This window comes from Helianthus annuus, chromosome 17 (genome assembly GCF_002127325.2).
Source record: "Helianthus annuus cultivar XRQ/B chromosome 17, HanXRQr2.0-SUNRISE, whole genome shotgun sequence".
Taxonomy (NCBI): Eukaryota; Viridiplantae; Streptophyta; class Magnoliopsida; order Asterales; family Asteraceae; genus Helianthus; species Helianthus annuus.
The window spans coordinates 177,721,044-177,793,132 of record NC_035449.2 but is presented as its reverse complement, the minus strand read 5'-3'; the positions used below and the strand labels follow the sequence as shown (position 1 = coordinate 177,793,132).

At 39.9% G+C, this 72,089-nt stretch overlaps 5 protein-coding genes across 7 annotated transcripts; all 5 read right to left on the bottom strand.

Annotated features, from left to right (window-relative positions):
• Window positions 1-14,367: 14,367 nt before the first annotated feature.
• Window positions 14,368-15,552, bottom strand: LOC110925263 (putative F-box protein At5g55150). Its single transcript, XM_022169224.1, has one exon. It carries the CDS (start codon window positions 15,550-15,552, stop codon window positions 14,368-14,370), a length of 1,185 nt encoding a protein of 394 aa, XP_022024916.1.
• A 383-nt stretch (window positions 15,553-15,935) lies between these two features.
• LOC110922312 (prolyl 3-hydroxylase 1) lies at window positions 15,936-20,804 on the bottom strand. Of its 3 annotated transcripts, none has more exons than XM_022166625.2 (8): window positions 20,627-20,804; window positions 20,395-20,550; window positions 19,629-19,704; window positions 19,115-19,187; window positions 18,866-18,961; window positions 18,718-18,768; window positions 17,321-17,704; window positions 15,936-16,454 (listed from the first exon to the last, which is right to left on the bottom strand). In XM_022166625.2, the coding sequence occupies exons 1-8, from the start codon at window positions 20,682-20,684 to the stop codon at window positions 16,131-16,133; spliced, it is 1,218 nt and encodes a 405-aa protein (XP_022022317.1). In that variant the 5' UTR covers window positions 20,685-20,804; the 3' UTR covers window positions 15,936-16,130. The 3 variants fall into 3 exon arrangements, with proteins under 3 accessions (XP_022022317.1, XP_022022318.1, XP_022022319.1); XM_022166626.2 differs by having other exon boundaries at window positions 20,395-20,521; window positions 20,622-20,799; XM_022166627.2 differs by having other exon boundaries at window positions 20,395-20,521; window positions 20,627-20,746.
• Window positions 20,805-58,739: 37,935 nt separating this feature from the next.
• On the bottom strand, window positions 58,740-60,552 carry LOC110925858. The gene is made up of 2 exons (XM_022169679.2): window positions 60,068-60,552; window positions 58,740-59,049 (listed from the first exon to the last, which is right to left on the bottom strand). Exons 1-2 carry the CDS (start codon window positions 60,359-60,361, stop codon window positions 58,924-58,926), a joined length of 420 nt encoding a protein of 139 aa, XP_022025371.1. The 5' UTR covers window positions 60,362-60,552; the 3' UTR covers window positions 58,740-58,923.
• Window positions 60,553-61,298: 746 nt separating this feature from the next.
• Window positions 61,299-66,411, bottom strand: LOC110926415 (FACT complex subunit SPT16). The gene is made up of 2 exons (XM_022170178.2): window positions 66,137-66,411; window positions 61,299-64,666 (listed from the first exon to the last, which is right to left on the bottom strand). The coding sequence occupies exon 2, from the start codon at window positions 64,659-64,661 to the stop codon at window positions 61,461-61,463; it is 3,201 nt and encodes a 1,066-aa protein (XP_022025870.1). The 5' UTR covers window positions 64,662-64,666; window positions 66,137-66,411; the 3' UTR covers window positions 61,299-61,460.
• Window positions 66,412-69,786: 3,375 nt separating this feature from the next.
• LOC110925260 lies at window positions 69,787-70,452 on the bottom strand. The gene has a single exon (XM_022169222.1). It carries the CDS (start codon window positions 70,450-70,452, stop codon window positions 69,787-69,789), a length of 666 nt encoding a protein of 221 aa, XP_022024914.1.
• Window positions 70,453-72,089: the final 1,637 nt, after the last annotated feature.

Below are 72,089 nucleotides of genomic sequence, written 5' to 3'. Positions count from 1 at the left end.
AGCGTGCTGTGATAGTTCACTGACGTACTATCATTTCCTCTTATACGCAACAAAAACTCATTTTTCAATTTTATCATGTTTTTAACTTTTTCAAATTTTCTGATGTTTTTGGATTTTCTAAAAATTCTTACTCCCCCTAAAATTCAAATACATCTAAAGAAAATTGAAAACAAACTGTACAGAACATGACAACTGATATTGAAACACTTCAATTCTCTATACATTTGGCTTAAACAATCAGAACTCCTCCTCACAACAAACTATTTTCCCATAATGATTTCAAAACACTTAAGTTTGTTTTAATCAGAATGGTTTTTCCGGAAAATAAGTTTAGTTGCTTTTACCTTTTGAAAAATGGGGCAAAATCATCACATTGTTTACCAGTTTCATGAATGATAATTAAATCAAGTTCAAATTAATGACCTTGATTTAACCACTTGTAAGATCTACTGGTTCTCGTTCTGAACCAAAAATAACAATCACAAACATACAACCACATGTAAGTTTAGCAATTAAGCTTATCAAACCTGTTTTTTAACCAATTACCATCTTTTGGTTGAATTCTCAAGGTGCCAATTCCTACTCCTCGCATACAAACCTGGGAGTTCCGGCAAGTCCTGCAACTTCACAAACAGATTTAGAAAGATGCCGATTCATGATCCACAATACCATCTTGGGATCTCCGGCAAGTCAGGTTTTCATTCTTGAAAAAATATATCCACCCAAGCCTGACCTTCCTTGGGTGTAACCTCATCGTTTTCATTGTTTCTTTCAACTGACCTGTAAACCCATCCTTTGGAAGCATAAAAATCCTGAATGCTTTGGGCCTTACCACTGACCATTTTTCCAAAGATGCGTTTTACATTTCCATTGAAAGTTTTTTCAACATCAATTTTCTTCTTATCAGAATAAAACTGATTTGAAATTTCAACTTTTCCAATTTTAGATTTGTAGTTTTTAGCACTTAGTGGCGGAAAATTCACATCGTCCACTTTTTGAACTTTCGTTTCAATCTTTTTCTCAACACGTGGCTCCTCTGATTTTATGGAATCAGATTCATCACCAGACTTGTTACCTGAATCTTTTACAACCCATTTCTGATTTGTAGCATTGTCTATTCTTTTAGAAGCACTCTTTGAAGATTCTCCTTTTTCATAAGTCGAATTCTCAAAGCCTGTGAACTTCCAGGTTGACAGTTCAGTCGTTTCGACAACTTTTTCTTTCATTTTTCTTGAGACCTCTTGTTTTGGTCGAAATGTCTTCGGACAATCTTTCGCAACATGACCCACAGCTTTACACTGAAAACAAGATCTCTTTTCAACTTTCTTCGGGTCTTCTTTCTTCTTCATGCCATCTTGCTTCTTAGCAAGGAATTCTTGATTTGTCTGATTTCTGAATGATTTTTCTTTTTCAGCTTCAGTTGTTTTTCCTGCAACAAACATTGTTTTTGGTTTATAAACTTTTTCATTTTTATAGTTTTTCTGTGAAATAAAACCGAGACCTTTCTTTTTGTAATTACGATCATGGTTTGGTTTCTTTTGGAAACTATAACCACAATTGTAACCCATTTTCTTGTTGATTCTCTGTTGATCTCTTGAAGTGTATTGTTTAGGCTTTCCATTAAGATTGAAATCTTTTATTTCAGAAATATTAATTTCTGTGATTTTGAAAACCTTTTGAATCATTTCAAATCTGACACTTCTTATTGGAAAACTTTCATCTGAATATAATTTGTCAGAACCTTTCAAAGTATATGCCACTTTGACCGATTCATCATTCAAATTAGATTTTGAAAGTAAAAATTCTTTATCATAAACCCGTTTATCCTTTTTAACTGTTGGCTTTGACGCACTGGACCCAGACTTTGACTCGGGTTTTGACTTCGGTTTTGATTCCTCATTGTCATCTGTGTCTAACACCTGATCGACCATACTTTTTATCAACTTTGACTCATGATCAGTGTCTGATGACGTGTATGTGACATCAATACTTTCTGGTAAGTTATCCGACGACCCAGACTCCCATTTCAAATTGATTGCTTGATTGACTCTTTCTGAATTTGGATTTCGAGGTGAATATCCATTTTCGACCGGGGGCGGACATCTGTTATAAGATACACTCGATTTCTTACCAGAAGTCTTCAATTTTTCTTCATCTTTTGTCACGGATTTTTCTTCTTCAAATATCTTCACTTCTTCAAAAGTCTTCAAATCTTTCACAACTGGATAAATCCTGTCAACAACAAAAGTAGAACATGAGTAACTGTCTAATAATTTCTTAACTTTCTCAGTTTCTATCTTTTGTGTTGCTAACTCAAGCTCGAGATCTGCACATTTCTTTATGTTATAGTTCGCCGTATCAAGCTGTCTCAGATAAGCTATCTTCAAAGTATTCATAGCTTCAGCTTGTTCACCATCAGAATCTGTATATTTGTTGATTTCTCTGTTCATGGTATCATATGATTCTTTCAACTTGTGAATATTGTGCAACAGCTCATTGTTCTGCTTAATCAGCGAATCACAGTTCATGCACTTTTCTTGGACCATGACCGGTTCAGCATCCACTTTAATCTCGAATTCAGGAACCTCTTTGGCTGTCCTGCTTGAATTTAAAAAGTGAGCTCTTCTCAATTTTTCAGCTTTTGCTTCTTCCTTCAATCTCTCTTCCTCTTCAGCCTCCTCTTGAATCTTTCTTCGTCTATCTTCAGCAGCTTCTATGACTTTTCTGCATCTTTCTGCACATTTTAGATCATAAGCATTAGCAAAGAAAGCATGAGAAGTGTTTTTAGACATCTCTTTGGCCATAAGATTTTGATCTGGACAAAAATCATCCCAGGTAAAACCTTCATCCATTTTTTCATCATCTTGTTCAGCTAGACACACTTTGCTATCTTTTGGAAGATACTTTTCCAAGGTAAAATTGTCATATTTTCCCTTACTAACAACACATGCTCTTTTATCTGCCACATCTCTTCCATGAGCCGTTTGTGCCTGATGCTGCTGTGCTGGTTGAGTGATTTGATGATAAATGGCCTTCTTGTGATAATCATTGTTTCCGAAAGGATTCTGGGCACCTGTAGCTTCACGGTTTTTGCATTCCCTTTTGAAATGCCCCTTCTCCCTGCAACGAAAACATGTAACTTTAGATTTGTCAAAACCTAAAGCTGAAACATTTGCATCACGAAAATCATCACGGCCAGTAATTTGTTTAAACTTTTCAGCGCGTCTCATCACACTCGCCATACACCATTTTATATCCATTAATTCCATTTCTTCAGCATCAATTTGATCGTAATCCTCTTTCGTGAGCATTGGATTACCGATCTTTCCTGCAACAAAACAACTATAAGATTCTAAAATCATCCCTAACAAAGACATTTGATTCTTAGCAATATCTTCATTGTAGTCTTGATCATTTTCAAGGCTTAACACAATGTTACACTGAAGTTTTCTACCATTCTTTGTTACAGAGATGTTAGGATCAAAAGATGAAAATCTTGTGCTGTTGCTTGATCCTTGAGATGTCTTCTTTTCAACAGAATCTTTAACACTGTAAGCAGTTTCGATCTTAGGAGAGAATTTTGTTGAATCAGTAACACCATGCTTGTAGTATAAACTGATATCCTGCTCTCCATCGTAATTCTTCATCCTAGCGATCTTTCTCTGCTCCATCTCTTGGGCTTCTAAATGCTTGATAAAATCTCACAAGGTCATAGCTCTGAAATCTTTTCTGTTAGATTTTAGCATCATCAGAAAAGTTCCCCATGTTTCGTGTGGAAGAGCATCTGCAAGTTTTTCAATTAGTTCATCAGTATCTTTCTTAACACCTAACTTTGTCATATTTCTCACCAAATTACAGTATCGATCAATAATTTGTTTGGTGGTTTCATTTTTCAATCCCCGAGACAAGTCAAATTCTTTCTTCATAAGAGAAATTTTGTTCTTTAACATATCGTCACTTCCCGTAAACTTGGCTTCCAATTCTGTCCATATTGAATATGCAGTTCCGTCATGTTGAAGCAAGATCAGAATATCTTCTTTTATCGCCTGCTGAAGTAGACTGACCATCAATTTCTCATCTCGATACTTCTTTTTTTGTGCAGTACTCATATCTCTAAGTGTTAGCGGAGTACCATTCTCTATATCGTCCTTTGTGGGTTTAACATATGCTTCTTCAGTGTGTTCCCACGCATCAAGATGATAAGCTTCAACCCAATTTCCGAATCGTTCCGACCACACATTGTAATCATCAATATCCATGAGTTTCGGTGGTTTCTGAGACGTTCCGGTTTCATTTTCGATCAAAGCACTTTGGGTAATCGAGGCTGGAGTAGCAAAGGCATTATAAAAATCAGTATCCATCTTTCAAATTGTTCAAAAGTTCACAATGATTTTCAAATTTTTCAATCAGTTCACAAAAGCGACTGGAATATACTGTCTTAATAAGCGGCCCAAAAATTTTCAAATAAGCGGTCCACACACTATGTCAGTTCGAGCTATCGGGTCAACAAGCGGTCCAATAAGATTGACTGATAAGCGGTCCGAGTAAAGTCTGAAAGAGCGATTCACAAAAGTCTGTTCGAGCGGTTCAACCTTGTATGTTCGAGCGATTCACAATCTGTTCGTTCGAGCGATTCACACTTGGTTCTTTCGAGCGATTCACAAACTAAAATTTCGAGCGATCCCACTTAGAACTGATCCTATGAGCGGTCCAAATATTCGATTTTGAGCGGTTCAAAGGCTTACGTCACCTAATGAGCGATCCTGAATTAACAAAACACCTAAAATCTTGGTTTCTACTTCGATTTTAGTTCTGAAAACTTCAAGGATTTGTTAATTCATGTTTTCGAGTGTACTGTGTGATCTTGAGCTTGTTTTACCGAAAAATTTTTTGAAAAAGTGAAGAAAGTGTAGAAAAATAGAAGAATAGCAGCTACAATGGCAAGAACTCCTCCTCCTGAGCTCTGATACCACTTGTAGGATCGTTTTCTGACCTCACGAGTCGTTCAGAGAAGTTCGTATCCGAATTAAGAGGTGGAAACTAATAATTCGGTGCTATTCACGCTGTATTCACTTTAATCTTGCTGTTGTATTGATATCAAACACAATTACACGTTCTGCCAGCACTTCGGCAGCACTTCGTGGCTCACCGGAAGAATACACCGTTACTATGTGCTGTGGATCGCTCAACTATATATAGACATGCTGGGTCGCTTATTTGACAGCCATATAAGCGATCCTGAACAGTTCCCTATAAGCGATCCATCCACAAGACCATATAAGCGATCCTGACAATCTGACACAAAGGCGATCCTAGAACTATGTACACATAAGCGATCCATATACAAATAACCTATTCTAGGATTCTGTGCCATGTCCGATCTATTCAATCTTCAAGACCTGATGGAAGACGTAGTCAGCAGACGTAGGTGCACTAACATTTATGAAAACCCTAATCTTACACACAAGATCATCACATAATTAATTACATCCAATCATAGAGTTTTACACTAACCGAGATAGAAGAATTAACAGGTTGATCGCTAAGAATAGCTTCGAGAACTTCAAACTGCCGTCACACAGAAGAAAGAGCTCTAGGGTTTCGATTTTTGCCAAAGGTGTGTGAAACTGAATCTGTTTCACGTAATTATACACGAAACAGCGTACTGGGCCCTAACTGGGCTTCAGCGCATATTGGGCCGGCGAAACGCCTGTTTCGTCAAGGTGAAGATGACGAAACGCCTTGTTTCGTCAAAATGATCTATGGCGAAACACAATTATTTCGTCGAGATGGTTAGCGACGAAACTCATCCATTTCGTCGAGTTGTTAAGGGTGCAACACTCTAAGGTTCTAACTTCTAAACATGTCAGTTTAAATTACCAAGCATAACATAATAATCACAAAACATTTTAACATATCACAAACGTGTACGGTTACAAGGCAAACAAGCAAACAACTAAACAATCAACGTGCAATTAATGCGAAGATAGAATCTTGGAAACTCGAGTTGTCACAGCGTTGGTTAAACCAAAAGGCATAACAACGAACTCATAGTGGCCGTAACGAGTGCGAAAAGCGGTTTTGGGTATATCTTCCTCTTGAATGTGTAGTTGATGATAGCCTGCGCGCAGATCGATCTTCGAGAAACACGTAGCACCTTGCAGTTGATCAAACAAATCGTCGATGCGAGGTAGGGGATAACGGTTCTTGATGGTTAACTTATTCAATTCCCAGTAATCGATACACATCCTGAACGACCCATCCTTCTTTTTAACGAAGAGGACTGGTGCGCCCCAAGGAGAGGTGCTCGGGCGAATAAAACCTTTTTCAAGTAATTCCTAGAGTTGGTTCGAGAGTTCTCGCATTTCGGATAGCGCGAGTCGATAAGGGGCTTTGGCTATGGGGTTAGCTCCAGGAATGAGGTCGATACGGAAGTCGATATCACGACTTGGCGGTAGTCCAGGAAGATCATCAGGGAACACCTGAGGAAATTCACGGACCACGGGAACGTCTTTAACTTTTGTGTTCCTTTTCTTTTCCTTCTCCGCTACTACAATGTTGGCCAAGAAAGCTCTGTATTCCTTGCGGAAATACTTGCTAGCTTGGACACACAACATGAGCTTGAGACCCTTCAAAGCTGTTTCGCCATAGACACATAATAAATCACCATTCGCGAGCGAGAATCGAATCATCTTGTCGAAGCACACAACTTCAGCATGGTTTTCGCGAAGAAAGTCCATGCCTACTACGACGTCAAAACTTCCGAGCTGCATCGGAATGAGGTCGATTGGGAAGATGTGATTGTTGAGCTCGAGAGTACAATCACGAAGAACAGAATTAACGGCGACAGTTCTTCCAGTAGCGACTTCAACTTCGAATGAAGAGGGGAGATAAGAGCGTTTACGACTAAGGAGCTTCTCGAATTCAAACGACACAAAGCAGTTATCGGCTCTAGTATCAAACAAACACGATGCATAAATACCATTCACAAGGAACGTACCATTAACCACGTTGTTGTCAGCCTGGGCTTGACGAGCATTGATGTTGAAGGCTCTGGCGCGTGCTGCTTGTTGCTGCTGCTGAGGCTGTTGTTGCTGCTGCTGGGGCTCTTGCTTCATAACCCTGTTCGGGCACATGTTTGCAAAATGGTTAGGATCACCACATGCAAAGCAGACTCGAGCATTGATCGCGGGTGCTTGAGCTGCGTGTTGGCCTTGCGGGGCTGGGAGTAGAGCTTGATGAGCAGTGGCAGGAGCTGCGGTGTTACGGGGACCATAGCGACAGTTGGTAGTGAAATGACCGTACAGATTGCAGTGGGCATAGAAACGACAGGCAAGACCCACCGGATGATGATACGAGCATGTCGGGCAGAGCGGGTGGGGACCTGTGTAAGCACGCTTTGCTGGCGGCGCTTGAGTAACTGGTGCTGGTCGGTGGTGAGACTGCTGCTGAGCCGGTACGGCTTGCAGAGGAGCAGCAGTGGTAGTGACAGCACAGTTCTTGTTGCTGGAGCTGCTGTTGTTGTGCTTCTTCTTGTGGCGTGATAACTTGGATGGTTGAGCAGTGGCGATTTCGGCGGTCGATGCAATGGTGGCTTGATGCAGAGACTTGGAGGGCTTATCCCAGAAACCAGCTTTTACTCGCTTGTCGTTGATCTCGGCGGCAAGCAAGTAAGTCTCTTCAATTGATGAGGTTTTCGCGGCGTGAACAAAATCGGCAACACAATCGGGTAGAGCTCGAATGTACTTCTTGATGGCCATGTCTGACGTCTTAACTTGATCGGGACAGATGATGATGAGCTGTTTAAAGCGAGCAGTCAAGCCTGCGTTGTCTCCATCCTTCTGCTTAATGTTCCAAAACTCGTCCTCCAGCTTTTGGCGTTCATGGGGAGGGCAGAATTCGTCCATCATAATGGCTTTCAGCTCTTTCCAAGTCAGCTCATAAGCTGCATCATTTCCGCGTTTGTTTTACTCGGCCGTCCACCAGTCTAGAGCTCGGGACTGGAAGACGCCGGTTGCGTTTAGGGTACGGAGATTTTCTGGACAGCCGCTTTGGCGCAGAGTGACTTCGATGGAATCAAACCATTGAAACATAGCTGTTGGGCCATCTTCTCCGGTGAATTCCTTTGGTCCGCATGCCTTGAACTGTTTGAAACTAAAAACAGTCTTGGTAGCATCTTTGGGAGCTTCAGTTCTCGACTACTCAGATGATTTGCTGACGTTTTCATAGACATCGCTCACAGCTTTTGCTACTTGTTTGGCGATGATAGCAGCAAGACGTCTGTCTCTCTTTTCTTGGCGAGTAAGTGGGGTTCGGTGTCCAGATGACGACATTGTCTGCAACAGACATCGTCGTAGGTCTCAGACACATCAAAATCGAATCTCACCTCACACGTCTATTACTTACTAAAGCTCAGGAACACGTCGAAACACGTATCACATAAACACATAGACACATAACCACAGTTTCACGTAATCACAGAAGCACATAAGCATGTAAGCACGTAGGGCACAGAAGCACAGAAACACAGAGACACAGAAACACATACGCACACAGAAGCAGTCAGAATACAGAAACCTATCATTCAAAGCTCGCGTGTCATTCGTATATTTCGGTCGCGTATAGTATATCGAGTAGTATAGTATAATTGTATAGCATGTCGAGTATAGTATAAGCGTATATCGTAGCATAATTCCGTCTAGATTTGCAGCGGCTTGTTATCGTTTTGAGATAGGAGATTAATACGGGTTGTGTGCATCGACCGAAGTGAGGGCAAAATCGGATAAACATCAAAATTAAACACATAAATAGTTAATCACACATAAAATCAAAGAGTCATCGGAGTCAGCAGTTGCGGGCTCAGAATCGAAACATGTAAAAATCGAGGAATAGATTGTCTGCGGTTATTAGACGTCGACTACCCAAAGCGATTCAACTATTCTCAATAGACTTGTCGTCACATTTCGACTTTCGGGATCGTGTTTCTGCCTCGATTCTTGGGCATTCAGCACGCATTCACTGGGTCATACTCGTGAGTTCAGGTCGTTGGAGTCCGTCGAGGCTTTGGTGAGAGTTTTGGTAAAATTCATGGACAAGCCGTCAAGGTTTGGGTTTCACCCCTGGCTTGACAACTTCCTCTTGATTTTTGTAAAATAGAGGAGATTATTCATCAAAATATGGATTTCACTCCTGATTTGGTATAATTCTCCCGTTGAACAAGCGTTCGTTATTAAAAGAATGAAGAAATCATTGATAACTTGATAAAACAGCTTTGATCCAGAAATTTAGTCGAGAGTTTGTGGTTTTCACACCTAATCTTGACTAAATTTCCTTCTCATTATTGAAAATTCGAGTGTGGTGATAGTGAAATGTAGGCGAGTCCTGTTATTTCTCGCTTGGTCTGTTGGTTCCTAACTATAGTCTAGGTCTCTAAGACATCGACCCGGACTAGGTCGAGTCCTGCCTAATTCCCTATAGTTATGGCTCTGATGCCAATCTGTCACACCCCAACCGATGGCAGAATCATCGGGGCATGGCACTGAGTGAAACAGATTGTCCAGAAGTTTCCATAACAACTATCATTACTATTCATATTATATAATACTTCCCATACCGTACCTCAAATAGCAAACAAATTATTACAGATAACATCTAGTCAAATATTATGGTCCGACAACTCAGATTTAAATATAAATACAGCAATTGTTTATCTGCTTCTAGAGACCCATAATTTGACCACTACAGACAACTATTTGTTGGGCTCTAGAGCTTTATTCTAGCCTCGCTTTCCTAGCAGATAAGCATCTTAAACACCTGTCACATACGTTAAAATAAAGTCAATACATAAAATGTAAAGATGAGCATACAAGTTTGATAATAGCATAATAGAGTTCGAAATAGTTTACGCATAACCAGCACGTACACAGAGGAAAACGAAGCATGTTAATTATCGACATGGATCTATCGATACCAATGACTGCGGGTTGACTGCCCGAGGCAGTTCGCAATACATGATTACCGCCGTAATCCATGCAAGTAATTGTCCTTAACAACCCCCGTGTGAACGGGTGCTGAGTCCAAACTATAGTACTATCGTCGTTAAGGCAGGTAGACAGCATTCCACGTGTAAACATAATAGCAAGCATTCATTTAGTCACGTAATACATGCGGTAACGCTTAGCGTTTGAAGTAATTAAGTAGTGTGTTCGATCGTGATTTAGAATAAGTAACGTATGTAACACCCAAAAGTGCTAAAGCAAAAAGGGTTCGAGTATACTCACAGCGTTTGATGGATTGAAGGGAGCACTTGAGAGTAGGGTTAGCCTGAATAGTTCGATAGTATAACGATAAGCAACGCGTAAAACGGAAAACAAGTGTTGGAGGGTCGGACAGCTGGTCGATCGGACGGTAGTCCGATCGGACGGCTGACTGACGTGATGTCGTGGTCACAATCAAATTTAATCCAAATACAACTAAATAGATAGCGGTAAGTGGGTATCGAACACAGGGAGTTTGTGGAAAATGTGTTATTTGAGAATTTATCTAGATTAACTAAATTAGGCTAATTGCAAGAAAATAATATTCAAGAGTTGGTTTGATGGGATTGGTTCTTTTAAAACTAAGGTTACTAATTAATTTGCGAAATGAGAATTGAGTTTGTAAACAATTTAGAGACAAATGACCATCCTAAGTTTCCGGTTTGTTTCAACAATTGTGCTATCATTTACTAGAAAGAACTACATAGACATAGTTCATGTGAAATTACTTGTTGTGATAAAAGGGAACTAAGTACTCAGATTCCTAGAACGTGAGGTTGTTACCCGATGACCAATTGACCCTTACCCAATTCTAATTCTACCCATGATATCTCGATTGCCAACGGCACCAAGAACGTATGGTTTCAAAGAAGAATAATTATAAGCATCAACACGTTACAAACAAACAAGAACACACCATGATAAACAAAACATAAGTTCAATTCATCATTCTAGAAATATAAAACAAGCACGATAGTTTTCACAAACCTTCCACCTAAGATGACCATAGAGTGTTTAGCCACGCATGGCTTAAAGCAACATCATAATGCAAATAAAGTTAAATTTGTTCAACACAAACACAAGCAACAAAACTAGATAGAAGATAAGTGATAAGATAATGTTCTCTTGACTCCAAGTCTCTAGAAATAGTCCCCAACTCGTTCACTAGCAGGTTGTAACCGAAAATAATCATAAGTCTCCGTAAACATCTTGAAAGCAGCATTAAATGAGGAAGTTACATGAAACATCAGTCGGAGTCGTAACCTACGGACCCTAGCCGTAGGTTACGGCGGTCAGCAATTCAGGGTCAACAATAGGCGCCGTAACCTATGGCTGGGAGCCGTAGGTTACGGCTAGCAGCTTGCTTTACGGTCCCTCTCTACTGTTTTACGGCTATGCACCCGGACTAAGATGGGAGCCGTAACCTACGGCCCCTAGTCGTAGGTTACGGCGATCAGTGAAGTTTTCTTCCCCGTTTCCTCATTAAGTCACTAATTCCTTCACATTTTATTTCCAGCAACTCCCGACATCCATCCAACCTTCTAAAACCTGCATCTTGAGCATTTTAATATCTGCACATCAAATCATCTAGTGGTTATCATGTTCAAGCAATTAACTGAGTAAAGCATGGAATGTGCGTATAATTAAGCCTTTTAAGGGTTGTCCTACGGACCACCCGTCACTGACCGTTCGTTTTGCAGTCCGTTCGGACAGCTGTCCGTCGGTCGGTAGGCCGATCGGATGGCTGTTCGAGTGGATTGTTTCTTCCTTTGAAAAGGATGTGTTTGTGTATGATGGTTTGACTTTTGAAATTTTTGTTGTAGCATTTGAAAACATTGAAGTATTTTTACCCTTCAGGTCGGTCGATCGGACGGTCGTTCGATCGGCCGGCAACCCGATCGGTTAGGTACCTCAGTAAAAACAAGTTCTCAGTAGGGTGTCACCTGATCGGACGGCTGTTCGATCGGGTGGCACTCCTAGTGCATTGAACATGTTGAAAATCGACTAAGTGTTGAAGTATAGTATCTCATGATCCGAAGAGTAACCCGATCGGACGGGAGTCCGATCGAATAGCAGTTCATTCAATACTAGACTTCAATGAATTGTTCAAGTGTGGGATAATATGCTAGCCGATCGGTCAGCATCCTGACCTGGTCGGCCTGTTCGTCCAACACTTGGCTGTTCTGGTTTGTTTGTCGTTATATCGAGGTATTTTGACAACGAGTCAAACCACAGAACCCTCGTTCTTATTTATTTCTCTTGCTCGGACAGGAATCACCCAAATCCGGCTGGTGAACCGTTCGGAACGGAGTTCAACGTTTAACCCGAAATCGGTGAACCTCGTGAATAGAATCCTGATCTTGAGTCATGCAACCACCGGAATGATTTGCAAGTCGGCACAACCTCCGTTTCTATCGGTTTTGAAGGCATTGAGTGTAAAAGAGTTGAAAGAAAGTTGGAAAACCATCTTTCAATCCTTTTCACCGTGTAAATGTTTAGATCTATGAAAGATCCTTGTTTGTTTATGTGGAAATCGGCTAGATTCAAGTTATTCTTGGTGGATTGAGGCCAAAACATGAAGTTCTTCAAGAACACCATGATGACATCATCCTAGAACACTTGAATCTTGATGAGTTCACAGTTAGAAATCAAGATTTGAAAGATAGAAAGGTGTAGGAGTGCGTGTAGATCAAGAAAGTACAAGATTTAGGATGAAATCTTACCAGAATCGGAAGGAATCTGAGACAAAGAGGGGAGCACGAGCTGGTCGGTCAGAGGTTTCTAAAAGTAGAAAGTTTGAGAGTGACAAGGGGTATTTATAGGATGCCATAAGAGGAAAGTGTTGGCCGATCGTCAAGGCAGCTCGATCGGACAGCCTGTCCGATCGGACAGCAGTCCGGTCGGCTGGCTGTTTGATCGGCTGGTAGCCTGATCGATCAGCTGCACGATTCAAGTGTTCGGTGCGACGATTTTTGATAATTTGATTTCGATTGAGGACAATGCGAATACGATAGAGTTTCATATTCAAATTACTTTTAATCCCAACCACTATATCTAACATACAATCATCTATATCTCGCGCTATCTCTTCTCCACCAATTATCATGATTCAATTTCGATTGAGTTCGATTGAGTTTCGAGTTTTGATTCGAGTTTCGGTTGATTACCACACATAACATAAAGTAGACACGCACAAGTAACATAAGGCACACACATACGTATATTAATACCAAAATTCGCGTAATTCGAGCCTCGAGTTCGATGATGATTAGATTAGTTCGATTACTGATTAGTTGACTTTATCGCATTGTTACTTCCTATTATTCACAGTCGTAAAATGATTCGCATTGATAAATAAGTTTCGATTTAATTCGATTGTAATTAATCACTCCATGTAATACAACTAACGTAAACATAAAAATAGACTAACTACGGTCAAAGGAGTCAATCTTGACTTTGACCGTGACTTTCGGTAACACGGGGTGTTACATTTTGTGTGGACGGCAGAGATGGATAGACTTCCGACACGAGAATCTCTTGTTCATCACAACATCCAGATCAAGATTATTTTGTGTGGACTTTGTGAGGATGTTGTCGAAAATGCCTGCCATTTGTTTACCTATTGTCATATTGCCACTTTGGTTTGGCAAGACATAAGTTCTTGGTGCCATGCCCCCCGCCCTTGCTTTTTCGATCGATGATCTGCTTAGCCTTCACAAATCAACCCAGTTATGCAGCAAGAACGAAAGAAGGTGCTTCAAGGTATTATCATGACTGGTTATTAGTGTACATGGAAAGCGAGGAAAGATGCCATCTTCTCAGATATTGCCCCAACGGTGCCTAAGGTGATGGAGGATATTTAATCCTTGGGATTTATTTGGATTAAACTGGGTCTTCGTTTAAATATTTGATTTCGAAAGACTGATGTAGATTTTCTTTTTGAGTTGTTGTCGAGCCATGGCAGCTAGCGTCTTGCTAATTTTTTTACTTTTTAAATGAGGTTTTGTGGTTAGGAATAAAAAAAGCTAGCTCTAAATAAAGTTGTCTGATTTTCATTAAATAAAATAAGATAAAATTTCAAAACTAGATTTAAAGTTATTGTAACCATTCAGGTGTTTATAAAATTTCTAAATTTTCGTTAGAAAAACTTAATTAAGTGTTTGCATGTAGATGCAAATGAATAAATAAATAGTGTTTGGATTCAACAATTTTCATCGATAGCATAATTGTCACCCATAATCGTAAGTAAACATTGTTATGCTATTTCTTCACCAAACAAACATCTTTCGATATGCTTATACAAATAGACATTATTTGCACCCTTAAACAACTACTTAATTCCCTTAATTATAGGAAGAGTGCTTGTTTGAAGCCATAAAGGGGGACTAGACCGGAAAACCGACTCCTGTGACTCGAAGAGGGTTTCGATTCTACCGTTAAACATATGATATATTCCGACATCTCCTCCACCGCCCTCCGGTAGACCACGGTATGGTTCATAAAGATCATCGGTGAAGTAAATACAATCCGGCTTCACACCTTCGCCACCATGGATAGCAAACGATGAATTGAACCCTACAAAGACCGCTTTGCCCCCCAAACTCGTGATTTTCGACCACTTTCCATCGTCTAACCCAAACACAAAACATTGAAACCTACTAGTCCTATACGGTCCATAACGCCCATATTCATCATCATGTTTCTTGAAATAGTAACGTTCACGCGTAACCATTAGCAAACTGTCACACCCCCACTCGAGTAAATACGCCCACGGAACACACGAGCACCCAAACTCTTCTCCTGGGAACGTTGTCACTCGAGACAACGTTTTTGGACACAAAACATCGTTAGTTACGTCACATTCGTAGATTGCTCCCATGGTGGCCACTACATAGAGGTGTTTTCGCATTCTATGATATGAGATATCGAACAGATGTCCTTCCCAACCGTTGATTCGAGTCCACGAAGCATCTCCGGGATGGCAAAACCCGATAGTTCTCCCCCAAATGATGATAACACGAAACGAGGGGTCTGATGACAAAGGGTTTGGTGATGTAAACACAGCTTTTCGCATGCTAAACAAGTAGTACATCCACTCATCTTGATCAAAGTATAACTCATCAAACATATACAGCCGTGGGAGATCGACTTGAGCACGAGTAAGCGGGTTAACAAGCTTGGTATAAAACTCTTGTTCCCCGGTTGTTAGCAGCCACCCGTGAGTCGATACACATCGCTGTCGATGTGCCTCGGGTAGTGGCAGCTTACGCATGGTACCGCCGTGGGATAGAAGAACGAACCTACGCAGTTTGTGTTCATCGTCTTCATCTGTGTTGGATTCTGCAAGCATCAACATGGGCAACCGAGAAGGAAGATGTTGAATGGTTGTGGTGGCAGAAGAAGACTTCTTCCATGAAGTGCAAACACAAAGAAAGTTGACAGAATCTTCATAGAAATCTAACTTTCCGGAGATGTTGTTGAGAATCTCCGGCAGAAGGTCCGACCAAGTGGTCATTGTACAACAAAAGTCAAAAATGGTTGGAGTGTAATGTAATCTATTGGTTGTTGAGTTATTAACGTTATTAACGTTAAAGAATTAATGTCTAGCGTGCCAGCCAAACTCAAGCTTGAGCTCATCAAAGCCAATCTCAAGCTTGAGCTCATTAAAGTTACACGAGTCGGGCTCGACTCACCTCGTTTCGTTTGAAACCAAAAGCGACACATCACATAGCGATGCATCACCACCTTGCCACCCTTACAGCATCTCCTCCACCCCATCTGCGTGCCTTCATAACCACACACTGATTTTTAAGACGGTGGGTTTGGATAGGTCGAGTGTGTATCGGTGGTCGGAGATCGGTAAGGCTGGGATGTTACGATTTTACAAATATTGTTGTATTTGACCAATCTACTCCCATCGTTTACTACAAACATTATAATCTAAACAACTTACAATCAAATAAGGTTTTTCTAGCTATTTGACCATTACTAACCTTCAAAGACCAATCTACCACAATCTTTCATGACTACAGAGCTATACCACAATCTTTCATGACTACAGAGCTATACCACTAACAAGATGATGTCAAACAGTCACTCTACACTCGTGTCAACAAAAATCGATTGGTTTTCTATCCATTTCGGTAATCTCAATACCAGATCATGCCATAAGTTACTCGTATACGATTCCCATAAACCAACCATGCCAGAAAACTTCACCAAATCATGCTCCACGTGCTCACCATACATGCCACTCTGAAAGATTGTTTCCACTAGATGTTGATCCTTTAGAAGTTCTAGCTTCAAAAGCCGAATGTTCTCCTGTTGTGACGCAGAAACCGACACAATTTTAGCAGGCTCTGTTTTTACTTCTGACAGCTTTAACTCGGGTGCCTTCCAATGGTAGAACTGAACCACCTGTTCCACATCCGAAAAGCAGATGATTAGAAAGTAATAATGTGACTTTCCAGCTGTGGCATTTGACATTGTTGGCTTATTACTAACGTGTCGCGTGAAAAACAAGTGAACTTAAAAAACTACCCTATATCAGAACCAATGTAGGGATAATTTCATAAATCTCCTTAAAACTTTGTATAATATTAAGCCTGCAAACGAACCGAATGTTCAGCGAACAATTCTTGAACCGTTCGGCGGGAAGTTTGTTTGTGTTTGTTCGTTTAATTAATGAACAAACACGAACACGAAATTCCGTTCGTTTAGTTAAATGAACGAACATGAACAGAGAGCATGTTCGTTTATGTAGTTTGTGTTCGATAGTTCATTAGTGTTTTTCGTTTTTATATTTTATTTAAATACTTCAAAATTTCGAAAAATAAAATATTTAATAAGTATCAATGTATTATATATTCTGTTCATGAACGCTTGTTTTTGTTTGTTTGTTTCCATTTGTATTCATGAACATTTGTGTTCATTTTTCTTCATGAACATTCGTTTGCGTTTGTTGCCTAAAATCAACAAACAAACACCAACACATTCATTTCCTTAACAAACGAACATAAAGTCTCGTTTGGTAAGTGTTCATGAACACATCGTGAACATATATATTTCCTTAACAAACAAACACGAGCAAGGCCTTGTTCGTGTTCGTTCGGTTCATTTGTAGCCCAATATAATATTATATTTACCTAACGAAAGCTAAGTATCAAATATACCCATTTTCAAATTTAGGACATTTATACCCTTCCCTTAAAACTTGCATTAGGGTAAGACTTTAGAGTGTAAAGAGAATAAGAAGGATACAACGGTCACATTACAAATCGTACCTGAAGGAGATGTAGTATGTTGGCGAATTCATAGTCAAACAAATCACTACCTCGAACCACGCGTAACGGTTCAAGTATAATGTCAGAGAAATCTCGAGATGATTGTGCATCCGCAACAAAACTTGCATTTTTCGAATAAAGTTGGTATCCAAGAACATGTAATCTTGCACATCGTATATCAAATCCTGATTCGTAAGTTTCCGATTGTTCAGGAGGAAACCAGTACATGTTCTGTGAGGCTGGCAATGGTAGGTACGCGTTTGAACCGGTGTTAGGATAGTTTAACGGGAGTTTTGTTAGAAATGAAACGAGTTTATAATCTTCATCATGAGATTTATCCCGACTAAACCATAATGTAAGAGTGAGTCTTTCTCCATGTGTAATCTGCAATCAATGTTTATAAAAAATTAACGAGAATTATGACGTTAGCCCTTTTCTGAGTGTGTTATATACCTCTATGGTCGTGTCGGAACAATTTCAAGCATATAGCCATGAGAACCACAAGTATTCGATCGCATATCTACATTTACTTGCCTAAACGCTAATTACTTTCATTCTATACGCGATATGGTATCGTGTATCATGTTAGCTTAACTCATCGTTGGTTGGAAAAGATCAGATGGGCTCGTGTTGCATATCACATGGCTAAATGAGTCATTTGTTTCAACATTTCTATACAGGCATAAGTGTATAACACACTCAGAAAAAGGACGTGCTTTCATGGTTTTCTCCAAAAATAATTGGATTTAAACTAGTTTTTTTTTCCAATTTTAACTTTTCTGTTTGAATAAAATGCCATTTTCGTCCCTGAGTTTCGTGATTTTCTCCAAAAATAATTGGATTTAAATTAGCTTTAGCCAGTTTTGCGACTTTCGTCCAAAGGTTTGTTTTTCCTCATCTGAATCCAAAAGGTTTAAAATCTTGTCATTTTCATCTGAATCATTAACTCCATCCATTTTTTAACGTTAAGTTAGGGGTATTTTCATCTGTTTAGACATTTTATGATGATTAAAGGGTTTGGGTGGGGAGAAAGTCAACAGAGGTGGATCTTTATTTCTTATAGTGTTTTTTTTATTTTAATAAAAAAAATGTCTAAAAAGACGAAAATGCCCCTCATTTAATGGAGAAAAAGGGATAGAGTTAACGAGTCGGATGAAAATGGCAAGATTCTTTTGGATCCAGGTGCGGAAAAACAAACCTTTGGACGAAAGTCGCAAAAGTAGCCGGCTAGGGGTTATAGTCGACATCGATTCATCATTTTTAACGTCTCTAATTCAAAACCGACCCAACTCAGGGACGAAAATGACATTTTACTCTCTCTGTTTTTTCCTTTAAGTTCAAAAACATGACATGTAAACGTCAGAATGACATAAAATTGTTGAATAAAGTAAAGATACCTCATCAACGGAATGAACGTTACGGCTATCTGCAGTGTAAATCAGAGCATCCTAACAAGGTACAATAGTCATATTGGTCAAACTTTAGTAATACAAAGCGGCTATGAGTCTATGACTACAAGATATGAACGGAACGGGTACAACTTACACCAGCCATGGGGACAAAAGTTGCCGGTTCACCATCCTGGAAGTGAAAGAGACCACCACCGAAATCCACACCGTAACTATTCAAATAGCATACTGCCTTAAACATATAATGGAAAAAGTCAATGCAGTCAAACAGATTCAAAATTGTTCCTTCACTTAAGATGACTAGATATATCAGAGTCGGTGACGGTCTGATAAATACCACTTGATCAAGGTTAGATTCTATAGTCGATAAATATTAAGAAATTACCGCATAGTCACGTTGCTTCAGATATGGCCTGTTATCATCACTGTGCCAGCCGATACTTGCACCTTTGGTCCAGCTAAAATACGAGAAATATTTAGAAACAAATACTTAATAAATTAATGAATTAATCAAACATGTAGCAACTAGAAAGTTGAAAGTTTGCCAACATTTCATCCAACATTCATAAATTCAAATTAGTAAAATAGTGGTGTTATTTTATTAGAAAAATATATATTATCTTTTATATTTCTTGGTTTTCTTGTATTCAAAGTACTGCATGTCCTACAATCTGATGTCAAAAGAAAGCACGAAAGGAAACTTAACTTTGAATCTTTTATAATCCACACATCAATATTAATCGACTTATCATAAACTAGAATGCTGTTATAGTTATCTGCAGCATGTAGTAGTTGTCTATGACCTAACATTTGATGGTAATCATAAACTATACAATGCTGTTGCAGTAATAATATAGCAACCAACCTAGCTCAAGAATAGTAACATGGGACCAACAAACCTGATCAAACCAGTGAATTCGATAAAAAGCTCGTATTCACAACCGAAGAACTCTTCTACTTTCTCTTTGAGCTTCTCTGTAATTCAACAACGCAAATCATCATCAGATAGGCTTGTAAATGAATGTAACGTTAAGTGAACCATTCGGCAAGAAGTTCGTTTATTTAATAAACGAATGGACATGAACGTTTTTTTGTTCATTTAGGTAACAAACGTATGAAAACATGTCTCGTTCGTTCATCTATGTTCATGAACGTTCATTTATGCTTGTTCGTTTATGTTTGTTGGTTTAGGATTGTTTCATTTGTATTTTCATTTAACGTATTTAGGCCCATTACAATTAAGAGGTTGTTTGTTTACCTCTTAATGAGGCTCTTAATGGTTCAGACCTCTTACTGGTTCAGCACTTAATGGTTCAGACTGTTTGTTTCGCGAGCAAATGTCTGAATGATTTCGATAGCTAGACTTACGAAATTAAGATATCACCTCTTGCATAGTCTAGTTTTATTAACTTTAAAGGCCAAACCAATTGACGTTCACTCAGTTATATCCATTCATCTATGTTCAAGTATGTTGGTTCTTTTGTGTCCGTTTACATTCGTGAACAATTGGTTTATTTTATTATTATTAACAAACACTAACACACTCATTTTCTTCACGAACATAAACAAAACGAACACGAACACGCTCATTTACAAGCCTACGACATCAGATGCTCATAACAGTTAAGTAGTTAACACATAAAAAACCCTAATTCAACTGATTACCGCGTAGAGGAATGAACGGCATGATCAAATGAGGAGAGTTAGTGGCAATGAGATGAGGAAGTGTGGTGGAGAACACACTTTGTCTGTATCCAATCGTGCTGCAGCTCTTGTGTATGAATTCAAGCTCCTGTGGGTTGAAAAATCGTATATAAAACCCTAAATCGAATGATAATAATAATAATAAGCACGCAGATGTAAATAATGATCGTTGAGCAGTGGTCACGAACCTTACAGATATTAGGAGAGAGAAAACCGTGGAGGATGTGACGTGGATGCTCCGTTTCCGCCATTGGTGGTTATGCCGACGACGGAGGAATGGGTTTTCCGGCGAGATAGGTTATAAACAGGTTTGGGTTATGACATAGAGATCCCTATATATTCGGATAGTGACATATTCAACCCTTACTTTTTATTTTTATAGAAACTTTCGATCGGCCGTTTTGCTAAACAACAATGTATGGTTAACGTTTTAAAAGCCGGTTAAACGCTTCGCCGGCACGAATCATACCGATAAACTAGGATGGCAAACAAGTTGTATTGCCTGTAAATTAGGTTATACCGCTTTAAGCCGGTATACCAGTACTGGGCCAAAGATTAAAATTTGGGCTTTTAATCTTTTATGAGCCCAAAAAAGTGACATTTTACCTTCTTAGGTTAGAGGGTGTGGTTTAAAGCCCTAGGGGCTTTATTACGCCACGTAAGCGCCACGTAGACGACACATAAGCAGGGGGTTTTATCGTTAACATACACGGTATGGAATAACGCCCCTTATAAAGCTCCTTTTAACTATATTAAAAAAAAAGATAAATAAAAAGAAGCTGATTGGTTGACTTTAGGTGGGGCCCCTTGATTCCATCCTCTCGCGCGCGCTAACCCTTTGGTGGAATCAATCGATAGCGCCCCCTTTAACGGAGGCAGGGTGGGGGTGGGGCGCCAAAGGGCGCTATTGAGCTTATGTGGCGGGGTGGCATGAAGCCACACCCCCTGACCTTAGTAAAAAATCTAGCGCCCACAAAGGTAACAATATTGAATTTTTCGATTATTTTTTGTTTACGGATTAACTTTTGGAATATTTTTTATTACGAAATGATGTAGTTTTGATTTTTTGCGTTGAAATCAAGTCCAGGTATGGGACAGAGAATTACAATCGGGTACGGGCTTGGGATTATCAATACCCGGCCTGAACCCGGCCCATTGTCTTTCCTAACCTCATCTACTCTCTCGCCCCACGACCACTAGCACGTCAACGCCCTAAACTCGTGCCCTTAACGGCGCCCACTTGTGACAGCGTACCACGCTCAACGCCCGCCTACATGGTATGTGAATGACGCCCATAAACGAAGTTTAGATTGCAAGTTCAACGAGGTGTATCGTTGATAAACTCTTTAGGTGTAAACATTTGACCATTTGTTTATTTAATATACTATACTAGTATACATATATTACATTTTTAAGAATTTTAATGATATATCTATAGCGAATCTAGGAAGTAAACTTATATAAGATACTCAAATATAATATATACTCTGTTAGAAACTTGTGTATTACACGGATTGATCAAATATATTTTTATGTACTAAGACTTTGTGATGTGGTACAAAGGCCACAGGGGCTTTATCACGTCACATTAACGTCAAGTATGCGCCACATAAGCGATGCGCTTTATTGTTAACTTGCATGGTATGGGATAACGCCCATTTTAAACAAATATAAAAATGAAAAGAAAAGAGAAATCAAAAAAGAGAAATATGATTGGTGGGAATGAATGGGTCCCACATGCATACCCCTATAGTGCGGGCCATTGTGGTAACGAAATTGCCCATAACACCCCCCCCCCCACCCCACCCCACCCTATAGTGCCCAAGAAATGGGGGAGGGGCAAAGAGGGTGAGGTGGCAGAGGCTGGTATACCACACCATGTGATATAAGTAATAAAAAATTTACATCTTTAAAAACCCGTTTGTTACACGAGTTGAATAAACACGTGTATTACACGGCTTGAATAAATATAATGTAATCAATTAACACACACAGTCGTCAAGATACGTTTTTGGGTAAAATTAACTTTGATGTACTATTTAAATATAACTAGGTGGATCCGCCCACGCTTCGCGGCGGATACTCTTTTTTTCCTAATGACATTTGACGCAACACGTTTGAAGAGTTATAAATGAATACAATTTTTAATGGTTGCTCTACTTGTTTCAATAGGTATACACTGTTTTGTTCAAAAGGACATATTTGCAGCTCTTGGAGAACATAAAAAGGGACCTTCAACTCCGTCAACAAACCCATCCATTTGGTAATCAGCACTGTGTACCAACCTCGTGTGTATTGAGTGGGTAAACATCTTCCTACTCCTTGTCCTAAAGATTAACCATCAAAACGATTATAGCTACCTATGAAATACAACCTGCAGTTTTGTAACACCCCGTGTTACCGAATGTCAAAGTCAAAGTCAAAGTCCAAGTCAAGTTTGACTTCTTTGAATATAAATAGTCTATTCTATGTTTTATGTTTTGTATTATGTGGGGTAAGTGTTATTAATCAAAGTAATCGAACGAATCGAATGTTTAATCGACGCGAAACGCTTTACGACTGTGAATAGTAGGAAGTAACAATGCGATAAAGTCAATCAATCAATAATCAAGCTAATCGAATCGTCAATCGAACTCGAAACTCGAACCATGCGAATTTGGTGTTATATTACGTGTATGTGTGCCTTACGTGTTACCTGTGCGTGTTTACCTTATGTTATGTGTGGTGATCAATCGAATCGAAACTCAAAACTCAATCGAACTCAATCGAAATCGAATTATGAGGAATGGTAGCGAGAGGATAGTGTGAAATATAGATGTTTGTATGTAGATATAGTGGTTGGGACTAAAAGTAATTTGAATAGGAAACTCTATCGTATTCGTATCGTCTTCAATCAAAATCGAAATATCAGAAATCGTCGCACCGAACGCTCAAAGCAGGCTGTCGATCGATCAGGCTCCTAGCCGATCGAACAGCCCAGCCGATCGGACGGACTGTCCGATCGGGATGCCTGGCCGATCGGCCAACTCCTTCCCCTTTTGGAAGCCTATAAATAGGCCTGTCATTGTCATTCTTTCCACTTTTGGAAACCTTCTGACCGACCAGCTCGTGCTCTTCACTATTTCTTAGATTTCTCTCAATCCCGGTAAGATTTCATCCTAAATCTTGTACGTTTTTTTATCTATGCACACTCCTACACCTTTCTATCTTTCAAATCTCGAATTCTAACCGTGAAATCATCAAGATCTAAGTGTTCTAGGATGATGTCATCATGGTGTTCTTCAAGAACTTCATGTTTTGGCCTCAATCCACCAAGAATCACTTGGATCTAGCCGATTTCCACATAAACAAACTAAGATCTATCACAGATCTGAACATTTACATGGTGTGAAGGATTGAAAGAAGGATTTCCAACTTTCTTTCAAATCTTTTACACTCAATGCCTACAAACCGGTAGAAACAGAGCTTGAGCCAACTCACTAAACATTCTAATGGTTGTGTGGTTCAAGATTCGGATTCTATCTACGAGGTTCACCGATTTCGGGTTAAACGTTAAACTACCGTTCCGAACCGTTCACCGGCCGGACTTGGGTGATTCCTGTCCGAGCAGGGGAAACAAGTAAGAACAAAGGTGCCATGGTTCAGCTCGTTGTCAAAATACCTCGATATAACGTCAAACAATCAGAACAGCCAAGTGTTAGACGAACAGGCCGACCAGGTCAGGATGCTGACCGATCGAACAGGCTGTTCGAACGGACAGCCCAACCGATCGGACATGTCAGCCCATCGACCAGGCCAGCCGATCGGCTAGCACATGGCCCCACACTTCAACAATTTCATGAAGTCTAGTATTGAACGAAGTGCTGTTCGATCGAACTACGGTTTGGGTTGAATTACTCTTCGGATCATGAGATACTATGCTTCAACACTTAATCGATTTTCCAACTCGTTCGGCGTATTGGAGTGCCACCCGATCGAACATGTTGTCCGATCAGGTGACATCCTGCTGAGGACTCACTACTGAAGTGTCTAACCGATCGGTTAGGCCGGCCGATCGAACAGACCGTTCGTTCGATCGATCGACCTGAAAGGTAAGAACACTTCAATGTTCTCGAATACTACAATGAAAACTTCAAAAAGACAAGCCATCATACACAAACACATCCTACTCAAAGGAAGAAACAATCCACTCGAACAGTCCAACCGATCGAGCCTACCGGCCGATCGAACAGGCTGCCCGAACGGGCTGTCTAACCGATCGAGCCTATCGGCCGATCGAACAGGCTGTCCGAACGGATTGTCCAACCGAACGAACAACCCGTTCGATCGAACCTACAGTTCGATCGACCAGGTTGTTCGACCCCTCATCACTAGTTTCCATTTAGCATGTTACTCATCGTTATGCTATCGAACTATTCAGGCTAACCCTACTCTCAAGCGCTCCCTTCAATCCATCAATCAATCGCTGTGAGTATACTCGAACCCTTTTTGGCTTTAGCACTTTTGGGTGTTACATACATTACTTATCTAAATCACAATTGAACACACTACTCAATTATTTAAACTCTAACCGTTCTGCATGTATTACGTGACTAAATGAATGCTTTTTGTTATGTTTACACGTGGAATGTTGTCTACCTGCCTTAACGACGTAGTACGATAGTTTGGACTCAGCACCCGTTCACACGGGGGTTGTTAAGGACAATTACTTGCATGGATTACGGTGGTAATCATGTATTGCGAACTGTCTCGGACAGTCAACCCGCAGTCATTGGTATCGATAGATCCATGTCGATAATTAACATGCTTCGTTTTCCTCGGTGTACGTGCTGGTTATGCGTAAACTATTTCGAACTCTATATGCTATTATCAAACTTGTATGCTCACCTTTACATTTTATGTATTGACATTATTTTAACGTATGTGGCAGGCAATTAGGATGCTTATCTGCTAGGAAGGCGAGCTTAGAATAAGCGTCTAGAGCATAGTTGTCTGTAGATCTTGCAGATCGAGTCTCTAGAAGCATTTAAACAATTTCTATATTTAAATCTGAGTTGTCGGAACAGAATATTTGACTTGATGTTATCTGTAGTAATTGGTTTGCTATTTGAGGTACGGTATGGGACGTATTATATAAATTGAATAGTGATAATAATTGTTATGGAAACTTCTGGACAATCTGTTTCGCTCAGTGCCATGCCCCGATGATTCCGCCATCGGTTGGGGTGTGACAGATTGGTATCAGAGCCATAACTATAGGGAATTAGGCTAGACACGACCTAGTCTGGGTCGCTGTCTTAGAGACCTAGACTAGAGTTAGGAACCAACAGACCAGGCTTATGTGCTATACCCATCTATTTCTCGCTATCACTGCACTCGAATTTTCAAATAGAGTCAAGCTATTTAGTCGAGATTAGGTGTGAAAGCCACAAACTCTCGACTAAATTGCTTGGTCGATGCCGATATTATCAATTTATCAATGATTTCCTCATGATTTTCAATAACAAACGAGGAGAATTATACCAAATCAGGAGTGAAATCCATATTTTGATGAATAATCTCCTCAAATTTTACTAAAACGAGGAAGAAGTTGCTAAGCTAGGGGGGAAACCCTAACCTTGACAACTTGTTCCGGATTTTTATTTATCTCACTAAAGCCTCGACGGACTCCAACGACCTGAACTCACAAGTATGAGCTAGGGAATACATGCTGAATGCCCAAGAATCGAGGCAGAAACGCGATCCCGAAAGTCGAAAAGTGACGACAAGTCTACTGCGAATAGTCGAATCGCTTTGGGTAATCGATGTCTAGTAGTTGCAGACAATCCATTTCTCGATTTTATGTCTTTCGATTCTGAGCCCGCAAATGCCTACTCTGATGATTCGTAGATTTTATGTGCTTTATATGTAATTACCTGTTTATGTGTTTAAATTGTTAGCGTCTTGAGATACTATGGGTTTTGATCTAACGTCTTCTGCTCCCGCGAATCACACAACACACTACACATCGTGTAGGATCGAATACCGACCTGACGAGTCGTTCAGAGAAGCTCTAGTTCAGATTAAAAGGCGGAAACTAATAATCTGGTGCAATTGAAGCCGTATTCACTTTAATCTTGCTGTTGTATTGCTTTTGAACTCGATTACAATGTTTTACAGCACTTCGGCAGCACTTCGTGGCTTACCGGAACAATTCACCTCTAACTATGTGTGTTGGATCGCCCCACCTATATATAGAAGCTCTGGGTCGCTTATATGACATGACATATAGCGATCCTAGATCCATTCCGTATAAGCGATCCATACATGTTACCCTATAAGCGATCCAGACACTAAAACTTACATAAAAGCGATCCTAGATTGTACATATAAGCGATTCAGACTAATTCTAGGATTCCGTGTCATGTTTGATATGTTCAATCTTCAAGACTTGATGAATGACGTAGTCAGCAGACGTAGGTGCACTAACAAACTCCCCCTCGGATGTTGACGGAGTCTTTATCAATGTCTTCATTCCAGTCTGCAATCTACAAGCTTCATCAGTCGACAATCTGCCTCTGAAATATTTGTCATTTCAAGCATCCTCGTTCTCTATCTTCATCATCAACAAACTCTTCTCTCTTGAATGTTGACTCGGTGTCTTCAAACTCCCCCTCTCACATAGCTGGGATCGTAGTCTGGAATTCAAACTTTCACTGGTTCTGAGATCATTAACAGGCTCCCATCAGGTTCTAGATCGAAACCTGACTTCATTCTATCTGAGGATCAATACCTGGCTCAATTCCTGCACAATCTCTACCCAAACATAAGTTTCTATAAAGACAAACTTTTCAACAATTTTAGAAACTATATAGAACCAATCAACAATAATGATTTTGCATTCAAGAACATTACTGGTTTTTATCAAAAACAACTTCATCATTTAACTCTCAAACACTCCCCAAACCAGTTCTTCAAGTTTAGCACTTTGAATTTCGAAAATCAGCATCTCAACATCAATTGTCGAAAATCTTTTTGATTTTTTTCAAAATTTATGCTAAAACATACTGAAAATCTTTTTGGATTTACTGAATGAAAGATAAATGCAAAAATGAAATATTTACAAACAATATTTTTGTGAGTTTGTGCAAGAGGATCATATCAGTTTTGAAACATATTACAAACACCATTTAGCTTGATTACATGATAAGTTCTAAACAATTTACCTAGATTGTCAGTATGTTTGTCCACTTAAATTTTCAACACAGATTTCAATCGATTCGAGATACGATATTAATGTTTTAAAGACTTAAACTTAATTGTGTATCACTCCACTTGAATATACTCCCGCATCCAGATCCCAAATATTCAGTCTTACAGGTGAGTATACCACAGATGATATCTGTAAAGGGGTAATGTGCGAGGGCCGTGAGAGCTCAGGTCGATACTTCCGTATACGCAGAGAGATGACGGCTTCGACTTTTGGTGGGTCCCCTTTAGAGGATCTTTTGTTACAATAGCAAAGATTACCAATTTTATTGTTTAATCAGTTTGCTGAGGGCGGCGCTTATATTTCAAAGCTTTTTGCAGAAAGTATTATTCGGGGACTAGGTCAGTATTTCCATACAGCAGAAGTCCCGGAATAATACCCCAGATATCACTGAGCATAAAGACCTAGTATCTCAGAATACGGGACCTTTCAAACAAGATTTCGGGGGTTACCCATATATCCAAGAATAGTTACCCACGAATTAAGTAAGTTTGATTTAGATTTATATCTCGTTTCAATTTACTAAATGTGCGAAAATCTACTGACACATCCGCAGTAAGATTGTTTATCACATTTAAACTTTACATTTCTTTAGCATGTCGTGATAGTTCACTGATGTACTATCATTTCCTCTTTATCGCAACAAAAACTCATTTTCAATTTTATCATGTTTTTGGCTTTTTCAAATTTTCTGATGTTTTTTGATTTTCTAAAAATTCTTACTCCCCCTAAAATTCAAATACATCTAAAGAAAATTGAAAACAAACTATACAGAACATGACAACTGATATCAAAACACTTCAATTCTCCATCCGTTTGGCTTAAACAATCAGAACTCCCCCTCACAACAAACTATTTTCCCATAATGATTTCAAAACACTTAAGTTTGTTTTAATCAGAATGGTTTTTCCGGAAAATAAGTTTAGTTGTTTTTATCTTTTGTAAAATGGGGTTCAAATCATCACTTTGTTTACCAAATTCTTGAATGATAATTAAATCAAGTCCAATTCAATGACCTTGATTTAACCACTTGTAAGATCTACACCAATCACTACCATACAACCACTTGTAAGTTTAGCAATTCAAGCTCTTCAAACCTGTTTTTCAACCAATTACCATCTTTAGGTTGAATTCTCAAGATGCCGATTCCTACTCCTCGCTTACAAACCTGGGAGTTCCGGCAAGTCCTGCAACTTCACAAACAGATTTAGAAAGATGCCGATTCATGATCCTCAATACCATCTTGGGATCTCCGGCAAGTCAGGTTTTCATTCTTGGAAAAATATATCCACCCAAGCCTGACCTTCCTTGGGTGTAACCTCATCGTTTTCATTGTTTCTTTCAACTGACCTGTAAACCCATCCTTTGGAAGCATAAAAATCCTGAATGCTTTGGGCCTTACCACTGACCATTTTTCCAAAGATGCGTTTTACATTTCCGTTGAAAGTTTTTTCAACATCAATTTTCTTCTTGTCAGAATAAAACTGATTTGAAATATCAACTTTTCCGATTTTAGATTTGTAATTTTTAGCACTTAGTGGCGGAAAATTCACATCGTCCACTATCTGAACTTTCTTTTCAATCTTTTTCTCAACACGTGGCTCCTCTGATTTTATGGAATCAGATTCATCACCAGACTTGTTACTTGAACCTTTTACAACCCATTTCTGATTTGTGGCATTGTCTATTCTTTTGGAAGCACTCTTTGAACATTCTCCTTTTTCATAAGTTGAATTCTCAAAGCCTGTGAACTTCCGGGTTGACAGTTCAGTCTTCTCAACAACTTTTTCTTTCATTTTTCTTGAGACTTCTTGTTTTGGTCGAAATGTCTTTGGACAATCTTTCGCAACATGACCCACAGCTTTACACTGATAACAAGATCTCTTTTCAACCTTTTTCGGGTCTTCTTTCTTCATGCCCTCTTGCTTCTTAGCAAGGAATTCTTGATTTGTCTGATTTCTGAAAGATTTCTCCTCTTCAGCTTCTGTTGTTTTTCCTGCAACAAACATTGTTTTTGGTTTATAAACTTTTTCATTTTTATAGTTTTTCTGTGGAGCAAAACCAAGACCTTTCTTTTTGTAATTACGATCATGGTTTGGTTTCTTTTGGAAACTATAACCACAATTGTAACCCATTTTCTTGTTAATTCTCTGTTGATCTCTTGAAGTGTATTGTTTAGGTTTTCCATTAAGATTAAAATCATTTATTTCAGAAATATTAATTTCTGTGATTTTGAAAACCTTTTGAATCATTTCAATTCTGACACTTCTTATTGGAAAACTTTCATCTGAATATAATTTGTCAGAACCTTTCAAAGTATATGCCACTTTGACTGATTCATCATTCAAATTAGATTTCGAAAGTAAAAATTCTTTATCATAAACCCGTTTGTCCTATTTGACTGTTTGCTTTGACGCACTGGACCCAGACTTTGACTCGGGTTTAGACTTCGGTTTTGATTCTTCATTGTCATCTGTGTCTAACACTTGATCGACCATACTTTTTATCAACTTTGACTCATGATCAGTGTCTGATGACGTATATGTGACATCAATACTTTCTGGTAAGTTATCCGACGACCCAGACTCCCATTTCAAATTGATTGCTTGATTGACTCTTTCTGAATTTGGATTTCGAGGTGAATATCCATTTTCGACTGGGGGCGGACATCTGTTGTAAGATACACTCGGTTTCTTACCAGAAGTCTTCAATTTTTCTTCATCTTTTGTCACGGATTTTTCTTCTTCAAATATCTTCACTTCTTCAAAAGTCTTCAAATCTTTCACAACTGGATAAATCCTGTCAACAACAAAAGTAGAACATGAGTAACTGTCTAATAATTTCTTAACTTTCTCAGTTTCTGTCTTTTGTGTTGCCAATTCAAGCTCGAGATCTGCACATCTCTTTATGTTATAGTTCGCTGTATCAAGCTGTCTCGGATATGCTATCTTCAAAGTATTCATAGCTTCAGCTTGTTCACCATCAGAATCTGTGTATTTGTTGATCTCTCTGTTCATAGTATCATATGATTCTTTCAGCTTGTGAATATTGTGCAACAGCTCATTGTTCTGTTTAATCAGCGAATCACAGTTCATGCACTTTTCTTGGACTATGACCGGTTCAGCATCCACTTTAATTTCAAATTCAGGAACTTCTTTCACTGTCCTGCCTGAATTTAAAAAATGAGCTCTTCTCAATTTTTCAGCTTTCGCTTCTTCCTTCAATCTCTCTTCCTCTTCAGCCTCCTCTTGAATCTTTCTTCGTCTCTCTTCAGCAGCTTCCATGACTTTTCTGCATCTTTCTGCACATTTTAGATCATAAGCATTAGCAAAGAAAGCATGAGAAGTATTTTTGGCCATAAAGTCTTGATCTGTACAGAAATCATTCCAAGTAAATCCTTCAGCCAACTTCTCGTCATTTTGTTCAGCTACACACACTTTGCTTTCTTTTGGAAGATATTTTTCCCAGGTAAAATTATCATATTTTCCCTGACTAACAACACAAGCCTTTTTATCAACCACGTCTCTTCCATGAGCTGTTTGTGCTTGATGCTGTTGTGCTGGTTGAGTGATTTGATGATAGATGGCCTTCTTGTGATAATCATTGTTTCCGAAAGGATTCTGGGCACCGGTAGCTTCACGGTTTTTGCATTCCCTCTTGAAATGCCCCTTCTCCCTGCAACGAAAACATGTAACTTTAGATTTGTCAAAACCTAAAGCTGAAACATTTGCATCACGAAAATCATCACGGCCGGTAATTTGTTTGAACTTTTCAGCACGTCTCATCACACTCGCCATACACCATTTTATATCCATCAATTCCATTTCTTCAGCATCAATTTGATCGTAATCCTCTTTCGTGAGCATTGGATTTCCGATCTTTCCTGCAACAAAACAACTATAAGATTCTAATATCATCCCTAACAAAGACATTTGATTTTTTGCAATATCTTCAGTGTAGTCTTGATCATTTTCAAGGCTTAATACAATGTTACACTGAAGTTTTCTACCATTCTTTGTTACAGAGATGTTAGGATCATAAGATGAAAATCTTGTGCTGCTGCTTGATCCTTGAGATGTCTTCTTTTCAGTATAGTCTTTAACGCTGTAAGCAGTTTCAATCTTAGGAGAAAACTTTGTTGAATCAGTAGCACCATGCTTGTAGTACAGACTGATATCCTGCTCTCCATTGTAGTTCTTCATCCTAGCGATCTTTCTCTGCTCCATCTCTTGGGCTTCCAAATGCTTTATAAAGTCTCTGAGTTTCATCTTTTTATATTCCACTTTGTTAGACTTCAGCATCATCAAGAATGTTCCCCAGATTTCATATGGAAGTGCACCTGCAAGTTTTTCAATTAATTCATCAGTATCTTTCTTAACACCTAACTTTGTCATATTTCTCACCAAATTACAGTATCGATCAATAATTTGTTTGGTGGTTTCATTTTTTAATCCCCTAAACAAATCAAATTCTTTCTTCATGAGAGACATTTTGTTCTTTAACATGTCATCACTTCCTGTAAACTTTGCTTCCAATTCTGTCCATATCGAATATGCAGTTCCATCGTGTTGAAGCAAAATCAAGATATCTTCTTTTATCGCTTGCTGAAGTAGACTAACCATTAATTTCTCATCTCGATACTTCTTTTTTTCATCTGTACTCATCTCTCGAAGTGTTAATTGCACACCATTCTTAACTGGTTTAATATATGGTTCCTCGATGTGTTCCCATGCATCAAGATGATAAGCTTCAACCCAATTTCCGAATCATTCCGACCACACATTGTAATCATCAATATCCATGAGTTTCGGTGGTTTCTGAGACGTTTCGGTTTCATTTTCAATCAAAGCACTTTGAGTAATTGAGGTCGGAGTAGCAAAGGCATTATAAAAATCAGTATCCATCTTTCAAATGTTCACTAATTCACAAAGATTTTCAAATTTTTGCAATTTGTTCACAAAAGCGGTTCAATGAATTGACTGATTATCCAAATGAGCGATTCAATATAAAACTGTTCGAGTGATCCAAATAAGCGATCAAATATACAACCGTTCGAGCGATCCAAAATCTATTGTTCGAGCGGTTCACATCTAGTTCATTTGAGCGGTTCAAACTTTGTGTTTTGGAGCGGTCCAAGCGTTATGTCTGTTCGAGCGATTCAAACTTGTGACAACCCTCTCAAAACCAGGTATCCGTACGACTTAATTAATTATTAATTGTTGCCTAATTACTGTGCTTTACTGAGTTTGCTGATAAACTGCTACTTGATTATTGGTACTTGTACATATCTGCATCATACTTTGATATTCCTGTCACTACACTACTTATTTATTAAACCTTAGTGACAAACATGATGCACAAAAGCACAGTAGCACTAAACGGATACACAGTGAACTTGCTGGTATAGCCAGCATCAGGCAAACGCTGCCTCTAAAGGCCTGAATGAGCCAGAATTATTTTACTACACCCATAGTGTGTGTAGGGATACAAGGGTTGTATGATTACGTCTCTAGGAATAAGATATAGAGATTTGGATGTGCCTAAAACGAACTTTAAGCACGAAACACAGCACTTTTATCAACACACTAGCTTCTAGCTAATTAATAAAGTGCCAAAATATGAGGAATTATTCCCGACACTTTGCAGAATAAATTGTGTCGCTAAAAATATTATTTATGACGCTTAACGGTTATCTTAAGCACTTTAACGGATTACTATCCGACCGAACAACCGGACAATACCCGGAACATAAAAATATTGCCAAAATTAATATTAGTACTTTTCTGAGCCAGTTAGGGTCCCTGATTACCCTAACACCCGCTTTTGATGCACTAAAACAACTAACGGGGTTAGACCTTAAAGTTAACGCACTTAACCAAACTGAACCGTAACTGAACGATTGAAAACGAACCGAGTACCATTACATCCTAAAGAATTCGGCCAACCAAGGAAGGACAAGAGTACGAGTTTTATTATTTTATATTGGATTGCACGAGGATCGAGACGACTTTCTCTATAAATACCTCACTACCTCTCACACACACAAACACACACTTCACCTCACCACCACTCCCTCTCCCTCTCCCTCCTCTCGGCCGAGATCACCACCACCCCCACATCCGTTTTTCGGTTCAAGTCTTGACATTCCAAGGGTATACAAGTGTCGGTGGTTACGTACAACGGAGCTCGGAACAAACGGAACGCGGAAGACCTCTACCGTTTGCTATTATCCACGCAGTTTTCGACTAGTTTCTTCCCTAGCCCCGAGCTAGAGGTATAACGTTTAAAACTCATTTTTGGTCATGTCTAAAGTGGTTAAAAAGATATTTGTCGGTTGAATGTCGGTAACCCGCTTGATGGAACTTTAAAGTTTGCTAAAACGTGAATATCGTTGGTTAAAAGCTCAAAACGCGTGTAAATGTCGTAGTACTTGAATATGTTGATTAATATGGCCCGATCTACGATGTGGTGGCTCTCATCATCGTTTAACCCGACTTTGTTCGGATCGCGTATCTTGACATACACTTGTTTCTTGTGTACAAGGGTTAAAAGGTGAAACTCCACCACACGGGAAACATGAACTTGTGTAAAAATGTTCTAACATGAAAAATAGTATTTAAAACAAGCCGATCTACGTATGTACAAGTGGTATACTCGTAGGACCGGGTGTTGAGAAAATCATGTTTTTATAAAAATAGATAAAGTGTTAACAAACACGATTTCTATAAACTACAAGTGTAGAAACACTTGTAGAATAAAAGATCCGACAAAATAACAATGTTCACAAAAATTGTCGGGAAGTTGTAAGAAGTGATTTGTCCCAAAAACGAGGTTTTTGCAAGACTAAGTTATGTTATATATAGATCCACTAAAAATAACGAGATCTACACCGGAGATTTTGTAAAAACTACAAGTTCATGAAACAACGCGGTTTTACATACTAGTCTTCTATTTTGAGTATTGAAAATTGATTCGGTTGATTTGATAAATTGTTGAGATGATTTTGTAAAAGAAAATGATACGCTTGAAAGCGTGGCCACCTCCAGTTACAGGGGAAACTCTGGCGAAATTTTCTAAAAATCCAACACTTAGAATTATTTACAAGTGTTAGACTACTTTGACATGTTTTCAAAAATATATTTCGCCACAACCTTATTTATAAATAATCGGAGGTGGGATTTTCACAAAACTAAAAGTGATGAATATTTATTCGGTAAATATATTTTGTCACCTCACTGTTTATGATTATTTTGTGAAGATATATAAATATTATTTTTAGAGTAAAAATAATATTTACTAACCTTGTCAAGCCCGAAATAATACAAACGCTTGTACGTCAAGAATATAAGTTACAATGGTGATTATCATTACCACTTAATCGTTAAAACATAACTTACGCTTATTTGGAAATATTCATAAGCGCGTGTGTTGTCAATATATTATTTTGGGAAAATATTATGAGAAAAAGGAAATATATTATTTTTGAGAAAAATAAATATATTTTGAAATAAGAAATAAAATATATTAAGTGGGACTTAATAAAATGATATAAATACACATGTATTTAAATCCCCCATCCTTGGGAAGGAGAATGCGTATCAAATATATACACGGAACGGTTGTCTAACTGTTTCCAATGATGTAAACTATGAAGCTAAAGCACGGCCATCCGTCTAATAGAATTAGCACATGTAGGTCGTTGCACAGCACTTGGATATTGGATTGCTTGATTTTGTGACGCGCTCACTGTGAGTTCATGTCCCCCTTTTCTCTTAACTGTTTTCAGTTTTATAAACTGCGGGGGTGAAATACATGTTACAATGATTATGGATATGTTATACATGGTATGATTAGCATAAGGAGGGTTATTACTTAGATCATGTGAGTGGGTAGGCAGAAACTTGAGGCCATTAATCCTCGTTGAGGACCGAGGGACAGGAGCGGTAGATCTATCTGGGTGTAGCGAGCCCAGCCCCAGGTCCAGCATAACGGACCTCGGGGTGACTTAGTGCCCGACGCATAAATCCGCTAGGTTTGAGTCATCCCTACTTGCACTTCACACATATCAGTGGACTTGCAACCCATTGGTGATCTCTTTTATTTCCTTATTTGCTACATACCAGGGTTTTTGATAAAGATAAAGGTTTATTTACTCATTTTTCGCATGAACTCGCTCAACATTATTGTTGATTTTTCAACTTACATGTATTTCAGGGAATTAAGGATCTGGCACGGTTTAGCAGGATTTTCCGCTGCATTTAGATTCAGAGTCATCCGGGGTTCAAGGCTCATGGCTCTTTCCTGGACAAGCCATGGCCCCTGAACCATGTTTATTTTTTTTGCATTATGGTAGTAGTTGTACTGTTTAAGACAAGTAATGGTTGTTGGGTGTTTACCCATTTAGACAATGTTTGACAATTTTATTTCCAATGGATGACTTTGCATGATTTTAAATTCATATAGCTTGTTATGGTTAAGCTATGGTATTAAGAAGTCACACCAAATTAACCACGCTTCCGCAAAGCCAGGGTGTGACAGCTTGGTATCAGAGCTCTGATCATAGCGAACTAGGGTTCATTTTGAGTCTAGACTATGATCACTAGGGCTCTCACGAAAATGTTTTTCTGCATACCACTTAAGTCCAGATCCAAAACTTTTTATAAACAAATGTTGAGCATATTTTATTATTTTAGGCTCAGTCTGGGAGGCTGAGGCTCGGTCTGGGAGGTCGAGGCTCGATCCAATCGATCGAGGTAGTTGTCTAGTGGGACTAGGGAGTCAGTCTGGGAGGCTGGGAAATGTTTGTCTAGTGGGACTAGGGAGTCAGTCTGGGAGGCTGGGAAAAGTTGGCTAGTGGGACTAGGAAGAACAGTCTGGGAGGCTGGGAGGCTAGTGGGACTAGGAGGAATATGTGATTATTATGTGGTAACTTGTGTGATTACCTGATTTACTGATATTTGTACATACTTGTGATTGTATTACAGACTCATGGATACCTCAGATACAGGAGATTCGGACACTACTGGACCCCGACCCATGGAGTCAGACGAGAGTATGTCATCAGAGCACGAGGTGCACACCTCGGATTATACCAGTACAGACGACGACGACTTTCAGCCATTCGCACTACCTGACGGCGTCGATGAGCCCATCGTTGGTGGTCCTGCTGCGGATCTTCCTCTCGCTGTGATTCCCGCCCCGATTCCTCTTGCATCCTACCCAGCTTATGAGCTTATGCTTGATGCCGAGGCTGGTGACGATATTGATCTTTTCGATGATGAGCTATACGAGGACGAGGATCCTGACCCAGCTCTTTTGCCCGCTGGCGGTCTTTTGATGATCGCCGGTGCTCCTGCCGGAGACTCGCCTGTTCATTCTCCAGCTCCAGACTCCTTTGAGTCTGTGGCATCTGCTCCATCACATGTGGCGAGCACGCAGCTTTTCGTTCATGACTCGGATCCTGACCAGGCGTCATCTGCCGCCCCTATGCCGAGCTTTGTTTTTGAGCATGACGATATCGAGGATTCTGACCCTGTATTTCCTCCTGGATTCGATCCAGACCGTGATATTGAGTTCGTTCATATGGACCAGCCTGTAGAGGACCCCGTTGACCCTGCCGACCCTTTTGATCCTATCGATCCGGACTTTGACTTCGATATGGCGTTTGACGATCCCGAGCCTGCAGTAGCTCCAGAGCAGGCCGCTGCTTTCGATCCCGCACATGAGCATGGTTTGGCACATGCTGATGTTCCTGTTGATCCTATTTTGGCGGGTCAGCCACTTGGCGATGTTCCTGTTGATGATATTCCTTTGTTAGATGCTGACCATGTTGTTGATCCTCTTGTTGACCCTCTGATCGCTGACATTCCAGTTGACCCTCATGTCGATCATATTGATCCTGTTGTTGCTCACGTTGATCCTGTTTTAGCTCCTGTTGATCCCTTACCTATTGAGCCCGAGCATGCTCTGTTTGCAGAGCACATGGATCCCCCTGACGAGGAGGCTCAGCACGGTTGGATACCGGCTGACGAGGATGTTCCGCCGCTTCCTCCTCACCGCACTGATGCTCACCATCCTGAGTTCTCGTTTCAGATTCCTTCTGTCATACCTCCAGCGGGGCCTGGAGAGGGCTCTTCCGCCCATCCATTTGGCCATGTACCGATGCCATTACCTGTCATGCCTCAGATAGCACCCATCCCATTTTCTGTTGCACCTATCGATCTTACCAGCACGCCATTACTTTGGTCCTCTTCCTCACCCATGCCACCCACAGATCCATACCACCCATTTCATTTGGGCCATACTATTGAGGATCTTTTGATGTCATTTGTACACCAGCATGATTCCCATTCTCAGCGTTTGCAGGAGCTCGAGAGAGCTCAGTTGTCTTTTGGTCCATATCTTGGTCAGACATCTTCGTCATTTCAGCCTTTTCGATCATTTCCTCCTGACATTGTTGCTCGACTTTCGATCCTAGAGCAGCAGATTGCATCCGTGATCCGCACCCAGCAGGCCTTGGAGGAGGATTGGCTTCTCTTTCGCCGCCTACATTATCCTCCACCACCACCACCATTCTAGAGATCATCGACGTTACCAGGGTAGACACCGGTGAGACAGCCGCGATTGTTATGCACAGCTTTTGAAGACCATTTGACCACACAGATTTTTGTTGATACATGTGATGTATTGTTTGTATGTAACACTGATATGATGTATTTTGTACAGGGGTGATGTAACCCCTATGTGATTGATGGATGTACTAACACACTTACTATGCTTATGGTCTTGATATATATGCAATCGCCGCATTCTCATCATATCTGATTTACTTGATTGATTATTTTTATATTTGGACATGGGATGTTGGACATGGGATGTTGTGTGTGATATATTGATAACATGAGATGTTATATGCTATTACTATTACTATATACGTATGATTTCTATGGCCTAATCGACGTACGCATCTTTAGAAAATGGCACCAAGACGTCAACCGCAGCCGATGCCCACGACTCAAGAAGAACTGCAAGGAATCATTGCTGCCGCGATTGCTCAGTATGCTGCATCGCAGGGAGGACCCAGCTGGAGTAGCTCCAACGGCAATGGCAACCAGAATCCCACTCATGGTAACCCTAAGTCTTTACGACGTACCATGGTCTAATCGGATTCCTGTAACAATTGCTAATACAGTTCCTATGTTGAAACGAATGTGCAGGGTGCACCTTCAAGCAGTTTCTGGACTGTAAGCCCACAAACTTCGACGGCACGGGCGGTGCTGTTGCCTTCGTTCGTTGGGCAGAGAAGACTGATTCCACCATTCGTATGAGCAAATGTGCGATCGACCAGCAGGTCACTTACATTTCAGGGCTGTTTCTAGATGGAGCCCTATCTTGGTGGAACCTTCAAGTGCAAACTCTAGGCGAAGCTGCCGCCTACGCCCTGTCTTGGGCCGAATTGAAAGAGCTTATGCGGAAGAAGTACTGCTCACGCGCGGAGATTCAAAAGCTTGAAACTGAGTTTTGGCACCTGAAGATGGAAGGGTCGAAGATAGCGGAATATGTTCAGAGATTCCACGATCTGTCTCACGTGGTTCCTTATATGGTAACACCCGAGTTTAAGAGGGTTGAGCGTTTCATCTGGGGACTGGCTCCTCAGATAATCAGTATGGTGACTTCTTCCAAACCCGCAACCATCACAGAAGCCATCGATCTGAGTGTGGCTTTAACTGAAGAAGCGATTCGGTTAAACAAGTTCGATGAGATTGAACCCAAGAAAAAGGAGACTCATGTGGAGTCATCTAGTGGTAATAAGCGGAAGTTTTCAAGTTTCAAGCAAAGCACCGGGACGGTGGTCAAGAAGGGAGAAGCGAATGCACCAGCTCAAGATTCAGTTGGTGATAAAAAGAAGAGCAGGGGATACATGGGTGCACAGCCCAAGTGCAACTCATGTCAAAAACATCATTCTGGTCGCTGCAGTCTAAGGGTTTGTGAGTCTTGTGGGAAGACTGGACATACGAGAGATTTCTGTTGGGCTAATGCTGGCCGGGGAGGCCAAGGAGGAAATGGGAATAGAAACAACCGTGGTGGTAATGGGAACCGCCCACAAGGAAATCAAGGAGGAAATGGAAACCGTGCTAACCAAGCAGGCACCGTGAACCGAAACCAGGGAAACCACCAGGCTGGGAACAATGGTGGAAACGGGCAGAGGCCCGGATGTTTTAACTGTGGAGATCAAGGGCACTTCAAGAAGAACTGCCCGGAATTAAACCAAGCTCGTGGAAGAGTTTTCAACATGGAGGCCAGGGAAGCGCGCCAGGATCCCAATGTTGTTACTGGTACGTTCCCTGTAAACCAACGCTATGCGTCTGTTTTGTTTGATACTGGTGCCGATTATAGCTTCGTATCGCTAGAATTTAAGAACACGCTTGGTTTAGCCGCTAGTAAGTTAGATATTCCTTATTCGATCGAGCTAGCTAATGGGAAGTTAGTAGAAGCCAATGAAGTGATTAGAGGTTGCGTAATCGAGTTAGGAGAGCGTGAGTTTGCTCTCGATCTACTACCAGTCCAGTTAGGAAGCTTCGACGTGGTAGTAGGGATGGATTGGTTAGCAAGTAACAAGGCGGAGATTGTTTGTCACGAGAAGATTGTTCGTATTCCGACCGACGATGGTGAGACCATTATTGTTCATGGAGAGAAGCGGGAGACGCCGTTGCGAATTATCAGCTGTCTGAAAGCAAGAAAGTGTCTGAAGAAAGGATGTGTTGCTTTTCTAGCACACATCGTGGATAAAAAGGCTGCTGAGCCGAAGATCGAAGACATCCCTGTCGTAAGGGAGTATCCGGAAGTCTTTCCAGAAGACTTGCCTGGCTTGCCGCCTCAGAGGCAAGTGGAATTTCGCATCGACTTAGTTCCAGGCGCCGCGCCTGTGGCTAAGGCACCTTATAGACTTGCCCCGTCTGAGATGCAAGAGCTATCAACACAACTTCAAGAGTTGTTAGATAAGGGTTTTATCCGACCAAGCTTCTCGCCTTGGGGAGCTCCAGTTTTGTTTGTCAAGAAGAAGGATGGTAGTTTCCGTATGTGCATTGACTACAGAGAATTGAACAAGCTGACGATCAAGAATAGGTATCCTTTGCCAAGGATTGATGATCTGTTCGACCAACTTCAAGGTTCAAGTTTCTACTCAAAGATCGATCTTCGATCTGGATACCATCAGCTCCGGATACAGGAAGAAAGTATCCCGAGGACAGCCTTCAGAACTCGTTATGGGCACTACGAGTTCCTTGTCATGCCGTTTGGTTTAACAAACGCACCTGCAGTGTTCATGGATTTGATGAACCGAGTTTGTAAGCCGTACCTGGATAAGTTCGTGATTGTGTTCATCGACGACATCTTGATCTACTCAAAGACGAAGGCAGAACACGAGCAACACCTCAGAGCTATCTTAGAGCTACTGAAGAAGGAACAGTTGTATGCCAAATTCTCTAAGTGTGAGTTTTGGCTGAGAGACGTGCAATTCCTTGGGCACGTGGTAAATGAAAGTGGAATTCATGTGGATCCAACCAAGATCGAGGCGATCAAGAATTGGGAAGCGCCAAAGACGCCAACCGAGATCCGGCAATTCTTGGGTTTGGCTGGTTATTATCGAAGATTTATTGAGGATTTTTCAAAGATCGCTCAACCATTGACGCTCCTCACGCAAAAGGATAAAAAGTTTGATTGGGGAATCAAACAGGATGAAGCATTTCAGTTGTTGAAGGATAAGCTTTGCAACGCGCCAATCTTAGCTCTACCGGAAGGTACCGACGATTTTGTGGTATACTGCGACGCTTCGCGTCAAGGATTGGGTTGTGTGTTGATGCAACGTCAAAAGGTTATCGCCTACGCATCACGCCAACTGAAAGTGCACGAAAAGAACTATACCACGCACGATTTGGAGCTAGGCGCAGTGGTTTTTGCTTTGAAGATTTGGAGACACTACCTTTACGGTACGAAGTGTACGATCTTTACAGATCACAAAAGCCTCCAACATATATTCAACCAGAAGGAGTTGAATATGAGGCAAAGGCGATGGGTTGAGTTGCTGAACGATTACGACTGCGAGATCAAGTATCATCCAGGGAAGGCGAATGTGGTCGCCGATGCCCTAAGTCGCAAGGAGAGAATCAAGCCCATAAGGGTTAGGGCTATGGAAATGATTATCCAAACCGATCTTTCCTCACGCATTCGAGCAGCGCAAAAAGAAGCTCTCAAGGAGGAGAACCTTGAGAAAGAATATCTCCGTGGGATGGAGAAGATATTGGTTCCAAACAGGGAAGGAACGTTATGTTTTGAGAAAAGGATTTGGGTTCCTTTGTTTGGTGATTTAAGAGAAGTTATTTTTGATGAAGCTCACAAGTCACGGTACTCTATCCACCCGGGAGCGGATAAGATGTACCAAGATCTTAAGGATTATTATTGGTGGCCTAGGATGAAAGGCGATGTCGCTATTTATGTGAGCCAATGTTTGACTTGCGCTAAGGTTAAGGCAGAATACCAGAAGCCTTCGGGACTTCTGCAGCAACCGAAAATTCCCCAGTGGAAGTGGGAAGAAATATCCATGGATTTTGTTACAAAGTTGCCAAGAACGCCTAAGGGCCATGACACTATCTGGGTGATAGTGGATCGCTTGACGAAATCAGCACATTTCTTGCCTATCCGGGAAAAGGATCATACAAGCAAATTGGCTGAAATTTACATGAGAGAAATTGTCACTCGCCATGGAGTACCTCTCTCGATTATTTCTGATAGAGATGGAAGGTTCGTATCAAGGATATGGCAATCCTTCCAGGAAGCTTTTGGCTCGAAGCTGAATATGAGCACCGCTTTTCACCCGCAGACCGACGGCCAAAGTGAGCGGACGATTCAGACATTGGAAGACATGCTGAGAGCATGTGTGATGGATTTAGGCGGTAGCTGGGATAAGCATTTACCCCTGGTTGAGTTTTCATACAACAACAGCTACCACACCAGCATTGGTGCCGCGCCATTCGAAGCTTTATATGGGCGCAAGTGCAGGTCGCCGCTCTGTTGGTCTGACGCAGGTGATAGACAACTGGTAGGTCCCGATGTAGTTCAGGAAACTACAGATAAGATCGCGCAAATCCGAGATCGCATTAGCGCGGCTCGTGATCGCCAGAAGACCTATGCAGATCTGAAAAGGAAACCTCAAGAGTTTGAGGTTGGGGATATGGTTTTGTTAAAGGTATCACCCTGGAAGGGTGTAGCACGCTTTGGGAAGCGTGGGAAGTTGAATCCACGCTACATTGGTCCTTTTAAGATTTTGGAGAAAATTGGAACAGTAGCATACAAGTTGGATCTACCTGCCGAGCTGAATAACGTTCACGATACATTTCATGTATCCAATCTAAAGAGGAGTCCAACTCAAGTTAACGTTGCCATTCCTACCGACGAGATTCATATTGATGACACGCTCCACTTCATTGAAGAACCTGTTGAGGTCACGGATTGGAAAGTTAACAAGACCCGCCGGAGCAGTGTCAAGCTCGTCAAAGTTCGCTGGAATGCTAGACATGGTCCTGAATTCACCTGGGAGCGTGAAGACCGAATGAAAGAGAAATACCCCCACCTGTTTCCTAAGAACCCTGCTTCTTCAAGCAGAACCTAAATTTCGGGACGAAATTTATTTAACGGGGGGAGAATGTGACAACCCTCTCAAAACCAGGTATCCGTACGACTTAATTAATTATTAATTGTTGCCTAATTACTGTGCTTTACTGAGTTTGCTGATAAACTGCTACTTGATTATTGGTACTTGTACATATCTGCATCATACTTTGATATTCCTGTCACTACACTACTTATTTATTAAACCTTAGTGACAAACATGATGCACAAAAGCACAGTAGCACTAAACGGATACACAGTGAACTTGCTGGTATAGCCAGCATCAGGCAAACGCTGCCTCTAAAGGCCTGAATGAGCCAGAATTATTTTACTACACCCATAGTGTGTGTAGGGATACAAGGGTTGTATGATTACGTCTCTAGGAATAAGATATAGAGATTTGGATGTGCCTAAAACGAACTTTAAGCACGAAACACAGCACTTTTATCAACACACTAGCTTCTAGCTAATTAATAAAGTGCCAAAATATGAGGAATTATTCCCGACACTTTGCAGAATAAATTGTGTCGCTAAAAATATTATTTATGACGCTTAACGGTTATCTTAAGCACTTTAACGGATTACTATCCGACCGAACAACCGGACAATACCCGGAACATAAAAATATTGCCAAAATTAATATTAGTACTTTTCTGAGCCAGTTAGGGTCCCTGATTACCCTAACACCCGCTTTTGATGCACTAAAACAACTAACGGGGTTAGACCTTAAAGTTAACGCACTTAACCAAACTGAACCGTAACTGAACGATTGAAAACGAACCGAGTACCATTACATCCTAAAGAATTCGGCCAACCAAGGAAGGACAAGAGTACGAGTTTTATTATTTTATATTGGATTGCACGAGGATCGAGACGACTTTCTCTATAAATACCTCACTACCTCTCACACACACAAACACACACTTCACCTCACCACCACTCCCTCTCCCTCTCCCTCCTCTCGGCCGAGATCACCACCACCCCCACATCCGTTTTTCGGTTCAAGTCTTGACATTCCAAGGGTATACAAGTGTCGGTGGTTACGTACAACGGAGCTCGGAACAAACGGAACGCGGAAGACCTCTACCGTTTGCTATTATCCACGCAGTTTTCGACTAGTTTCTTCCCTAGCCCCGAGCTAGAGGTATAACGTTTAAAACTCATTTTTGGTCATGTCTAAAGTGGTTAAAAAGATATTTGTCGGTTGAATGTCGGTAACCCGCTTGATGGAACTTTAAAGTTTGCTAAAACGTGAATATCGTTGGTTAAAAGCTCAAAACGCGTGTAAATGTCGTAGTACTTGAATATGTTGATTAATATGGCCCGATCTACGATGTGGTGGCTCTCATCATCGTTTAACCCGACTTTGTTCGGATCGCGTATCTTGACATACACTTGTTTCTTGTGTACAAGGGTTAAAAGGTGAAACTCCACCACACGGGAAACATGAACTTGTGTAAAAATGTTCTAACATGAAAAATAGTATTTAAAACAAGCCGATCTACGTATGTACAAGTGGTATACTCGTAGGACCGGGTGTTGAGAAAATCATGTTTTTATAAAAATAGATAAAGTGTTAACAAACACGATTTCTATAAACTACAAGTGTAGAAACACTTGTAGAATAAAAGATCCGACAAAATAACAATGTTCACAAAAATTGTCGGGAAGTTGTAAGAAGTGATTTGTCCCAAAAACGAGGTTTTTGCAAGACTAAGTTATGTTATATATAGATCCACTAAAAATAACGAGATCTACACCGGAGATTTTGTAAAAACTACAAGTTCATGAAACAACGCGGTTTTACATACTAGTCTTCTATTTTGAGTATTGAAAATTGATTCGGTTGATTTGATAAATTGTTGAGATGATTTTGTAAAAGAAAATGATACGCTTGAAAGCGTGGCCACCTCCAGTTACAGGGGAAACTCTGGCGAAATTTTCTAAAAATCCAACACTTAGAATTATTTACAAGTGTTAGACTACTTTGACATGTTTTCAAAAATATATTTCGCCACAACCTTATTTATAAATAATCGGAGGTGGGATTTTCACAAAACTAAAAGTGATGAATATTTATTCGGTAAATATATTTTGTCACCTCACTGTTTATGATTATTTTGTGAAGATATATAAATATTATTTTTAGAGTAAAAATAATATTTACTAACCTTGTCAAGCCCGAAATAATACAAACGCTTGTACGTCAAGAATATAAGTTACAATGGTGATTATCATTACCACTTAATCGTTAAAACATAACTTACGCTTATTTGGAAATATTCATAAGCGCGTGTGTTGTCAATATATTATTTTGGGAAAATATTATGAGAAAAAGGAAATATATTATTTTTGAGAAAAATAAATATATTTTGAAATAAGAAATAAAATATATTAAGTGGGACTTAATAAAATGATATAAATACACATGTATTTAAATCCCCCATCCTTGGGAAGGAGAATGCGTATCAAATATATACACGGAACGGTTGTCTAACTGTTTCCAATGATGTAAACTATGAAGCTAAAGCACGGCCATCCGTCTAATAGAATTAGCACATGTAGGTCGTTGCACAGCACTTGGATATTGGATTGCTTGATTTTGTGACGCGCTCACTGTGAGTTCATGTCCCCCTTTTCTCTTAACTGTTTTCAGTTTTATAAACTGCGGGGGTGAAATACATGTTACAATGATTATGGATATGTTATACATGGTATGATTAGCATAAGGAGGGTTATTACTTAGATCATGTGAGTGGGTAGGCAGAAACTTGAGGCCATTAATCCTCGTTGAGGACCGAGGGACAGGAGCGGTAGATCTATCTGGGTGTAGCGAGCCCAGCCCCAGGTCCAGCATAACGGACCTCGGGGTGACTTAGTGCCCGACGCATAAATCCGCTAGGTTTGAGTCATCCCTACTTGCACTTCACACATATCAGTGGACTTGCAACCCATTGGTGATCTCTTTTATTTCCTTATTTGCTACATACCAGGGTTTTTGATAAAGATAAAGGTTTATTTACTCATTTTTCGCATGAACTCGCTCAACATTATTGTTGATTTTTCAACTTACATGTATTTCAGGGAATTAAGGATCTGGCACGGTTTAGCAGGATTTTCCGCTGCATTTAGATTCAGAGTCATCCGGGGTTCAAGGCTCATGGCTCTTTCCTGGACAAGCCATGGCCCCTGAACCATGTTTATTTTTTTTGCATTATGGTAGTAGTTGTACTGTTTAAGACAAGTAATGGTTGTTGGGTGTTTACCCATTTAGACAATGTTTGACAATTTTATTTCCAATGGATGACTTTGCATGATTTTAAATTCATATAGCTTGTTATGGTTAAGCTATGGTATTAAGAAGTCACACCAAATTAACCACGCTTCCGCAAAGCCAGGGTGTGACAAAACTTGTCACTAAAAGCGGTCCATAACCAAAATTTCGAGCGGTCCAAGCTATTTCCGTTTGAGCGGTCCAGAAATATGTACTAAGAGCGGTCCAGATGAACTATTTCGAGCGGTTCAACAGCTTACGTCATTCTTTTGAGCGATCCTGAAATAACAAATCACCTAAAATCTCTGTTTCTACTTCGATTTTAGTTCTGAAAACTTCAAGGATTTGTTAAATCATGTTTTCGAGTGCACTCTGTGATTTTGAGCTTGTTTTACCGTGAAAAATTTTGAAAAAGTGAAGAAAGTGTAGAAAATCAGAAGAATAGCAGCTACAATGGCAAGAACTCCTCCTCCTGAGCTCTGATACCACTTGTAGGATCGAATACCGACCTGACGAGTCGTTCAGAGAAGCTCTAGTTCAGATTAAAAGGCGGAAACTAATAATCTGGTGCAATTGAAGCCGTATTCACTTTAATCTTGCTGTTGTATTGCTTTTGAACTCGATTACAATGTTTTACAGCACTTCGGCAGCACTTCGTGGCTTACCGGAACAATTCACCTCTAACTATGTGTGTTGGATCGCCCCACCTATATATAGAAGCTCTGGGTCGCTTATATGACATGACATATAAGCGATCCTAGATCCATTCCGTATAAGCGATCCATACATGTTACCCTATAAGCGATCCAAACACTAAAACTTACATAAAAGCGATCCTAGATTGTACATATAAGCGATTCAGACTAATTCTAGGATTCCGTGTCATGTTTGATATGTTCAATCTTCAAGACTTGATGAATGACGTAGTCAGCAGACGTAGGTGCACTAACACATCGCTAACAAGTCGCTGCAATTTTAGACAATATTATGCTATGATTATGCTATACTACTCGACACGTTATACGACTATACGATACTACTCGATATACTATAATCGAACGACACTCGAACTTGGAAGGATAGGTTTCTGTATTCTGACCGCATCTGTGATTAAATGCGTAGGTGTTTATGTGTTTATGTGCTACTGTGCTTCTGTGCTCTATGTGTTTCTATGCTTCTGTGATTACGTGAATCTGTAACTATGTGCTATGTGTATTTCTGTGAAACGTGATTCGACGTGTTCCTAAGCCTTAGTAAGAAGTAGACGTGTGAGGTGAGTTTCGATTTGTTATGTCTGAGACCTACGACAATGTCCGTTGCAGACCATGTCGTCATCTGGACACCGAACCCCTCTTACCCGCCAAGAAAAGAGAGACAATCGTCTTGCTGCTATCATCGCCAAGCAAGTGGCAAAGGCTGTAAGCGAGGTGTATGAAAACGTCAGCAAATCGTCTGAGGAGTCGCGAACCGATGTTCCTAAAGATGCTAACAAGGCCGTTTTCAGCTTCAAACAGTTTAACGCATGCGGACCAAAAGAGTTTACCGGAGAAGATGGCCCTACCGCCATGTTTCAATGGTTTGATTCGGTTGAAGTCACTCTGCGCCAAAGCGGCTGTCCTGCGAATCTCCGCACCCTCAATGCAACTGGCGTTTTCCAGTCCCGAGCTCTAGACTGGTGGACGGCCGAAGGAAACAAACGCGGGAATGATGCAGCTTATGAGCTGAATTGGGAAGAGCTGAAGGCCATCATGATGGACGAATTCTGCCCTCCCCATGAACACCAAAAGCTGGAGGACGAGTTTTGGAACATCAAACAGAAGGACGGAGACAACGCTGCTCTAACTGCTCGCTTCAAGCAGCTTAGCATTATCTGTCCCGATCAAGTCAAGACGCCAGACATGGCCATCAAGAAGTATATTCGTGCTCTACCTGATTGTGTTGCCGACTTTGTTCACGCCGCCAAGACATCATCAATTGAGGAGACCTACTTGCTTGCCGCCGAGATCAATGACAAGCGGGTAAAGTCTGGTTTCTGGGATAAGCCTTCCAAGTCTCTGCATCAAGCTACTACTGCACCGACCGCTGACTCCATTACTCAACCATCCAAGTCATCACGCCGAAAGAAGAAGCACAACAACAGCAACTCCAGCAACAAGAATTGTGTTGTCACAACAACTGCTGCCCCTCTGCAAGCCATACAGGCTCAGCAGCAGTCTCATCACCGACCAGCTCCAGTGACCAATGCACCGCCAGCAAAGCGTGCTTATACAGGTCCCCACTCGCTCTGCCCGACATGCTCATATCATCATCCGGTGGGAATCGCCTGTCGTTTCTGTGCTCGCTGCAACCTCTACTGTCATTTCACTGCGAACTGTCGCTATGGTCCTCGTCAAGCCCCAGTTCAAGTCGCCGCTAATCAAGCTCTACTCCCAGCCCCTCAAGGCCAACCCGCAGCTCAAGCACCCGCGGTCAATGCTCGAGTCTGCTTTGCATGTGGTGATCCTAACCATTTTGCAAACATGTGCCCGAACAGGGTGGTGAAACAAGAGCCCCAACAGCAGCAGCAGCAGCAACAACAAGCAGCCCGTGCCAGAACCTTCAACATCAATGCTCGTCAAGCCCAGGCTGACAACAACGTGGTTAATGGTACATTCCTTGTGAATGGTATTTATGCATCATGTTTTTTTGATACCGGAGCCGATAACTGCTTTGTGTCGTTTGAATTTGAGAAGCTTCTTAGCCGTAAGCGTTCTTATCTCCCCTCGTCATTCAAAGTCGAAGTCGCTACTGGAAGAACTGTCGCCGTTAACTCGGTTCTCTGTGATTGTACCCTCGAGCTCAACAATCATATCTTCCCTATCGACCTTATTCCCATGCAACTCGGAAGCTTAGATGTCATAGTAGGCATGGATTTTCTTCGCGAAAACCATGCTAAAGTTGTGTGCTTTGATAAAATGATTCGATTCTCGCTCGCGAATGGTGATCTATTATGTGTGTACGGTGAAACAGCTTCGAAAGGTCTCAAGCTCATGTCATGCATCCAAGCTAGCAAGTATCTCCGCAAGGAATACAGAGCTTTCTTGGCCAACATTGTAGTAGCGGAGAAGGAAAAGAAAAGGAAGGCCGAAGTCAAAGACGTTCCCGTGGTCCGAGAATTTCCTCAGGTATTCCCTGATGATCTTCCTGGACTACCGCCAAGTCGTGATATCGACTTTCGTATCGACCTTATTCCTGGAGCTAACCCTGTAGCCAAAGCCCCTTATTGACTCGCACACTCCGAAATGAGGGAACTTTCGAACCAACTCCAGGAGTTACTCGAAAAAGGCTTTCTTCGCCCGAGCACCTCTCCTTTGGGGCGCACCAGTCCTTTTCGTTAAAAAGAAGGATGGGTCGTTCAGGATGTGCATCGATTATCGGGAGTTGAATAAGTTAACCATCAAGAACCGTTACCCTTTGCCTCGAATCAATGACTTATTTGATCAGCTGCAAGGTGCCAAGTGTTTCTCGAAGATCGATCTACGTTGAGGTTATCATCAATTGCGCATTTAAGAGGAAGACATCCCCAAAACCGCTTTTCGTACTCGATACGGCCACTATGAATTCGTTGTTATGCCTTTCAGATTAACTAACGCACCCGCGGTTTTCATGGATCTGATGAATCGCGTGTGTAAGCCATTTCTAGACCGTTTCGTCATCGTGTTCATCGATGATGTCTTGATCTATTCCAAATTGAAAGCCGAACACGCGCAACATCTACGTTTGGTTCTCGAGTTACTTCAGGGGAATCAACTCTATGCCAAGTTCTCCAAGTGCGAATTCTGGCTAGAGGAGTTTCAATTTCTGGGTCACATCGTTAATAGTCAAGGTATTCACGTCGATCCCGCGAAGATTGAAGCAGTAAGACCTGGATCATGCCTAAGAACCCGTCCGAAGTTCGTTCTTTTCTCGGATTAGCGGGCTATTATCGACGATTTATCGAAGGATTCTCTAAGATCGTTGTGCCGCTTACCGCCCTTACTCATAAAGACAAGCCTTTTGTTTGGGGAACTGAATAAGAGTCTGCTTTTCAAGCCTTCAAGCATATGCTTTGCAATGCTCCTATTCTCACGTTGCCCAACGGAAACAACGATTTCATTGTCTATTGTGATGCTTCCAACCTTGGTCTTGGCTGTGTTCTCATGCAACGGGACAAGGTTATAGCTTACGCATCTCGTCAGCTCAAAATCCACGAGAAGAACTATACAACCCATGATCTCGAGCTAGGCGCAGTTGTTTTTACATTGAAGATTTGGCGACACTACCTGTATGGTACCAAGTGTACGATCTTCACCGATCACAGGAGTTTACAACACATCTTCAACCAGAAAGAACTTAACATGCGTCAACGCCGATGGGTAGAACTTCTTAACGATTACGACTGTGAGATTCGTTACCACCCAGGCAAAGCAAATGTTGTTGCCGACGCGCTCAGCAGACGGAGTTATTTGCTCAGTATTCGCAATACCCAAGCCCAGCATGATCTCGAAACCCTCATTCGCGAAGCCCAGCATGCTTGCTTTAATTAACGCACTTTGAAGGAAGAGAGGATCTATCACGATGGAGCTCAGCTTGTAAGCAAAGCAAATGGGATTTTCTATTATCTGGACCGAATTTGGATCCCTAAGCGGACCGATTTGCGAAAGATTATAATGGACGAAGCCCACAAATCCCGGTATTCTATTCATCCCGGTGCCGATAAAATGTACAAGGATCTTCGCTACAAGTACTGGTGGCCGGGCATGAAACGGGATATTGCTCTTTATGTTGGAAGTTGTCTGACTTGTGCGAGAGTTAAGGCTAAGCAAAGCAAAAGGGATTTTCTATTATCTGGACCGAATTTGGATCCCTAAGCGGACCGATTTGCGAAAGATTATAATGGACGAAGCCCACAAATCCCGGTATTCTATTCATCCCGGTGCCAATAAAATTACAAGGATCTTCGCTACAAGTACTGGTGGCCGGGCATGAAACGGGATATTGCTCTTTATGTTGGAAGTTGTCTGACTTGTGCGAGAGTTAAGGCTGAACATCAACGACCTTCTGACTTACTCGAACAACCTCCAATCCCATATGGAAGTGGGAGAGTATAGCTATGGATTTCATAACCAAACTTCCGCCCACGCCATCAGGTCACGACAACATTTGGGTGATAGTTGATCGTCTGACCAAATCCGCCCACTTTTTGCCAATACGGGAAGACTACAAGGTAAAACGACTAGCCCGAATCTACACCGATGAGATCATTTGTAATCATGGTACGCCTCGTGACATCATTTCAGATCGTGATGCTCGGTTTACTTCACGATTGTGGGAAACGTTTCAAGCAGCTCTTGGTACGACGCTTAACTTGAGTACCGCATTCCATCCTCAAACCGAGGGACAGACTGAAAGAACGATCCGTACTCTTGAAGACATGCTTCGTGCGTGTGTCATAGACTTCGGTGGTAGTTGGAACAAATACCTGTTGTTAGTCGAATTCTCGTACAACAACAGCTATCATGCCAGCATACAAATGGCACCATTCGAGGCCTTATATGGAAGAAGATGTCGTTCGCCTATTGTGTGGCACGAGATCGGTCACTCGCAATTAACCGGTCCCGAGTTACTGCAAGAAACGACTGACAAAATCCTCTAGATTCGAGACAACTTGTCGAAAGCCAGAGATAGACAGAAAAGTTACGCCGATAGAAGACGCAAGCCCCTTGAATTTGACGTTGGCGACTACGTACTCCTAAAGGTATCACCTTGGAAGGGTGTGGTCAGATTCGGCAAGAAAGGGAAACTAGCGCCTCGATATGTTGGACCTTTTAAGATTCTGGAAAGGATCGGCAAAGTCGCCTACAGACTCGAACTACCGGAGGAGCTTAGTAACGTCCACCCGACTTTCCATGTGTCAAACCTCCGCAAATGCCTAGCTAATCATGATCTAATTGTACCTCTCGACGACCTTCAGGTCAACGAAACGCTACACTTCGTGGAAAAGCCTGTCGAAATCATGGATCGCCAAACCAAGCAACTCAGACGCTCACGCATCCCTATCGTGAAAGTCCGATGGGAAGGCAAACGAGGCGCGGAGTTTACTTGGGAACTCGAAAGCGACATGAAGGCTAAGTACCCGCAGTTGTTTAAATGAAGATCTGAAGCAAGAAATTGGTAAAACATTCACGGTTCTACATGTATTACGTGACTAAATGAATGCTTGTTGTTATGTTTACACGTGGAATGTTGTCTACCTGCCTTAACGACGTAGTACTATAGTTTGGACTCAGCACCCGTTCACATGGGGGTTGTTAAGGACAATTACTTGCATAGATTATGGTGGTAATCATGTATTGCGAATTGTCTCGGACAGTCAACCCGCAGTCATTGGTATCGATAGATCCATGTCGATAATTAACATGCTTCGTTTTCCTCGGTGTACGTGCTGGTTATGCGTAAACTATTTCGAACTCTATATGCTATTATCAAACTTGTATGCTCACCTTTACATTTTATGTATTGACATTATTTTAACGTATGTGGCAGGCAATTAGGATGCTTATCTGCTAGGAAGGCGAGCTTAGAATAAGCGTCTAGAGCATAGTTGTCTGTAGATCTTGCAGATCGAGTCTCTAGAAGCATTTAAACAATTTCTATATTTAAATCTGAGTTGTCGGAACAGAATATTTCACTTGATGTTATCTGTAATAATTTGTTTGCTATTTGAGGTACGGTATGGGACGTATTATATAAATTGAATAGTGATAATAATTGTTATGGAAACTTCTGGACAATCTGTTTCGCTCAGTGCCATGCCCCGATGATTCCGCCATCGGTTGGGGTGTGACAAGTTTCACCTGCTGACCCGTTACCTTACAATCGGACCAACTTTTACCAATTAAATAAAAGTTACACCCTTATTTGTTACAATCAACGAAATGTAATCTGCAACTCGTCCTTGCAATATATCATGTTATCAATCAAGATCCAACAAAAGACCTGTTATACAATAAGCACAAAATGGAATTAGGTGTTACAATATTACACTACAATTGAAATTTTTCCGTTGTTAAATCTGTAATTAGAGACCTGTGACAGGTACATTTATGATTTATATTTTATAAGCCACCAATTTTTTGACTTTGTTTTCTTTAGTAGAAGGGCACCACTTTTGAAGGTGATGTTCTGCACCTAGGAAAATTAATAGCTTACTTCAAGTTGATATTCATATTTAAATAAGCGTCCTAATAATCCCACACCCCAAAATCTTAATTTCACACCATGTATACGGGCAGTATAACGTTATACGGCCCGTATAGAATAATCCGACATGACAAATATTGGGTCGTATAATGTTATACGGCTCGTATAATGCTATACGACTCGTATAGATGGAGAAAATATTAGGTCGTATAAACAATTTATACGGGCCGTATAACATTATACGGGTCGTATACATTATATGAGGTTTGGGTCGTATAACATTATATAGGTCGTACAACATTGTATACGGGTCGTATAATGTTATACGGCTCGTGTATATATGGAGACAAAAAAACATTCTCTGACATTTTTTTGTGCAACAATCAGTTATACGGCCCGTATAACTCTATACGGGCCGTATATATGTAGGGGTGTGAAAATAAGATTTTAGAGGTGTGGGAATAGTGAGACCCTTAAATTATGAGTTAAAAGTTTAATTTCACTTGTCTTATAAAGAACTATTAGATTCTTAATCAACCAATTTAAACCAAGTGAAATGACCCTACCCTGTATCTTTTGTCCTTTTTTATTTGAATATGATAAATAGTTCAACAAAAAACTGCTTTTGCAAGTGTATGTAAAATTAGTTACTCGATCTAACCTGTACTTCAAGAGCAGCCTCCCGCCCAAGTGTTAAAATCTGTAGAGTCCCACGTTCCTTTAGAGAGACGAAAATTAGCTAGCTAAGAAATAAATGTAAATCCATTCGAAAACCAACTGAAACCGAAATTCAAATATTACCACAGCACCATAACTCCAATGGAATCAAACTCTCAGCCTTTTAATTTCATCATAATCAAATCCTTCAATGCCCAAGTACTTATATTCTTGAGACCATTTACAAGATATTAGGATCTTACCAAACTAAATCCGTAGAAAAAAGACAGAACTAAAAAATATGCTTCGACCTCAAATTAAACAATCAAAGTATCAGTATTAACTAAATCAAACAAATCATGTATAAGAGACCCTAACCTGAACAAAAATGTGCACGCAGGGAGACCTGCGAAGTGACAGATTATAAGAAAATAGTTGGAAGAATTGTATTCAAAATGGTAAACGGAGATTGTGGTTACCTTCATCACAGGCGGCACAGATTGGAAACAAACGGGACACAAAGCGCAAGAGAAGTGAGGCCTTGTCACCGTAGTTCCCTTTTCCGGCGAATAAAAATTTTTAGCCTCGATAAATGTTTCTTCGTACACTTCTACAGCGACTTTCTCCTTACAGATGTCCTTCAAAAGAAACCAAGAACCACTATAAAAATTCAACTAAAGAACAATAACTTTTTAAACTTCTACAGCAGAGAGAATACAACAATCAGTTGATATGTCAGTGCAGAGCATAACAAAACCACTATAGATGCTAATCTTTCTACAATATTTGTAAAAACAAACAGGACAGTATGAAAAACACACCATGAAATCCTAAAAAAATGAAATGTAAGCACCTTAAATTCAAAATTATACAGCATTTGTAAGAAGAAAAAAAACAGTTTGAAAAACACATCATTATACCCTATAGAAACCTGAAATGTACTAAGCACTTTAGATTCAAAAACTATACAGCAACATTGAACCCTAAACACTAAAAACCTGAAATGTAAAAAGCAGTTTAACTTCAAAAGCATACAGCATTTGTAAGAACAAAGAAAACAGTTCAACAAACACATCATTAAACCCTAAACCCTAAGAAACCTAAAATATAACCACATAAAATTCAAAATTACACAACTCACACCCACTCCACAGCTACCACACAGCATAAACACTCACATCACAGCAACCTACTCCTTTTTATCACAAATCATAAACAACAGTAGATAAAATCAACAAAACAACAAAGATAGTATAAGAACAACACCATACCTCATCTTCAAGCACAGAAGTCGGAGAATCTGCCAACGGCTCTTCAGTCGCTTCATTTTTCAGCACCATCTCTCACTGAAAACCCTATAAAACACACACAAAAAACAGACGATACGTACCGATCAAGACGTTTATGAAGAGGCTGTGGTGGAAGGGGGAGAACCGGAGAAGTTGGAGGAAGCAAAAGGTGGCTACTTACCGGATCCTCGTCGGATGCCCTTCGTTCTCTCGTCGACTCTCTCTCTCTCCCAGCGCTCTCTTTGTTACTGAGGTGTAGATGTGTGTGGGACACTGGGACTTGAGTTGATCAAAGAAGCGAACTTCAGTGGCAAAAATCAAAAGTCAAAAAGACTCCTGGCGCAAATGAAGGATGTCAATTGATATATATAATAATTACGTTTTACTTTGTTTTTTATTATTTATTAAAAGGTCAGAAACGTGTATGCTATACGTGGTTGGATCAATAAAATAGTAAATAATCATTATTAATAAACAAAAAAATAAAAGAAATAGTTATGAATAAAAATGTTAAATAAATAAGATATTAGGATAAGATAAAAACAAGATTATATATCAGATGATAAATATAAGTATACAGATATAAATATACAGATATAAATAAATGATTTATAAAGTTTTAGATTTATTAATTAAAAAAAATAATTATTTATAATTAAGTACGAGAGAAAGGCGGGAAAACTAAAAAATAGATGTCTTCTGTGAATGACATGTGTCCCTCATTAATTAGTTAACACACATTCGTCAAGATACATTTTTATGAAAAATGAACTTTGATGTGGTATTTACATGTAATAACGTTTTACTTTGTTTTATTATTTATTTATTAAAAGGTTAGAAACGTATGTGTTACACATGGTCGGATCAGTAAAATATTAAATAGTTGGTATTAATAAGCGGAAAAAAATAAATAAATAAGAGATAAGAGATAAGAATAAGAAAAAGATAAAGATTATATATATATTAAAAAATAAATATAAGTATATATAAATGATTTGTGAAGTTTTAAATTTACTAATTAAAAAAATAATTATCTATATTAAGTATGATCGAAATACGGAAAAACTAAAAAATAGATACATCCAATGAAAAACATGTGTCCCTTATTAGTTTACTTTATTAAAGTAAATATATATAACTTTTGTTTGTTTATAATAAACTCTTTACTAATTGTCCCAGATCAATGCACACATAGCACGGGGACCACACCACTTTTCCAGCATGGCGTCCACATCATCCGAGTACATCCAGAAGCTTCTAGAAGCTTCTGGAAGAAATCGCAAGTGACGAGGAAGATGCTCCTTTAGACAAAAAGGACGACACGTGGCACCTATAGATGGACGCCAACCATTACTGCAAGATTTCTGGAGAGCAGGCTGACAGCCGGTAGCAGTGAGCGTCCAGCTTGACGAATAAGAGCGTGCCACATCACCCACATGACTGACGATAGCAGAAGGGACAGAAAGAATATTCCCCTTGATCGGACAGCTGGCGAGCATTGATAGCTGGCAGGCCTCCTCCTTCTCTTTCATTCTCCGGCTATAAATAGAGGACTCAACCCCCCGGTTTAAGGATTCGGCTCTCTCACACACTATTCTCCTCAGAACAGTACTTATTCTCACGCCGGAGATGGTTACAAGGAGAAACCCCCCCCCCCATTCCCCTCCTTGTGGCGAGTTACCAGTGTTCTGTTTTGCGGGATACTCAGCTAACGGCGAGTGGAGGAAGAGATTGAACCATTAATCCACGAGACGAACAGCTGGGATAACTTAATGTTAACCAGTGTTTCATCACTAATAATACAAATTTAATTTATTTTTATTACACTTAAATACTATATAACCTTGTATTTGCAAGAATTTAAACTCACACCACTCTTATAACTATTTGCAAGAATTTAAACTCATATCATCCTTAAAAGGACAAACACCATACTATTTTTTTTTACATATATGTATGCCTCTTTATCTGTCAAAAGGTTTAATGAACACAAACAGATATGTTATTTTAATGTTTTAAAAAAGAACAAGAAATGTGTCTTTCTTAGTGTTTGGAACACAAACAACTCAATTCCGTTTTAGCACCACCATCGCCTCACATGCACCCTCATCCCTGTGGAGGAAAGGAGTAAAGGCCGATCGAAACTGACTTGGAAGGAGTGGAATAGACAAGATATGTTACACTTGCATCTTTCTGGAGAAATGGTTGAGGATAGAAGTTCGTGGAGACAAAGTCATGCAGAATCAAGGCTAAAGATGTTTGTGTATTCTATTTGATGAGATAATTGTTCATGGCGTTTTAGCAAAGGTATAGTTTTTGAGTAGCTATGTGCATCCTATGTTGGCTTCTATGTGTGGTTATGACTTCGGAGCTGGTGTTTCATTGGTAGCAGTTTCTCTAGCTTCGCTATGAGTGGGAGATAGTGGTGCACAAATCGGGTTTTTTAAAAACCGGTTCCGGGTATGGAACCGGATTCGGGTAGGACCGGGTTTTACAAAATCGGGTTTTTTTAAAAACAGGGTCGGGTCCGGGTCCGGGTTTTCTACCAAAAATGTATACCCTATATACCCGGGTTCGGGTCGGGTTTTATAAAACCCGGGTATTATAATACCCTATTTCCGGGTTCGGGTATTCATCGGGTAGGGGTCGGGTATGCATCGAGTAGGTAAAAACCCGCACCGGGTATTAAAAAAACCCGATCGGAACTATGCTTATAAAATGTATCAAACATAACTCTCACACATAGACATCAAATCTATTGATAAACAGAGGCACAATTTATAAACAGAGGCACAATTTATAGTTCTTCATGTGGTTATTCTTGAACTTTATAAACAGAGACACAATTTATTAAATACAAAAACTAATAATGATATTAAACAAACAAAGAAAATAGAAGGGCCAACATATATTGGCATATTTGTTTCCACTTATAATGAAATATACTAAATAATTAAGTAGCGGTTGCAAATATCATTAGAAACCTAATAATTAAACAAGATTACATCAAAGTGCATACATAATTTTGTTAAATCATAAGAACTAAAAGTCTTAATGCTTGAAACCTAATAATTAAACAAGATTACATCAAAGTGCATACTTTTTGGTCGTCTTCATTTTTTGATCGTCTCCGTTTAGTCTTCTTCTAGTGGGCTTGACATTCCCATTTCGACCTCTTCCTCGTGTATATCCGTTTCAACGCCATTTTCATCTTCAAGTGACTCCACATGTTGAATCCGCTCCGCCGCATCCAAATAGTCCTTCAAGCAAATACACATTTCAACCGACTCGGGACTAAGCTTTGTCCTCCTTAATGAAATGACTCGGCCACTAAAAGAAAAGGCGGACTCCGAAGCTACCGTGGAAGCTTGGACACTTAGTAGATCACGGGCCATTGCGGCTAGAACCGGAAATTGGGGTTCCTTTTCTTTCCACCAAGCCAAAATGTCGAAATTATCAAATTCTTCTTCAGAAGTGACGAATGCTAAAAAATCCGATGCAATATATCTCCCGAACTCGCTACTTGGGATGTTACCACGAGCTCGTTTAGCATTGTCACTTCGCAAAGTATTAAACAAACAAATTTTTAAATTTCTATTACGGCTTGTTGAACTACCACTAGAAGAACCCGCATTTTCATAAGCTTGATGAACTTGTGAACTTAATTGACCATATTTTGCATAATAAACATCAAACAACTTTTCAAATTGTTTGTTAAAACTTGTTTGCGCTTTTGGCACAAAATTAGGATCTTCTTCTTGCAAATCCAAAGCAAAACATATTTTCTCAATCAATGTTTCCACACCTCCTTTTTCTCAAATTCACAATTTCATTTAAACCGTCTTGCACAACTAAATTGATAACATGTGCCACACAACGGCTATGAAAAAAAAAATCGTCGCAAGTCGGTTTATATCTTAACTTTAGTCGTGTGACCGCGGCGATGTTGTTGGATGCATTATCAAAAGAGATAGCAAACAACTTGTCACCAAAGTTATAATCATCAATTACTTCTTTTAAAAGTTGAAACAAATTGTTTGCCGTATGTGGATAAGGAAATAACTCAAAAGCAATCGTATGCTTTTGCATTTGCCACGTAGAGGGATCTATCCAATGCGCGGTAACACAAAGGTACGATTCGGGTAACCCATGAGGTGCCGACCAAACATCGCACGTCAAATTCACACTGGTTTTTAAACTTTGAAAAGTCGAAAACAATTGTTGTTTTGCTTGTTTCCACGCTTTTAGACAATCACGTCGAAGAGTAGTGCGGCTTACTTGGTTATAACGTGGTTGTAGAACTCTTTGGATGAGACGGGTCAATCTTTGGTTGTCAAAGAATTGAAATGGCAAACCTTGTTGAATCACGAAATTTCCGAATCCTCCGCGAACCGACTCGACGTCATAATGCCAAATTTTCCCGTCGCTTGACAATGGTGGTTGACCTTGGTTCGGATCATTCCTCAAAAGTTTGCAATACGTTGACAGGTGTTTTTTCAACGTCGTGTTCGAATCAGACTTCAACATAGCTCCACAATGAACGCATCGAGCTTTGTTTGGTCCAAACGACATTTTACATAACTCGTAATGAACCCAAACTTCTTGGTTTCGAGTTGTAGGAATAACCTCCACGGCGCTTGCTTTGGTAGCCGTAGAACCCACGCCAATGGAAGACGTGGCACTTTACGATGCCATTTTTGAGTTGTGTTTTCTGATTGTTTTGTTTGTTGGTTCGTTCAAGTTCTTGCTGGATAGAAACAATAATATAACCAATTCTTTTTAGTTGTGTATATGAGTTGTGCATTAAAATTCTGCAGTAAATATTCAACCACAACATTAAATGTCTTCAAAACTTGGTGAAACAATTCTGCAGTAAATAATAGGTGTGTATATCATCGAACCATAACATTAGTTGTGCATTAAATTCGGTTGACTGAAGCCACTACTAATCAAATTAATAAAATTGTGTTATGCATTTTGCATGTCAGCTATATATTCGGGTATAAAAACCGGGTTTCGGGTATTATAAAAACCGGGTTTCGGGTATAAACCGGGTATAAAAAAACCCGGTTCCGAGTTCGGGTTTTAGATCAAATATGCATACCCGGTCCCTACCCTATGGGTAGGGTCGGGTTCAGGTTCGGGTATAGAAAACCCGGTTTTTATAATACCCGGTTCCGGGTTTTTTTTTCCGGGTCCGGGTTCGGGCTTTTTGTGCACCACTAGTGGGAGATGTCCCTTGATGTTGCTCGACTATTGTCACATGAGCCTGATATACGCAACACAACAGGATCACGATTTTCAAGTAACATTTCGAACATATGATAAGAGGCATCAAGGGTTTATAACCAATTTTATGATCAGAATATAACCTTCAGTTATGATTAACCGAACTAGAACCTTAGCTTCCCTTCATCTATGATTTGTTTTGTTTATATCAAAATAAAGGTTATAACTACTTAACCAATATAACTACTTTTTTCATCCCCGGTTTCAGACAATGACCGACTTGGGCGACAGAACGGTTTGGCTTCAGCCCGATATATTAATAGACAAACCATTTTAAAAATAAAAACAAAGAGTGGTTTGCATATAAGTCATACCAGATTCAACTAACAAGTTCACAAAACAGATTCCTAGCAACACAATTCCACTACTGTAACTTCAAATTTCACCTTCTGAACTTCGGGCGCTTGGGCGCGCTGCTGCTGGGACCCGCACGCGACTTGCCAAAAGCCTTCATCTTCCTACGTTTCCGTTCCTCTTCACTATCCGACTCCACACCTTTCTCCTTATCTGCATTGCTTGCTTCCCGCTCCAACTCTTCCCACGTCTTCCCTTCTTCTTCCTCCGACCCGTCTTCCTCCGACCCATCTTCCTCGTCATCATCAGACTCCACCAACGAAGCGCTCTCAGACCCGTCATCTTCCGACTCAGACTCCGGCTCCACATCTGACGGCTCGTAACCCTGATCAGACTCTTGTGAAGCATCAGAGTCGGAATCACTAGCTTCCAAATTCAGAAACTCCCATCCGCCTTCGTCAATGAAGTTTTGCGGGTCATCGGTGATTGTTTTCAATATGGCCCGCCAGTTCATGTTCAGCCTGCTTTCATAGTATTTAATGTCGGTCGTGTCGAGCCATTCTTTAATCCCGTCGAGCGACGAGGACGGAATCGAATCGATCCGAAGCACGTCACGTTTAAAATCCTTAAACACAATCGCCATGTCAAAATTCTTTTGTCCAAGACCGACACGTTCGAGGTTCACGATTTCAATCTCACTCAAAGTGACCACGAGAAACGGAGTTTCGATAAGTTCAACCAAACAGCTTGAAGTCGGAACGATGAAAGCGGAAGCTTTATGTGGAACCCCGTGAAAGCCGAGTTCTCTTAACGGCTGGTCAAACTCAAGATCAAGACTCTTAAATTTCGGTTGTCCCCAAAGATCGTTAACACGGTTAACAAAGTTCTGAAAATCCATATTGATCTTGTTTTTACGGTCCCGTTCTCGTTGTTCTTCCTCGATCTCATCCGGGTCATACGCAGATCTCTTTCCACCGCCTAACGTTTGCACGACATCCATCACCTCAACGTAAAACTGAACGTCTTTCGTTTTCTTGTTTCCGACCATGATGTGGTTGTGGAGATGAAAGTGAAGTAACGTGATCATCTCCTTCTCCGCCGCCTGAAAAAACGCGTGTTTGATGTTACCAAACAGAATATCAACACGTTCATCTGCTCTAGATGTCGAGTAACGGAAACCGTTGTCGTGAGCCTCCAGAGTACCCGGAAGCTTCCGTCCACGACCCGGGAACGTGGGGCGGATCCAAAGATCGGTTAACCTTATCGGTTTAAACTTATGCCCCGCAAGCACAAGTTTCTCTTGGGTAACCAATGACGCCCGCTCCGCTCGTTCTGACTCTCTAGAAACAACGTTTCGTCTTAACGTTTTGATCTGCTGTACGATTTCACTAATGTGCCTGGGGTCCTTTGAACGGAACGATACTTCTTTCAAGAAAATATCTGTTTGATTCTTCAACGCATTTGGATCATGAGAAGAAAATGGTGTTCCGGGAACGTTAAATATTATACGAATGTAGCAATTTCGGCTAGTGTCAGCTTGACTAGATACGGTTTTAACAGTAGCAACATGAAACGGCACCATACTTCCGTACAACGGGATGAGAATAGCCTCGTTCCTTTGGTCAACTTGAATCATCAAGTCTCTAGGTGGCGGAACGTCGTTTATGTTCTTGTAAGCAATTAAATCGTTTGAAGTTCGTGAAGAAGATCTTCCATCACCCGCCGCACTTTTCCCACCCGCGAGTCTTTGTGCGGTTTCCTCGTTCTTTTGGCGTGCGAGTTCCGCTTGATGTTGTCTTCTAAGTTCTTCTTTCGACATTTCATGGTTGTCTGACCTTAGTGTCGCTTTAGAGTACAAAGCTTCGTTAACTTTAGAATCCACTTTCACTTGTGGCCTTTCATCTTCTTCTTCCTCGCCGTCGTTAAACGAATACGCAACGTCTTTAAAAGCTTTCGAGCTTAACGCTGTCACCACTTCATGTCCACTAGCAGTTACAATAACAGTATCAGCAATCAAGAGTGCATAGTTTTGACTTTTCGCTTTGCTACTCTTCGTCTGCATGTTTTGAAACCCTAGTGAAACATTAAAAACCATTCCCATTTTCATAACTCGTTCGTTTTTCTCATTTAAGTTCAAACCCGACTCACGAAACTCAAGACCAATTCCCGTCCCAGCTGATTTAGTCAAATTCGGAGTCAACTCCGGAGCTTCTTTTTGAACCACCGCGAGTGCAGCCTTGTAGACGTCACTACCTTTATTACCGGGCATAACCGCACCAACAGCAGCCTCATGCGCTTTTAACAGAACCTGATAAGCTTTGCTTTGTGTAGTATTTGAATCGATAAGAAACGTTCTTGCTACATTCGCGCAGTAGCTGTTGTAACGGGACCCGAGAGCACAGATAATCACACTAGCCGAATCGTAGTACAAATGGTCATCGTTGCTTGACGCACTAGGTCTAAGATCGAAATTCCCGCCACTTTGGAAAATCGGAGGGTAACAGATATCAACGTTATCGGCTTTCAGCTTCACTTTAATTCTAGCAGGCTCCAAAATCGCTTTTTCGGTATCATCCATTAAAGAAGAATGAGTCACTTTCTTTTCTTCATCGATTACCTTCTCGAGTTTCGGAACAACAAACTGTTTCATTGCAGAAGCGGTTAAATAAGCAGCCTTTTTCACGTTTGTAAGCTCACCGGAGTCCTTAACAGCGAAAAGATTGGATAATCCGTTTGTTACATCACTAAGGTGTAAACCCGATGACTTTATCTTCTCAGTCCACGTTTCTAGAAGCTTCCCTTCAGGAGCCTCTCTTGCTATATACCCAAGAACCGGAGAATCAACAGACTCAATGGAGTTTAAAATCGCATCCATTTGGGTCAACCCGTCATCGTTTTTGGCCTTCACGTGCATTACAACGTCTACATTTACAGCTTCTTTAGCCGACTTTGTCACAACGTCAAGAAGTGATGCTTTTTTCTGGCTGCATAAGAAATGGATCTGTTTTTCTGAGAAAACCATGATTGTTTCGGGAAACTCGTAACCGAGTAGCCAGATATTGAGAGCTGATGACTTCAAATAACGAAGATCGTCAGATGGTGGTGGTGTAGCTACAGCGAATGCGGTACATGATCCCCATAGCTCGTCTCGTTGTTCCCGCCAATTAGAATACAGAGTTTTTAGCCGCCTTTGTAAAGTGTTTGCATCGATTGTGTACCCGCCTGAAGCTCCACCTGCACCCTTACTGACAGCAGCTGGATGGTTTCCACCGTTTCGATGATCAGCCATTTCACCTGGTGAACGTAATTCATTAGTTTCAAAAGTACGATACAAATGCCATTTTGACATTTTTATTTCCAATATCAAAAGATGAAAAATAAATAGAATATATATATATAGTTAGTTGAATAAGTTTATACAAAAGTTTACATGATATCCGAGCATCTTTTTTATCGTAGTGACAATATTTCAAACATGCATCAAAGGATTATAGTGTTTTCTTTCAATATATAACTAATAATTACTTTTGTATCTTTATTATCCTTCACTTACGACTCCATATGTAAATCACTTGTTTTAAATCGTTACGAAAGAGTAATAATCAATTTCAAAATAAAATCTAACTATCAAAGATCCTAAACAATCTTATGTTTTACTATTGTAACAGTTGTAACTTGTAAACAAGTCAAAGCCTTTAATGCCTTTTAGTTTTAGTTCTGCAGGGTGTGATGATCTTAAGTGGGCAGGTGGCTACTGGATTACACGTGCATTATGTTTATGGTAACATATGTACATATCATTTTCATGACATGTATCAGTATATCACACATTAACCATTTTCAATGCAATATCTTGATATGGCTAGACGTTACTCGTTACAGTTTATCGTCGTTACGCGTCTACTTTTGAAGAACATGTTTCTAAACAGTAACCATTTTTAGCAAGTACTCAACAATAGGTTGGTTGCGACGTTGAGTCAACGACTTAACGCAATTAGTCTACAAATCCGACGTGTCATAAGCTTTCATGTACACGTTTTGCACGTTGATCTTTTTTCTGTTTCTAACTCTATAGCAAAAAAAGGAATACCAATTACCAATGGTACAAAATTCACAAAACACCAAACCTTCACTTAAACACCATTTATTTACACACACGTCAGTCAACGTGCAAAGACGACTTACATCCAATAGCAGTATCAACCAAGCAATAACAATTACACAAGTCCAGCGCCTCTGAAGTCTTATTTTCACCAGTTTCTACCTTATTGTGTAAGTTAATGACAAGCATTATTATCAAATTATGCTAAACACAGAAGGTCCACCTAAGCAATTCGTCAACCAAAGTACATTAATTTCCATCAAATCATGAAATTAACATGAAATAAAGATGCTATTATCAACTTCATTCAAAAGATACAACACAGATTATGCTCAAAAATGCAGATATGAACATAATTTCGCGTTAGCGACCAGCATTATTATCAAATTTTGCAGAATACAGAAGATCCACCTACCGACCTACGCGACTCATCCACCAAACTACATGAACTTCCATCAAATCATCAACAAAAGTTAGAGAAACCATATCATGTGCCTTTCATAACACGAAATAAAGATGCTATTATCAACTTGAATCAAAAGATACAACACATATTATGCTCAAAACTGCAAAATTATTACAGATTCATGTTAATTGGTCCTAAGGAAACGTAAGGGCAAATAAAATGACTACAAAACAAATAAAAAGTTAGGATTTACTACCTCTGTTGCGTCAGTAGTTGATCGGAGCAAAAATCGAGTCGCAGGATTCCGTTTTAAGCGATTTTAGGGTTTCGAGAGGCGCAAACATTTACCAGAGATCTGTGGACGGTGGAGAAGCGATTGTGTAGGTTGTTGGTACGGTGGCCGGAGCTTCCAATGCTGGCCGGAAAATCGCCACACGAGTTCGTGTTGACGAAGGATTGAAGGTGCGAGAGGGAGTGATGGAAATATGGAGGGGAGCTGAGATGAACAAATGATGGATGGATGAATTCGATTAGGGTTCTTATTTGGTTCCATGCCTAGGTTTGGGTTTGGGTTCACCCGGATTTGCGGGTTAACTCGGATTGGCGGGTTGCCCGGCCCATTTAGTTCTCTTCTCAATTCGAATTGCTTTTCTTTTGTTACAACTTACACGACCTTGACAATTGTTACAACTTACACGATTAGAATTAAATACAAAGGACTCTAATTGTAAGAAGAATTTATAAAGGGATAAGTGTTCAATAACCTAAAAAACCCACTACATAAAAAAAAAAAAAAAAAAAAAAAAAAAAAAATTAAACATCCACCATCACCAAAAACCTAAACCTCCACCCAAAATAGGTTTCATGGAGTTTTTTTTTGGTGAGGTATAGTTTTTTTTTTTTTCTTTGCCCCCGGGGGGGGGGGGGGGGGGGGGGGGTTAATTTCTTTTTAGGTTTTTGGGTGGTGGTGGGGTGGGGGTGGGTGTTTAGGTTTTGGGTGGTGATATAGTGGGTTTAATTTTAGGTTATAATTTTAGGTTATTGGACACTTGTCACTCTATAAATCTTTCTTACACTTCTTACAATTAGAAGCCTTTGTAGAATAACTTGACCCACAACTTACACGACCTTGACAAAATTATAGGGTTTCTAGAATGTAAGATATATTTTATGATCAATATGGGTGTAAATTAGCTCAACTTTCTTGTGAGTAGGGCTGATAAATCGTGTCTTATCAGGTTTAACAGGTCTCTAACAACACGTGTAACACAAGTATTAAACTTGAATACAACTCGTTTAACTACTTTATATCTCATGTTTATAACACAGTTTTACGTTTTATGTATCAAGAACAATTGATGGATCCTAACATCATAATTATATTTATTTTAAAAAGTAAAAAAATTATGTTGTGTACTTTTTCAGTAAACAGGTCTAATCGTGTCTTATACAGATATCTATTGTCAGCCATACTCGTGAGTTACTCGAGATCAGAAATAAGTTCAACTAAAAAACAAGCTTGAGCTTCATACACTATACTAATGAGTATAAGTGTGTCTATCATCATTATTACAAATATACGATATATAACAAAATTGGTATATATATGACAAGCCCTGGTTACATATTTACATATAATAGATAACTAGCAGAATTCCCCGTGTGATACGGTGGGAATTCAGTCGGTATTGGTTCGGTTTATTGCGGTACTTGAACATCGACACTCTTTGTATCAACCGTTGTACATCGATCGAAGGCCATAAAAACAAAAATTGGTAAATATTCCGATGGTACCGATTCCACTACCGATGTTGTTTAGTCAAAGACAGATCGGTTTGTGATGGTACTGTAGGCTAAACATCCTAAAATATAGATATACACATGTTTTGAATCATGTCATTAACGTTTTTTAATAATCTCATAAATAACAAAAAGAGTAAAATGATTATTTTTTTCTATTTTCTTTTTGTTAATAATACACCTGTGTTTTTTTAAATATCATATATTTGTATGTTAAGGTATCTGTTTTATAAAATGTATGCATCACATGTTATATATCCACAATTTTAAATTTTACAAATATGCAAATAGGTTTTAACTTTATTACAACTGTATGCATAAAAGATGAGATTTATTTTGCAAAAGAAAGTAATATGTTAATCAAAGGAAAGTTGCGATGCTTTTTTTTAATCATGGTTGAATTGAATGTTAAAGAAATGTGAATCGGTTAACTTAAAAAAAAAGCTTATTTTAATATTCTAAAAGAAAACTAATGTTCATCAACAGTTTCAATTCATATATATAATAAAGTATCCAACTCAAGTTTGGAAAATTCTCACGAGTCAAATAAATAAGATCGTCATAGTATCAAGTTGCAATCCAATATTAGAGAACTAATCAAACCAGCATCTCTCATCAGGAATGTATGATAACACGCTAAACCATACACATCTAGTAGAAAATTTCACTCATAGCATAGCTATTTGTAGGGCATTGAAAAATAAAAGTTACATACATCGAGGTTTTTTTAATTAATAAAAAACAATACATGGGCATTGAAAAAGAAAAGTTTATTAGGTTTAAAGTTTTGTGTTAAGATATGAAGAAATGAAACATTTTATGTTTGCATAGAAAAGGGTGGAACCAAGTTGCTTGAAGGGTAATTTAGTCATTTTTCATTTGAAATATTTCCTTCTTGATTTTCAAACGGTTATAACTTTTTCATATATTGGTATTTAAAAAAAATACACCATATTAACAAGTATTTCATTCTCTTTAATTCGAGCAGCCTATTGCTATAGTTTTCTTACAAAATTTTACAAGATTTTGAATACCTATTAGTCCATTACATGACTACATGATTTTGAATACCCAGAAGATGACTACGTGATTTTGAATACCCATTACGTGATTACACATTCAACATAAACCATTACGTGATTACATATTCATTATAAATATATTACGTAATTACATATTCAATATGATTTGTTATAACTAATGTTATTACAATTATGCTTATTATGTGATTACACATTCAAATAATAAGAACTTGATTGTTTATGCTTTATTACATGATTAATTTTCTAATATATGGCATTATGTGGTTATTATAAGGTGATTTTTACTAATGGTTTGTATATAATTTATTCTTAATACGTGATTAGACCTGAAACATTAGGTATTCCATATAAAATATTTTGTATTACATGTTTCTGTTTTTTACGTTGTTACATAATCACTCAGTGTAGTTTCACATAAGATACTATAATGAAATCACGTAATCACGAAATGGGTATTCAAAATCATGTAATTAAAAACAACTATAGTAATAGGTCGCTCGAATTAAAGAGAATGTAATACTCGCTAATACGGTGTAATTTAAAAAAAATATTAACGTATGAAAAAGTTATAGTCATTGGAAAATCAAGGGGGAACTAGTTAATTGAGAAAAAACCAACATACCCTTTGTCTATTTGTTATTTCAATTGTTTTGAACCTTAAATTTAGCAAATTGTCATGTCTTTCTAGTCCATAGAACTTCCAAATGGATGACTCTTGTTATCGCGTATACTTCGTACATATTAACTGTCATGTACGGTATCCTCCGTCGATATATTGATTTGATAAGGCTAGAGGGTATGGTGCCCATCCTCCAAATCCTTTGGAGGATGATCCGCCACGTAGACGTCACATCATAGTCCTTCTAAGGATGGTCCATCCCACAAAACTAGTGGAAATGGGAGGATGGTCCTAGATGATCCTACCCCACCACTTTTATATTTTTTATTTTTTTAATCTTCCACTTTTTTAACTTTTAACAAATAAATTAATAAACATATTTTCATTAATATTAAAAAACATTACCTAAACTTAAAAAAAACGTAAACTTAAAAAAACATAGACTTAAATAATTTGATACTTCTTCATGATGTCGGTTTGTAGTTTTTTCAACATCGAACGTTTCGGCTCGGGATAATTATCGACATCCATCGTTATTATTTCCCATTCCTTGAGCCGAATCTTTTCATCGGACAATCGGACCTTTTCGCGTAACTTTTCTCCAGCCACACGAGACTTTTCTTTGATGGCCCGCTCATTCGCCTTCGCCTTTTTGGGCCGTGACCTCGGTGTACGTTTTGAATTGTGCCATAAACTCATCCATCTTCGGGTCCACTTTTGCTTTTCTTTCTCCTTCGCCCGCTCCTTCTTTGATTTGTCCCGGCCCGTGGGACGCTCCGCTTCATACACGGCGTATTCCTCTTCGTCGAACTCGGCGTCATCGTTTAAGTTTATGTGACACCTCGCGTCCGATCCATCGGCGCTAAAACTACCCGATTCCGATGTCCTTTGCCACTTCGCCATCACCACTTCGTTGGGAATCGGCGCCCATTTTTGGTGCGTTCGCAAAACTTCCCACGCGCGAACGTGTGCGAACGAGGTATTACCATTGTTCGCCTTGTACATCTTCAACGCCTTTTTAAATACATCTTCGTCGCTCATGCCGCTACGATGCCCACTTGAATATATTTTATTATATTCATCGCAAAACTTATTGACGAACCCGTTCATTTTTCGCCACTTTGATGACACCGAGTCGATATCTCGATACGGGCCTTGGTCCTAGCCCAAGGAACTTCGTCAAAACCGCCTTCCAAAACCCGTCACCCGTTTAATTATTACCTATAAAATATGTTACAAAAAATAAAAAACTAATTCTAAAAAATATAAACTTAAAAAAAGTTAGTATTATCAACCTTTTGTCGGGTGTGTAGACGTGCCTATGTAAGCCTTAGCTAAGGCTTCTTCTTCGATTGGCGTCCACGGTTTCACCTTTGGTTTGGACGGTTGCTCACCCACCACTTGCTTGCCTTTTCTTCGTTTGCCTTTTTCTTTTTGCGGTTGGGTTTCGGGAACAACTTCCACATCCTCGTCGGGTTCGGATTGTTGAACGGGTTGCGTCGGGATCGGTTGGGTTCAACGGGTTGCGTCGGGTTCAGTTGGAGATTAAAAGCACCCCGCATAATCAATTGTTGAAGGGCTTGATTTTGAGAGAATTGGTTCGGTGAGTGTTGGAATGCGGCAAAGGCGTTTGACGAATATTGAGAGAATTGGTTCGGTTCGATCGTCGGATAATATCCCGGAACCGAGAAAACATTCGGTTGGGTCGGGTTGTTGGGATTGTTCGAGTTGTTGGAGACGTTCCGGTTGTTGGGGTTGTTGAAGGGATCCATGGTAGAATATAAGTTTATAAAAGTGGAAGATGTTTTATAAAAAATAAATGGAGAGAGACGAGAAAAGGTGTTAAAATGGTGAAGGGAGGTGAAAAAATGTTTGAATTTGTATATTTGGGGGAAATGACCGTTTGTAGAAAATTTGAAATGTAAAATTAAAATTTTTTTTATTTAACGTTCAAAAAGCAACGGTCCCCACATTTATTTTGTCGTTTTCTGCCCGTCTCAAACGTCCTGTGGTCGACGGAGAGGACGGGGACGGGGGGATGGTGTACACGCAACGCCGGTCCTAGACGCGTATGGGGACGTATCCCATACCGCACAGCCTAATAGTTTGTCTAGTAAGAAACTACTAAGTACCAGTATAACCCATTGCTTGTTGACTTTAGCGGACAAAGAACACAAGAATCAAGTGGAGTCTACTGAGAAATGGATTTGGTTTGAAGTTTTATATGAATCTCTTGGGCTTTTGGTACCTTCCGATAATTCTAAAAATACAAACATGTGAATTTATTTCCAACTACAAATGATCATATCTTCATAATTTGCTACTCTCATGCCCAAACATTAAAAAAACAACCAAGAGATCTAAAACGACGACGTGAGAACCAAACGACAACAATATATACAATACAACAATAGTGTGAGCATGCACGAATTGTCCAGCCGCAAAAAACATTCATATTATTATTAGCCAACAAAAAACACGTATTCTGCAAATAGAACCACTAATAATCGACTAAGCTTAACCAAAATATAACTTCAAGGTCCATGTCCGATCATTGACTTGATCATAGGGACATTAGTGCCAAGCATGACCAGACTAAAGATCAAATGATACAAGAACCATAGTCAATCTTATGGTTCAATAGTGACTCAACCACATGAGGTATAAGAACATAATGGACTTTGGACCGTCCTTGCAAATTGCAATTGCTGTCCACTTTTTAAATCTCACTTACTAATTAATAAAGG

Excerpts from the sequence above, each read along its gene's own strand:
- LOC110925263 (XM_022169224.1), bottom strand. The coding sequence starts at position 15,552 with ATGACCACTTGGTCGGACCTTCTGCCGGAGATTCTCAACAACATCTCC.
- LOC110922312 (XM_022166625.2), bottom strand. The coding sequence starts at position 20,684 with ATGGCGGAAACGGAGCATCCACGTCACATCCTCCACGGTTTTCTCTCT. Across the intron at positions 18,962-19,114 it reads TGAAGCAACGTGACTATGCG|GCAGTATGCTATTTGAATAG; the intron begins GTAATTTCTTAA and ends TATATGTTTAAG. Across the intron at positions 17,705-18,717 it reads ACGTTCATTCCGTTGATGAG|ATTACACATGGAGAAAGACT; the intron begins GTATCTTTACTT and ends CATTGATTGCAG.
- LOC110925858 (XM_022169679.2), bottom strand. The coding sequence starts at position 60,361 with ATGTCGTTTGGACCAAACAAAGCTCGATGCGTTCATTGTGGAGCTATG. Across the intron at positions 59,050-60,067 it reads TACAACCACGTTATAACCAA|GACTATTTGGATGCGGCGGA; the intron begins GTAAGCCGCACT and ends ATTTGCTTGAAG.
- LOC110926415 (XM_022170178.2), bottom strand. The coding sequence starts at position 64,661 with ATGGCTGATCATCGAAACGGTGGAAACCATCCAGCTGCTGTCAGTAAG.
- LOC110925260 (XM_022169222.1), bottom strand. The coding sequence starts at position 70,452 with ATGAACGGGTTCGTCAATAAGTTTTGCGATGAATATAATAAAATATAT.